The 72,089-nt window shown below is 24.1% G+C and overlaps 11 protein-coding genes and 2 pseudogenes across 11 annotated transcripts, besides 2 other annotated features; 3 read left to right on the top strand and 10 right to left on the bottom strand.

Moving 5' to 3' along the window:
• Positions 1-22,703: 22,703 nt before the first annotated feature.
• PF3D7_1373500 (erythrocyte membrane protein 1, PfEMP1) lies at positions 22,704-30,258 on the top strand (the record flags this gene model as incomplete). Its single annotated transcript, XM_001350373.1, has 2 exons — positions 22,704-28,046; positions 28,930-30,258. The coding sequence occupies 2 exons, from the start codon at positions 22,704-22,706 to the stop codon at positions 30,256-30,258; spliced, it is 6,672 nt and encodes a 2,223-aa protein (XP_001350409.1).
• Positions 30,259-32,087: 1,829 nt separating this feature from the next.
• On the bottom strand, positions 32,088-33,453 carry PF3D7_1373400 (rifin; the record flags this gene model as incomplete). The annotated part of the gene is made up of 2 exons (XM_002809090.1): positions 32,088-33,167; positions 33,400-33,453. 2 exons carry the CDS (start codon positions 33,451-33,453, stop codon positions 32,088-32,090), a joined length of 1,134 nt encoding a protein of 377 aa, XP_002809136.1.
• Positions 33,454-35,902: 2,449 nt separating this feature from the next.
• PF3D7_1373300 (rifin) lies at positions 35,903-37,136 on the bottom strand (the record flags this gene model as incomplete). The annotated part of the gene is made up of 2 exons (XM_002809089.1): positions 35,903-36,898; positions 37,068-37,136. The coding sequence occupies 2 exons, from the start codon at positions 37,134-37,136 to the stop codon at positions 35,903-35,905; spliced, it is 1,065 nt and encodes a 354-aa protein (XP_002809135.1).
• Positions 37,137-38,840: 1,704 nt separating this feature from the next.
• On the bottom strand, positions 38,841-39,053 carry PF3D7_1373200 (Plasmodium exported protein, unknown function, fragment; the record flags this gene model as incomplete). The annotated part of the gene is made up of 1 exon (XM_002809088.1): positions 38,841-39,053. The coding sequence occupies one exon, from the start codon at positions 39,051-39,053 to the stop codon at positions 38,841-38,843; it is 213 nt and encodes a 70-aa protein (XP_002809134.1).
• Positions 39,054-41,955: 2,902 nt separating this feature from the next.
• On the top strand, positions 41,956-43,184 carry PF3D7_1373100 (rifin; the record flags this gene model as incomplete). Its single annotated transcript, XM_002809087.1, has 2 exons — positions 41,956-42,009; positions 42,213-43,184. 2 exons carry the CDS (start codon positions 41,956-41,958, stop codon positions 43,182-43,184), a joined length of 1,026 nt encoding a protein of 341 aa, XP_002809133.1.
• A 1,694-nt stretch (positions 43,185-44,878) lies between these two features.
• PF3D7_1373000 (rifin) lies at positions 44,879-46,121 on the bottom strand (the record flags this gene model as incomplete). The annotated part of the gene is made up of 2 exons (XM_002809086.1): positions 44,879-45,835; positions 46,068-46,121. The coding sequence occupies 2 exons, from the start codon at positions 46,119-46,121 to the stop codon at positions 44,879-44,881; spliced, it is 1,011 nt and encodes a 336-aa protein (XP_002809132.1).
• Positions 46,122-47,817: 1,696 nt separating this feature from the next.
• On the bottom strand, positions 47,818-49,151 carry PF3D7_1372900 (annotated as a pseudogene).
• Positions 47,818-49,151: a sequence feature (erythrocyte membrane protein 1 (PfEMP1), exon 2, pseudogene).
• Positions 49,152-50,174: 1,023 nt separating this feature from the next.
• Positions 50,175-51,178, bottom strand: PF3D7_1372800 (stevor; the record flags this gene model as incomplete). The annotated part of the gene is made up of 2 exons (XM_002809085.1): positions 50,175-51,014; positions 51,116-51,178. The coding sequence occupies 2 exons, from the start codon at positions 51,176-51,178 to the stop codon at positions 50,175-50,177; spliced, it is 903 nt and encodes a 300-aa protein (XP_002809131.1).
• Positions 51,179-53,602: 2,424 nt separating this feature from the next.
• Positions 53,603-54,881, bottom strand: PF3D7_1372700 (rifin; the record flags this gene model as incomplete). The annotated part of the gene is made up of 2 exons (XM_002809084.1): positions 53,603-54,595; positions 54,828-54,881. The coding sequence occupies 2 exons, from the start codon at positions 54,879-54,881 to the stop codon at positions 53,603-53,605; spliced, it is 1,047 nt and encodes a 348-aa protein (XP_002809130.1).
• A 2,136-nt stretch (positions 54,882-57,017) lies between these two features.
• Positions 57,018-58,458, bottom strand: PF3D7_1372600 (rifin; the record flags this gene model as incomplete). Its single annotated transcript, XM_002809083.1, has 2 exons — positions 57,018-57,789; positions 58,412-58,458. 2 exons carry the CDS (start codon positions 58,456-58,458, stop codon positions 57,018-57,020), a joined length of 819 nt encoding a protein of 272 aa, XP_002809129.1.
• Positions 58,459-59,475: 1,017 nt separating this feature from the next.
• Positions 59,476-60,500, top strand: PF3D7_1372500 (annotated as a pseudogene).
• Positions 59,476-60,500: a sequence feature (stevor, pseudogene).
• Positions 60,501-61,561: 1,061 nt separating this feature from the next.
• Positions 61,562-64,153, bottom strand: PF3D7_1372400 (acyl-CoA synthetase; the record flags this gene model as incomplete). The annotated part of the gene is made up of 1 exon (XM_002809081.1): positions 61,562-64,153. The coding sequence occupies one exon, from the start codon at positions 64,151-64,153 to the stop codon at positions 61,562-61,564; it is 2,592 nt and encodes an 863-aa protein (XP_002809127.1).
• Positions 64,154-68,505: 4,352 nt separating this feature from the next.
• Positions 68,506-69,277, bottom strand: PF3D7_1372300 (Plasmodium exported protein (PHIST), unknown function; the record flags this gene model as incomplete). Its single annotated transcript, XM_024473257.1, has 2 exons — positions 68,506-69,042; positions 69,194-69,277. The coding sequence occupies 2 exons, from the start codon at positions 69,275-69,277 to the stop codon at positions 68,506-68,508; spliced, it is 621 nt and encodes a 206-aa protein (XP_024329033.1).
• Positions 69,278-72,089: the final 2,812 nt, after the last annotated feature.

Here is a 72,089-nt window from a genome sequence, read left to right as displayed (position 1 = left end):
GTTTTAGACCCATTTTCTACAACGTAATAAAAATATGGTACACCTATTTCAAGTCTTCCATCACATAGTCCATGATCAACTATACATAAAAAATGGTACTATATGTGTGCAAGTACGTTTATATTTTGTGTGCACTTCATTTTTCCTTCATAGTCCATTTTCCCCTAGCACTTTCGCTGCACAATTCACATGCACTTGAAGGCATTTAATTACTATGATGTTATACACACAATTTTAACATCAAAATATGAATTTTGGGTCACCAACTATGTGGAAAAATGGTGTACTGTTACCCACTTATCCCACATTTGTCGTACTAAAAAATCACCACTTTTTGACAATTTTCATAGGGGGGGGTATATCGATTTTCCCAAATTTTTATGAAAATTTTTGGTCCATTTTTTGGACATTACGTACAAAGTACCCCATTTTACTCGCAATAACGCTGCATTTTGGTGCCGGGGGTTTCTACGCTTATGTTTTGAAAATTTCAATTTTTTGGCCGTTTTTGGGTAGGGAAAACATGGGGCAATTGTTCCTTTACATATACATTTATCACTGTTGTGGTAACATATATATATAGTTTATGGTCCAGAATTTCTGTTTCCACTATTTGCGGTCCCTTGGGACCGTTTTATTAGTCAAAAAACGACATCGAATTTATAGGGGAAACGAAACCGGAAATTCGGGTTTTAGACCCAAATTATAGAATGCAACCACGATATACTACGTGATTTTCGTGTATACCATGTTATAGTCCGTGATCAACTATACATACTACGTGGTACCATATGGTGTCTACATCACACACGTGGTGTCTAATCACCATTTTTTCATTGTACCCAATTTTCCCCTAGCACTTTTGGTGCACAATTGACATGCACTTCAAAGCATTTTGTTAGTATGATGTTGCACACACGATGTTAACATCTCAATCAAAATTGTGGGTCACCAACTATGTGGTAATATACCCTACTATAACCCACTTACTTCACATTTCACGTAGTAGAAAATCACCACTTTTCACAAATTTTCATAGGGGGGGGTATATCACTTTTTGGACATTTTTCATAATATTTTGGGACCAAAAATAAAAATTCCCGTAGCGACTAGTTCATTCGACTCAGAATACCGCTGCATCGCGGTGCAGGGGGTTCCCGCCACTGTTTTTCAAAATTTTGTTTTTTGGGCCCTTTTTGAGAAGGTGCTTAAACCCCTCGCCTGGTGTTTTTACCATATATTTTTTCCCCTTTTTTACTTTTCCTAATAGTTTTAAGTGGTTTTCCAACCTTGTGGCAATTCCTATTTTTGGGGCCCGAAATTTACATGTGTGGAAATTTATGGTTGTTTTATTGGGTTCCCCCCGAAGGGGGGATATAACCAGTGGGGTTACACGATTCCACTAGGCCAAAAATTTAGTGGTGTAATAAAATAGTACATTTTTATGTACCAAACAAAAACTATAGGTAAAAATGTGTGCAACTAATATGGTGTTGTGCTAGTGGTGCAAACACATACGGTTTTATATACCCCATATTGTGGGTATAAAAGTACACCACTAGGCCAAAAATTGGTACATAAAATATAGTGGTGTCACCATATTGCACATTTTTATAGTTCGATCAAAAACTATAGACAATTTTGTGTGAAACTAAAGTACCATTCTGCGAGTGATGCAAACACGTACGGTTTTATGTACCCATATTTTGGTCCCCTTTGTACCCAAAAATTAGTACCCAAAATTGCATGCACATTAGAGGTAGTAAATGTGGGTGCACACATACTACTAATATTTGTCCATATAGTAAGTACCTGTGGCTTTGTATATAACATCTAATATGGGATATAGTGGGTTATTTTATGTGTCAAAAACGACATCATTTCTACCTTTTGTAGACATTTACTACTATCATAACTATATGTGTTAATGTCATAAGTGCGATGTTAGTACTTCATTCTTCATTGTTTGTAGTGTACTTTGTGTTGGTGGTGTCATAAAATTTGCATGCTATGTTTTTAATCATTTTTTTTATCATGCACCATTTTTATGTCCCCTTTTACACTATAAACTGTTTCTTTTTGCATGCAAATGTACCTTTATTGCACACATTCACGCACCTTTACGCACATCATACCATTACAGTTGCACACAAGTTGCATGAAGGTTATATGATGTCGGGTTACATCTGACCATTCATCTTTATTCACACACAAATGTTTCTTCAAACAATATTTATATATTTGTACATCCATTTTATCCATCTTATGGTAATTTATGTGTTCCATTATGTGTGCACGTGATGTATCTTTGTTATAATATTGGTAGAACCTGTTTATGCGATGTTGTTTTAGAGGTGCGTTCCATTATAACTACTAACTTACTACTATCTTACTATTACTTTACTACTACTATCTTAGTGGTACATTACTACTACCTTAGTACTACTTTATTACTACTAACTTACTGCTACATTACTACTACCATAGTATGACTTCTTTACTACTAAATTACTACTACTACTACTACTTTACTACTATCATAACTATTTATGTTAATGTGGTACGTGCGATGTTAGTACTTCATTCTTTATTATATGTGATGCACTTTGTGTGTGTGTTATCATAAAGTTTGCATGCTCTGTTTTTAATCGTCTTTTTTATCATGTAACATTTGCATGTCCTCTTCTATACTATAAAATCGTTGTTATTGCATGCAAATTTACGTTTATTGCACACATTCACGCACCTATATGCAGGTTACATCATCATAGATGCACATACCTACTACTAACTTACTACTATCTTAGTACGACTAACTTACTACTAACTTACTACTATCTTAGTACGACTAACTTACTACTACTATCTTACTACGACTAACTTACTACTACTAACTTACTACTACTACATTACTACTAACTTACTACTACATTACTACTACGACATCACTATTACTTCTACAATGACATCATTACTACTTCTACAACGACATCATTACTACTTCTTCAACGATATCATTACTACTTCTTCAACGACATCATTACTACTTCTACAACTACTTCGTTACTACTATCTGACTACTAACTTACTACATCTTACTACTACTAACTTACTACTACTAACTTACTACTAATAACTTACTGATACATTACTTCTACTTCATTACTAACTTACTACTAACTTACTACTACGACATCACTATTAATTCTACAATGACATTACTACTTCATTACTATTAACTTAGTACTTCATTACTACGACATCAGAACTACTTCTACAATGACATTACTACTTCATTAATACTAACTTACTACTACATGACAATTACTTCACTACTACTATCTTACTACTACTAACTTACTACTACTAACTTACTACTAACTTACTGCTACATTACTACGACATCATTACTACTTCTTCAACGACATTACTACTAACTTACTACTACTACATTACTACTAACTTATTACTATCTGACTACTAACTTACTACGACATCACTATTAATTCTACAATGACATTACTACTAACTTATTACTACGTTACTTCTACTTCATTACTACTAACTTACTACTACGTTACTTCTACTTCATTACTACTAACTTACTACTAACTTACTACTACGTTACTTCTACTTCATTACTAACTTACTACTCATTTACTGATACATTACTTCGACTTCATTACTAACTTACTGATACATTACTACGACATCAGTACTAATTCTACAATGATATTACTACTTCATTACTATTAAGTTAGTACTAACTTACTACTACTACGACATCATTAGTTCTACATGACTACTAACTTACTACTATCTTACTACTACTAACTTACTGCTACCTTACTACTCCTACCTTACTACGACATCATTACTACTATCTTACTACTACTAACTTACTACTACTTCTTTAGTACTACTAACTTAGTATTACTAACTTACTACTACTTCATTACTAACTTATTACTAACTTACTACGACATCATTACTACTTCTTCAACGACATCATTACTACTTCTACAACTACTTCGTTACTACTATGTGACTACTAACTTACTACATCTTACTACTACTAACTTACTACTAACAACATCACTTACATGATTACTAACATGACTACTAACATAGTGACTACTAACATCACTACTAACATGATTACTAACATTAGTACTAACATGACTACTTACATGACTACTAACATGACTACTAACATTACTACTTACATGAATACTAACTTGACTACTAACATAACTACTAACATGACTACTAACATAACTACTAACAACATCACTTACATGACTACTAACATGACTACTAACATCACTACTAACAACATCACTTACATGACTACTAACATGACTACTAACATTACTACTTACATGAATACTAACTTGACTACTAACATAACTACTAACATGACTACTAACATGACTACTTACATGACTACTTACATGACTACTAACATGACTACTAACAACATCACTTACATGACTACTAACATGACTACTAACTTGACTACTAACATGACTACTAACATGACTACTAACTTGACTACTAACATAACTACTAACTTGACTACTAACATGACTACGAACATGACTACTAACATTACTACTTACATGACTACTAACATGACTACTAACATTATCATAACTAACATGATCACTAACATGACTACTAACAACATCACTTACATGATTACTTACATGACTACTAACAACATCACTTACATGATTACTTACATGACTACTAACTTGACTACTAACATAACTACTAACATCATCACAACTAACATCATAACTAACATGGTGACTAACATGATCACTAACATGACTACTTACATGAATACTAACTTGACTACTAACATGACTACTAACATGACTACTAACAACATCACTTACATGATTACTTACATGACTACCTACATGATTACTTACATGACTACTAACATGACTACTAACAACATCACTAAAATGACTACTAACATGACTACTTACATGGCTGTTAACCTGACTACTAACAACATCACTTACATGATTACTTACATGACTACTAACATAGTGACTAACAACATCACTTACATGACTACTTACATGACTACTAACAACATCACTTACATGACTACTTACATGACTACTAACAACATCACTTACATGACTACTAACATGACTACTAACATCATCATAACTAACATCATTACTAACATGATTACTTACATGACTTCTAACATGATTACTAACTTGACTACTAACTTGACTACTAACTTGACTACTAACATTACTACTAACATGACTAAGAACATTACTAACATGACTACTTACATGACTACTAACATCATTACTAACATGACTACTAACATTACTACTTACATGACTACTTACATGACTACTAACATAACTACTTACATGATTCCTAACAACATCAGTAACATGACTACTTACATGACTACTAACATTACTACTTACATGACTACTAACTTGAATACTAACATCATAACTAACATAGTAACTAACAACATCACTTACATGATTACTTACATGTCTACTAACTTGACTACTAACATCATCACAACTAACATCCTAACTAACATGGTGACTAACATGATCACTAACATGACTACTAACATCATCACTAACATCATCACTAACATCATGAGTGACATAACTATTAACATGACTACTTACATGACTACTAACATGACTACTAACATCATCACAACTAACATCATTACTAACATGGTGACTAACATGGTGACTAACATGATCACTAACATAACTACTAACATAAGTACTAACATTACTACCAACATAAGTACTAACATTACTACCAAGATGACTACAAACAAGACTACTAACAACATCACTTACATGATTACTAACTTGACTACTAACATTACTACTTACATGACTACTAACATGACCACTAACATCATGACTAAGAACATGACTACTAACATCATCATTAACATCACTACTAACATGACTACTAACATCATCACAACTAACAACATCACTTACATGATTACTTACATGACTACTAACAACATCACTTACATGACTTCTAACATTACTTCGAACATCATGACTAAGAACATGACTACTAACATCATCATTAACATCACTACTAACATGACTACTAACATCATCACAACTAACAACATCACTTACATGATTACTTACATGACTACTAACATGACTACTAACATCATCATAACTAACATCATTACTAACTTCAGTACTAACTTGACTACTAACAACATCACTTACATGATTACTTACATGACTACTAACATGACTACTAACAACATCACTAACATAAGTACTAACATCATGACTAAGAACATGACTACTAACAACATCACTAACATGACTACTAACAACATCACTTACATGACTACTAACAACATCACTAACATGACTACTAACATCATCACTAAGAACATGACTACTAACAGCATGACTAAGAACATCACTGATACCATAACTAACATAGTAACTAACATGACTACTTACATGATTACTTACATGACTACTAACAACATCACTTACATGACTACTAACATCATCATTAACATCATCACTAACATGATCACTAATATGACTACTAACATGACTACTAACAACATCACTAACATTACTACTAACATCATCACTAACATCATAACTAACATGACTACTTACATGACTACTAACATAGTAACTAACAACATCACTTACATGATTACTTACATGACTACTAACATTACTACTTACATGACTACTTACATGACTACTTACATGACTACTTACATGAATACTAACTTGACTACTAACATAGTGACTAACAACATCACTAACATGACTACTAACAACATCACTAACATGATTACTTACATGACTACTAACATTACTACTTACATGACTACTAACAACATCACTTACATGACTACTAACAACATCACAACTAACATCATTACTAACATGATTACTTACATGACTACTAACATGATCACTAACATGACTACTAACATCATCACAACTAACATCATTACTAACATCAGTACTTACATGACTACTAACATTACTACTTACATGAATACTAACATCATCATTAACAACATCACTTACATGATTACTTACATGACTACTAACTTGAATACTAACTTGATTACTTACATCACTACTTACATGACTACTAACAACATCACTAACATCATGAGTGACATAACTATTAACATGACTACTAACTTGACTACTAACTTGACTACTAACTTGACTACTAACATAACTACTAACATCACTAGTAACTTAGGTCTTAATTGTACTAACGCAGTCTCATCATTACTAAGGCCATTACTTAAATAATATAGATCTTAACTGACTAGGGTCTTATCTTAACTAACTGAGGTCTTAACTTAACTAATCTAGGTCTTAACTTCACTAACTCAGGTCCTAACTTAAGTAATATAGGTCATAAGTTTAATAACCTAAGTCATTAAGGTACTAACTTAGGTCTTAACTTGACTAACATAAGGTCTTATGATTACTAACTAAGGTCCTAACTTAACTAATATAGGTCATAAGGTTACTAACCTAGGTCATTAAGGTATTAACTTGGGTTTTATTTTCACTGATATAGGTCTTAACTTAGCTAACATAGGTCTTAACTTGACTAACATATGTCCTAACATTAGTAATGTAGGTCTTACCTTCACTAACATAGGTCTTACTCTCACTCATATAGGTCTTATGTTTAGTAACTTAGGTCCTAACTTCACTAACATAGGTCTTAACTTGACTAACTTAGGTCTTCATTTAACTAAACTGAGATCTTACATTCACTAATATAGGTCTTAAGTCATCTAACTTAGACCTTAATTTCACTAATATAGATCTTAAGGTTACTAACATACGTCTTAACTTCAGTAAGTTAGGTCTTACATTTACTAACTTAGGTCTTAACTTAACTAACTCAGACCTTACTTTCACTATTATAGGTCTTAAGTCATCTAACTTAGGTCTTAAATTCAGTAACTAAGGTCTTAACATAACTAACTTAGGTCTTAACTTAACTAACTAAGGTCTTAACGTAACTAACTAAGGTCTTAACGTAACTAACTAAGGTCTTACTTTCACTAACCTAAGTCTTACTTTTACTAACTTAGGTCTTACGTTCACTAACATGGGTCATAACTTGACTAACTAAGATCTTACTTTCACTGATATAGGTCTTATGATTACTAACTAAGGTCCTAACTTAACTAATACAGGTCTTACGTTTACTAACATAGGTCTTAGGTTTTCTAACTTTCGTCTTAACTTAACTAAACTTTGACCTTACTTTTACTAATATAGGTCCTATCTTAACTAACATAGGTCCTATCTTAACTAACATAGGTCTTAACTTAGCTAACCTAAGTTTTACTTTACTAACTTAGGTCTTACATTTACTAACTAAGGTCTTAACATGACTAACATAGGTCTTAAGTTAACTAACTAAGGTCATACTTTTACTAACTTAGATCTTAAATTAAGTAAGAAAGGTCATACTTCAACTAACATACGTGTTAAGTTAACTAACTAAGGTCACACTTCGACTTATATAGGTCTTAACTTTACTAACTCTGGTTCTGCGATTACTAACTTAGGTCATACTTCGACTAACCTAGGTCTTACTTTTACTAACTGAGGTCTTACTTTCACTAACACAGGTCTTACTTTAAGTAATATAGGTCCTAACTTAACTAATATAGGTCATAAGGTTACTAACTTAGGTCTTAACTTAACTAACTAAGGTCTTAACTTGACTAACATAGGTCTTAACTTAACTAACATAGGTCTTATGTTAACTAACTCTGGTCCTACTATTACTAATGTAGGTCTTAACTTCACTAACATAGGTCTTATGTTAACTAACTAAGGTCTTACTTGGACTAATATAGGTCTTACTTTCACTAAGTGAGGTCCTTCTTTTACTAACATAGGTCTTAACTTGACTAACTAAGTTCTTACTTTAACGAACTAAGGTCTTACTTTTACTAACTAAGGTCATACTTGGACTAACATAGGTCTTACTTTTACTAACTTAGGTCCTAACTTTACTAAGTGTGGTTCTACGATTACTAACATAGGTCTTACCTTCACTCATATAGGTCATACTTTATCTAACATAGGTCTTATTTTCACTAACTGAGGTCTTACTTTCACTCATATAGGTCTTATGGTAACTAACTAACGTCTTACCTTCACTGATATAGGTCTTAACTTTACTAAGTGTGGTTCTACGATTACTAACTTAGGTCATACTTCTACTAACATAAGTCTAAACTTGACTAACTAAGGTCTTACATTCACTAATTGAGGTCTTAACTTGACTAACATAGGTCTTAACTTGACTTACTTAGGTCCTAACTTGACTAACTTAGGTCTTAACTTAACTAACTAAGGTCTTAACGTAACTAACTAAGGTCTTAACTTAACTAACATAGGTCTTATGTTAACTAACTCTGGTCCTACTATTACTAACTTAGGTCTTACATTCACTGATATAGGTCTTAACTTGACTAACGTAGATCTTTCCTTAACTAACTAAGGTCTTAACATGACTAACATAGGTCTTAGGTTGACTAACATAGGTCCTAACATTATTAGTGTAGGTCTTAACTTGAGTAACATAGATCCTAACATCAGTAATGTAGGTCTTAACTTGACTCATATACGTCTTATGGTAAATCACTAAGGTCTTATGTCAACTAACTAAGGTCCTAATTTAACTAATATAGGTCATAAGGTTACTAACCTAGGTCATTAATGTAAATAACGTACGTCTTAACGTAACTAACATAAGTCATTAAGGTACTAAGTTTGGTCTTAGCGTAACAAATATAGGTCCTAACTACACTAACTTAGGTCTTAACTTAACTAATACAGGTCTTACGTTTACTAACATAGGTCTTAACTTAACTAAGTAAGGTCTTAAGTTAACTAACTTAGGTCTTAAATTGACTAACTAAGGTCATACTTCGACTAACATAGGTCTTACTTTCACTAACATAGGTCCTAAGATTAGTAATGTAGGTCTTACTTTCACTCATATAGGTCTTATGGTAACTAACTAAGGTCTTAACGTAACTAACTAAGGTCATACAATTACTAACCTAAGTCATTAAGGTACTAAGTTTGGTCTTAACCTAACTAATATAGGTCCTAACATTACTAGCTTTCGTCTTAAGGTTACTAACTTAGGTCTTAAGGTAAGTAATATAGGTCTTAAGGTCACTAACATAAGTCATTAAGGTACTAACATAAGTCATTAAGGTACTAACTTATGTCGTAAGGTAACTAATATATAGGTCTTAACTACAGAAACGTAGGTCTTAAGGTAATTAATTTAGGTCTTGACTTAATAAATATAGGTCCTAACATAAATAGTATAGGTCCTAATATAAGTACTATAGGTTTTAACTTAACCAACATAGGTCCTAACATAAGTTATATAGGTCTTAATGTCACTAGCATAATTCATTAAGTTACTAAGTTTCGTCTTAACGTAACTAACATAGGTCCTAACTTCACTAACTTAGGTCTTAAGGTAAGTAATATAGGTCCTCAATACAGTAACGTATGTCTTAAGGTAACCAATATAGGTCCTAACTACACTAACTTAGGTCTTAACTTCACTAACATAGGTCTTAACTTCACTAACATAGGTCTTAACGTAACTAACTAAGGTCTTACCTTCACTGATATAGGTCTTAACTTGACTAACATAGGTGCTAACATTAGTAATGTAGGTCTTACTTTCACTAACTCAGGTTTTATTTTCACTCATATAGGTCTTAATATTACTCACTTAAGTCATTAAAATACTAACTTAGGTCCTAACGTAGATGCTAACATAACCAATATAGGTCCTAACTACACTAACTTAGGTCTTACCTTTACTAACATAGGTGCTAACATTAGTAATGTAGGTCTTACCTTTACTAACTTAGATCTTAACTCAACTAACTGAGACATTACTTTCACTAATATAGGTCCTATCATAACTAACATAGGACTTATCTTAACTAACTCTGGTCTTACTTTCACTAACTTAAGTCTTACTTTGCCTAAGTGAGGTCATAATTTAACTAATATAGGTCTTAGGTTTTCTAACTTTCGTCTTAACTTAACTAAACTTTGACCTTACTTTTACTAATATAGGTCCTATCTTAACTAACATAGGTCCTATCTTAACTAACATAGGTCTTAACTTAACTAACTAAGGTCTTAACTTAACTAACTTAGGTCTTAACTTAGCTAACATAGGTCTTCATTTAACTAAACTGAGACCTTACATTCACTAATATAGGTCTTAAGGTTACTAACATACGTCTTAACTTCAGTAAGTTAGATCTTACTTTTACTAACTTAGGTGTTACTTTTACTAACTTAGGTCTTAAATTGAGTAACTAAGGTCATATTTCGACTAATATGAGTCTTAACTTCACTAACTCTGGTCATACTATTACTAACTTAAGTCTTACTTTCACTAACCTAAGTCTTACTTTTACTAACATAGGTCTTACATTCACTAATTGAGGTCTTAACTTAGCTAACATAGGTCCTAACTTCACTAACATAGGTCCTAACTTCACTAACATAGGTCCTACTTTCACTAACATAGGTCTTACTTTCACTAACTAAGGTCATACTTTTACTAACTTAGGTCTTAGGTTGACTAACTTAGCTCTTACTTTTACTAACTTAGGTCTTAACTTGACTAACATAGGTCTTAACTTGACTAACTAAGTTCTTACTTTAACGAACTAAGGTCTTACGTTCACTGATATAGGTCTTATGATTACTAACTAAGGTCTTACCTTCACTGATATAAGTCTTACCTTTACTAACTTAGGTCTTACGTGGACTAATATAGGTCTTACTTTCACTAAGTGAGGTCCTTCTGTTACTAACATAGGTCCTACGTTAACTAACAAAGGTCCTAATATAGCTAATATAGATCCAAAGATACCTAATATAGGTCTTAAGAAACTAACCTAGGTCTTAGGTTAACTAATATAGGTCCTAAGATAACTAATATAGGTCTCAACAAACTAACATATGTCTTAAGGTAACTAACGTAGGCCCTAATATACCTAATATAGGTCCTAAGCTTACTAATTTAGGTTATAGAGGTACTAATATAGGTCTTAAGCTTACTAATTTATGTTATACAGGTACTAATATAGGTCTTAATAAACTAAAGTAGGTCTTAAGTTAACTAATATAGGTCTTAAGCTTACTAATTTAGGTTATAGAGGTGCTAATATAGGTCTCGATAAACTAACCTAGGTCTTAAGTTAACTAATATAGGTCCTAAGGTAATGAAAGTACGTCCAGAGATACCTAATGTAGGTCCTAAGATCATGAAAGTAGGTCCAGAGATACCTAATGTACGTCCTAATGTAGGTAATATAGGTCTTAAGCTTACTAATCTAGGTCCTAAGATCATGAAAGTAGATCCAGAGATACCTAATGTAGGTCCTAACATAACTAATATAGGTCTTAATAAACTAACCTAGGTCTTAGGTTAACTAATATAGGTCTTACGTTGACTAACTAAGGTCATACTTCGACTAACATAGGTCTTACATTAACTAACATATGTCCTAACATTAGTAATGTAGGTCTTACTTTCACTAACTTCGGTCTTAACTTAACTAATACAGGTCTTACGTTTACTAACATAGGTCTTAACTTAACTAATACAGGTCTTACGTTTACTAACATAGGTCATACTTCGACTAACTAAGGTCTTACCTTCACTGATATTGGTCTTAAGCTTACTAATTTAGGTCATGTAGGTACTAACATAGGTCTTAATTGTACTTATGTAGCTCTTACTTTCACAAAAGTAGGCCTTGAAATGATTAATATAAGACTTAGTATAAGTAAAAACTAGGTCTTACTATTACTAATATAGGTCATAAGGTTACTGACCTAAGTCATTAAGGTACTAAGTTTGGTCTTAACTTAACAAATATAGGTCCTAGCTACAGTAACATAGGTCTTAATGTAACTAACTTAGGTCCTAACGACAGTAACGTACGTCTTAAGGTAAGTAATGTAGGTCTTAGGTAAGTAATGTAAGTCTTAAGGTAAGTAATATAGGTCCTAACATTACTGATGTAGGTCTTACCTTCACTAACATAGGTCCTACTTTCACTAACTCAGGTCATACGTTTACTAACTTAGGTCTTAATTTCACAGATATAGGTCTTATGATTACTAACTAAGGTCCTAACTTAACTAACTCAGATCTTACTTTCACTAACCTAAGTCTTACTTTCACTAACATAGGTCATACTTCGACTAACTAAGGTCTTAACATGACTAACTAAGGTCTTAACATGACTAACTAAGGTCTTAACTTAACTAACTGAGGTCTTAAAGTAACTAATATAGGTCTTACTTTCACTGTTATTGGTCTTAATTCATCTAACTTAGGTCTAAACTTGACTAACATAAGGTCTTATGATTACTAACTTAGGTCTTAACTTAGCTAACATAGGTCTTCATTTAACTAAACTGAGACCTTACATTCACTAATATAGGTCTTAAGTCATCTAACTTAGACCTTAATTTCACTAATATAGGTCTTAAGTCATCTAACTTAGACCTTAATTTCACTAATATAGGTCTTAACTTCAGTAACTTAGGTCTTAACTCAACTAACTAAGGTCATACTTGGACTAACATAGGTCTTAACTTGACTAACTAAGTTCTTACTTTAACGAACTAAGGTCTTACTTTTACTAACGTAGGTCTTAACTTGACTAACTAAGGTCTGAACTTGACTAACTAAGGTCATACTTGGACTAACATAGGTCTTACTTCTACTAACTTAGGTCTTACATTCACTGATATAGGTCTTAACTTAACTAACTTATGTCTTAACTTAACTAACTTATGTCTTAACTTAGCTAACATAGGTCTTAACTTCACTAACATAGGTCCTAACATTGGTAATGTAGGTCTTAATTTCACTCATATGGGTCTTATGGTAACTAACTAAGGTCTTTCCTTCACTGATATAAGTCTTATCATTACTAGCTAAGGTCCTAACTTAACAAATATAGGTCATAAGATTACTAAGCTAAGTCATTAAGGTACTAACTTAGGTCGTAATGTAACTAATATAGGTCTTAAGTTTACAAAACTAAGTCATTAAGGTACTAACTTAGGTCTTACATTCATTAAATGAAGTCTTAACTTGACTAACTTATGTCTTAACTTAACTAACATAGGTCCTAACTTGACTAACTTAGGTTTTAACTCAACTAACTGAGGTCATACTTCGACTAATGTAGGTCTTACTTTCACTAACATAGGTCCTAAGTTGACTAACTTAGGTCTTACATTTACTAACTTAGGTCTTAACTTAACTAACTGAGACCTTACTTTCACTAATATAGGTCTTAAGTCATCTAACGTAGGTCTTAATTTCAACTAACTTAGGTCTTAAATTGAGAAACTAAGGTCATACTTCGACTAACCTAGGTCTTACTTTTACTAACTGAGGTCTTACTTTCACTAACACAGGTCTTACTTTAAGTAATATAGGTCCTAACTTAACTAATATAGGTCATAAGGTTACTAACTTAGGTCATTAAGGTACTAACATAAGTCATTAAGGTACTAACTTATGTCGTAAGGTAACTAATATATAGGTCTTAACTACAGAAACGTAGGTCTTAAGGTAACTAATATAAGTCCTAACTACAGCAACATAGGCCTATAGGTAAGTAATATAGGTCCTAACATTACATACTTAGGTCTTGACTGGAGTAATGTAGGTCCTAACATTACTAGCTTTCGTCTTAGGGTTACTAACTTAGGTCTTAAGGTCACTAACATAAGTCATTAAGGTACTAAGTTTGGTCTTACATTCACTGATATAGGTCTTACTTTCAGTAGAATAGGTCTTAAATTCACTAACTCAGGTCATACTTTTACTAACTTAGATCTTAAATTAACTAAGGTCATACTTCAACTAATATAGGTCTTACTTTAACTAAAATAGGTCTTACATTCACTGATATAGGTCTTATGATTACTAACTAAGGTCCTAACTTAACTAATATAGGTCACAAGTTTACTAACCTAGGTCTTACTTTTACTAACTTATGTCTTACATTTACTAACAGAGGTCTTAACTTAACTAAGTAAGGTCTTACCTTAACTAACTCAGGTCTTAACATAACTAAGTAAGGTCATACTTCGACTAACATAGGTCTTAACTTGACTAACATAGGTCTTAGGTTAACTAACTTAGGTCTTAACTTAGCTAACATAGGTCTTCATTTAACTAAACTGAGACCTTACATTCACTAATATAGGTCTTAAGTCATCTAACTTAGGTCTTAATTTCAACTAACTTAGGTCTTAACGTAACTAACTCAGACCTTACTTTTACTAATATAGGTCCTAATTTAACTAACATAGGTCCTAACATTACTAATGTACGTCTTACCTTCACTAACATAGGTCTTAATTTCAACTAACTAAGGTCTTACTTTCACTAACCTAAGTCTTACTTTCACTAACTTAGGTCTTAAATTGAGTAACTAAGGTCTTAACTTCAGTAACTTAGGTCTTACTTTCACTAATATAGGTCTTAACTTCAGTAACTTAGGTCTTAACTTGACTAACTAAGGTCTTAACTTAACTAACTTAGGTCTTAACATAACTAACTTAGGTCTTAACTTCACTAACTAAGGTCATACTTCTACTAACTAAGGTCTTAACTTAACTAATCTAGGTATGAACTTCAATAACTAAGGTCTTACTTTTACTAACTTAGGTCCTAACTTGACTAACATAGGTCCTAACATTAGTAATGTAGGTCTTACTTTCATTCATATAGGTCTTATGGTAACTAACTAACGTCTTACCTTCACTGATATAGGTCTTACGTTCACTAAGTGAGGTCCTTCTGTTACTAACATAGGTCTTAAATTGACTAACATAGGTCTTAACTTGACTAACATAGGTCTTAACTTGACTAACTAAGTTCTTACATTCACTCATATAGGTCTTATGTTTGCTAACTTAGGTCCTAACTTAACTAATATAGGTCATAAAATTACTAACCTAAGTCATTAAGGTACTAACTTAGGTCTTAATTTCAACTAACTAAGGTCTTAACATGACTAACATAGGTCCTAACTTGACTAACATAGGTCTTAGGTTAACTAACTAAGGTCAGACTTGGACTAACTTAGGTCTTACTTTCACTAAGTGAGGTCCTTCTTTTACTAACATAGGTCTTACATTCACTAATTGAGGTCTTAACTTGACTAACATAGGTCTTACTTTCATTAATTGAGGTCTTAACTTGACTAACATAGGTCCTAACTTCAATAACTAAGGTCTTACTTTTACTAACTTAGGTCATACTTCTACTAACATAAGTCTAAACTTGACTAACTAAGGTCATGCTTCGACTAACATAGGTCTTACTTTTACTCACTTAGGTCTTAACTTCAGTAACTAAGGTCTTAACTTAACTAAATTAGGTCTTAACTTAACTAAGTAAGGTCATACTTCGACTAACATAGGTCATACTTCGACTAACTAAGGTCTTCATTTAACTAAACTGAGACCTTACATTCACTAATATAGGTCTTAAGTCATCTAACTTAGACCTTAATTTCAACTAACTTAGGTCTTAACTTAACTAACTTAGGTCTTACTTTCACTAACATAGGTCTTAACTTCACTAACTAAGTTCTTACTTTAACGAACTAAGGTCTTACTTTTACTAACATAGGTCTTAACCTGACTAACTAAGGTCATACTTGGACTAACACAGGTCTTAACTTGACTAACTTAGGTCTTAACTTAGCTAACATAGATCTTACTTTCACTAACCTAAGTCTTACTTTCACTAACTTAGGTCATACTTCTACTAACATAAGTCTAAACTTGACTAACTAAGGTCATGCTTCGACTAACATAGGTCTTACTTTTACTCACTTAGGTCTTAACTTCAGTAACTAAGGTCTTAACTTAACTAAATTAGGTCTTAACTTAACTAAGTAAGGTCATACTTCGACTAACATAGGTCATACTTCGACTAACTAAGGTCTTATCTTCACTGATATAGGTCTTATGGTTACTAACTAAGGTCTTACTCTCACTGATATAGGTCTTATGGTTACTAACTAAGGTCTTACTGTTACTAATATTGGTCTTTACCTTACTAATTTAGGTTATAGAGGTACTAATATAGGTCTTAATTGTACTTATGTAGCTCTTACTTTCACAAAAGTAGGCCTTGAAATGATTAATATAAGACTTAGTATAAGTAAAAACTAGGTCTTACTATTACTAATATAGGTCATAAGGTTACTGACCTAAGTCATTAAGGTACTAACTTAGGTTCTAACGTCAAAAACATAGGTCCTATAATAACTAATATAGGTCCTAACATAACCAATATAGGTTCTAACATAAACAATATAGGTCTTAAGTTTACTAACATAAGTCATTAAGGTACTAACTTAGGTCGTAATGTAACTAATATAGGTCTTAAGTTTACAAAACTAAGTCATTAAGGTACTAACTTAGGTCTTACATTCATTAAATGAAGTCTTAACTTGACTAACATAGGTCCTAACATTAGTAATGTAGGTCTTACTTTCACTCATATAGGTCTTATATCAACTAACTAAGTTCTTTTCTTCACTGATATAGGTCTTATGATTACTAACGTAGGTCTTAACATAACTAACTAAGGTTTTAACTTAACTAACATAGGTCTTTACTTCAGTAACTAAGGTCATACAATTACTAACCTAAGTCATTAAGGTACTAACTTAGGTCTTACATTCACTGATATAGGTCTTAACGTAACTAGCTAAGGTCATACAATTACTAACCTAAGTCATTAAGGTACTAAGTTTGGTCTTAACCTAACTAATATAGGTCCTAACATTACCAATATAGGTCTTAAGTTTACAAAACTAAGTCATTAAGGTACTAACTTAGGTCCTAACATAACCAATATAGGTCTTAGGTTTACAAAACTAAGTCATTAAGGTACTAACTTAGGTACTAACATAACCAATATAGGTCTTAAGTTTACAAAACTAAGTCATTAAGGTACTAACTTAGGTACTAACATAACCAATATAGGTCTTAAGGTTACAAACCTAAGTCATTAACGTACTAACTTAGGTTCTATCTTAACTAATATAGGTCTTAATATTACTGACTTAAGTAATTAAGGTACTAACTTAGGTTCTATCTTAACTAATATAGGTCTTAATATTACTGACTTAAGTAATTAAGGTACTTACTTAGGTCTTAACTCAACTAACTCAGACATTACTTTCACTAATATACGTCTTAGCTTAACAAACTTAGGTCTTACTTTTACTAACTTAGGTCTTAATTTCAACTAACTTAGGTCTTATTTTCACTCATATAGGTCTTATGTTTACTAACATAGGTCCTAACTTAATTAATATAGGTCTTAACTTAGCTAACATAGGTCTTAGGTTTTCTAACTTTCGTCTTAACTTAACTAAACTTAGACCTTACTTTTACTAATATAGGTCCTATCTTAACTAACATAGGTCTTACGTTCACTCATATAGATTTTACCTTCACTAACATAGGTGTTAAATTAACTATCTAAGGTCCTATCTTAACTAACATAGGTCTTAACTTAGCTAACATAGGTCTTAACTTGACTAACTCAGGTCCTAACTTTACTAACATAGGTCTTATAAGTAATATAGGTCTTACATTAACTAACTTAGGTCTTAATATAAGGAGTATAGGTTCTAATATCACAAACATAGGTCTTATGTTAACTAAACTAGGTCCTAAGTTAACTAATATAGGTCTTAACAAACTAACATAAGTCTTAAGGTAACTAATAAAGGTCCTAATATAACTAATATAGGTCCCGATATAAGTACTATAGGTCTTAATTTAACTAACATAGGTCCTAATATAAGTAATATAGATCCTAAACTTACTAATTTAGGTCTTAAAGGTACTAATATAGGTCTTAATAAACTGAACTAGGTCTTAAGTTAACTAACAAAGGTCCTAATATAACTAATATAGATCCAAAGATACCTAATATAGGTCCTAATATAAGTAATATAGATCCTAAACTTACTAATTTAGGTCATAAAGGTACTAATATAGGTCTCGATAAACTAACCTAGGTCTTAGGTTAACTAATATAGGTCCTAAGATCATGAAAGTAGGTCCAGAGATACCTAATGTAGGTAATATAGGTCTTAATAAACTAAACCAAGTCTTAAGTTAAGTAATCTAGGTCCTAAGATCATGAAAGTAGGTCCAGAGATACCTAGTGTAGGTCCTAATGTAGGTAATATAGGTCTTAAAGTAACTAACGTAGGCCCTAATATACCTAATATAGGTCCTAAGATCATGAAAGTAGATCCAGAGATACCTAATGTAGGTCCTAATATAAGTAATATAGGTCTTAATAAACTAACCTAGGTCTTAGGTTAACTAATATAGATCCTAATATCATGAAAGTAGGTCCAAAGGTACGTAATATAGGTCTTAATAAACTAACCTAGGTCTTAGGTTAACTAATATAGGTCTTAAGCTTACTAATTTAGGTCTTGATAAACTAACCTAGGTCTTAATAAACTAACCTAGGTCCTAAGTTAACTAACAAAGGTCCTAAGATCATGAAAGTAGATCCAGAGATACCTAGTGTACGTCCTAATGTAGGTAATATAGGTCTTAAAGTAACTAACGTAGGCCCTAATATACCTAATATAGGTCCTAACATAACTAATATAGGTCTTAAATAAGTATTATAGGTCCTAATATAAGTAAAATAGGTCTCCATATTAGTACCTTTGGGCTTAACGTAACCATCTTAGGTCTTAAAGTAACTAACGTAGGCCCTAATATACCTAATATAGGTCCTAAGCTTACTAATTTAGGTCTTCAAAGTACTAATATAGGTCTTAGCATTACTAAATTCCGTCTTAAAAAGTAGTGCACCTATGGTGCACTTTAAAAATAGTGGATCTAAACCAAGTGTTCAAAAATAGTGCACCTAAAACCAAGTGTTGGATAAACACTGCTTCGTGGTAATACAACACATGTGGTGGTCATACCACACATGTGGTGTTTTGTCACATGTGTTGCTTTTACCTAAAACCAAGTGTTCAAAAAAATAGTGGATATACCTTAAACCCAGTGGTCAAAAAAATTGTGTGCATATTGGTGCGACTTATTGTGCATAGTGGTGCGACTTATTGTGCATAGTGGTGCGACTTATTGTGCATAGTGGTGCGACTTATTGTGCATAGTGGTGCGACTTATTGTGCATAGTGGTGCGACTTATTGTGCATAGTGGTGCGACTTATTGTGCATAGTGGTGCGACTTATTGTGCATAGTGGTGCGACTTATTGTGCATATTGGTGCGACTTATTGTGCATATTGGTGCGACTTATTGTGCATATTGGTGCGACTTATTGTGCATATTGGTGCGATTTATAAAAAATTTTAGGATCTAGGTCTTGTCTCAAAAAAAAAAAAAAAAAAAAAAAAAATTTTTTTTAAATCTTAAAAATAGGAAAAACAAATGTACGTTTTAAAAAAAAGAAAAAAAAAAAAAAATTTTTTTTTTTACGTCTTAAAAGTATATAAAAAAATATATATCTTAAAAAAAAGAAAAAAAAAAAAAAAAAAAAAAAAAAAAATTTTTTTTTTCTATGTCTTAAAAGCATAAAAAAGAAATGTACGTTTTAAAAAAAAAAAAAAAAAAAAAAAAATTTTTTGTCTCAAAAAAAAAAAAATAGTGGATCTAGGTCCGTCTTAAAAAAAAAAAATAGTGGATCTAGTCTTAAAATAAAAGGATCTAGTCTTAAAAAAAAAAAAATAAGGACCTAGTCTTAAAAAAAAGAGGATCTAGTCTTAAAAAAAAAGAGGATGTAGTCTTTAGGGCTCCCATCTCTCAGGGTTAAGGATATACTTTTTTGGGTTTATAAATTTTTGGGGTTCCCATGTACCAGGGTTAAGGGTATAACTTTAGGGGTTAGGGTTTATATATGGATTATATCTATAATTGTTGAGTAGGTATATATTTTGTTTACTAATTTATGTATGTTTTGTATCTCATATGGTTTTATTGTTATATATGTGAAGGATCTATAGCTACTATATAAAGATCTGTATTCTCATAGAACGTGAGGATCTATATATTGTACCTAATTATATATGATAAGGATATATACATCCGCCATGCAAGTATAAATATATATATGTATATGTATGTGGAAGTATAATATTAAAGAACATATCTGTTCATCAAGGTAATTTCATACATATGTGATATTCATATTGCAGTATCATAAGGACCAAGAAATAATAATCCAAAGTAGAATTAAGAGAAGAAGCCTATACTAAAATATGGAAGTAACGAAATCCATAGCAATGTAAGTACGAAAAATATGAAAATCGAAATGGAAGATACCAAAAAATCGAAATCGTGCACGGACACATGCAGTAACCGAGAATTATTATATAAATATATGTATATTTGATTTAAGAATACGTATGCCTATATGTATATATATATGTTGAGAGAATACGTATGCCTTTATGTATATATATATGTTGAGAGAATACGTATGCCTTTATGTATATATATATGTTGGAAGAATATGTATGCTCTTTTATATATTTATGTTCGAGAATACGTATTCTTTTATATATATACATTTAACTTAATATTAAGTAGTAGATAAAACATAAAATAAATATGATTTTAAAATTTATTTTAATTAATAATATAATATTTTTTTTTATCTCCTTGTTGTAAAATTTTTTTTTTCTTTTTTTATTTATTTCGATACCCTTTTGTTCTCGATCTTATTTCTACCTTATGCTACAGGATATGTCATATATTATATAATATATTATATATTACATTATGAAAAAAAATAAGAATAAAAAATATTATATTTATTATGTATTATTTTTAATATAATGAAAAATATAAATATATATATAAATACCTATACATATATATTTTTTTATGTAGATATATGATAGATAATATAGATAGAGAGAAACAGAAGAACATTTTTGCCTCTGTTGTTATCTCTAAAATATATATATAATAAATTAAAATAAGGCGAAAAAAAAAAAATATATTAAGGTTTATAATTAAATATATAAACATGTTGTATGTTTTTATATGTATGTATTTTCGTATTTTTTTTTTTTCTCATTTATAATTTTACAAAATATATAAAACATAAAAAAATAATATATATAATTAAATATATAAATAAAGGAATACATAATATATATAAAATTTTTCATTATATAATATTTTTTGTTAGAATATTTAAATTTATTATAAAAGTATTAATATATTTTTTTTTTAAAAATATATATATAAAACTAATAATTATTATTATATACATATTAAATATTATTTATTAATATATATATATTATAATATTACAACTATTATAATTACTATATATATATAAATATATAATACTTATATATATATATTCCAACAAATACAATATCATTATTATTCTACCATATCACTATACTCCCATAACATACGCAATACGCCACCACCACTCCCCACACGAACCATGCAAACCCACAAATATATGTATGACATGACATAATGTAATGGTGGTGTTAAAATGGCGCCGCAAGGAGGTAGCGGTGATCCGCAGGATGATGATGCCAAAAATATGTTTGATAGGATAGGGAAAGACGTGTACGACGAAGTGCATGGTGAGGCTAAAAAATATAAAGAGGCGTTGAAAGGAAAGTTGCAGGAAGCAGTAAGTACTAGTCCGGAATTAGTTGCCTTCACAGATCCGTGCGAACTTGTAAAACAATATTATAATAACCATGTTAATGGTAAAAGTAACAGGTATCCGTGCGGAAATGTAAAAAATGCAAAAAATGAAAAAGTAAAACGTTTTTCGGATACACTTGGTGGCCAATGCACTGATCAACAAATAGAAGGTAATGATCGTAAGAATGGTGGCGCCTGTGCGCCATATAGACGATTATATCTATGTGACAAAAATCTGGAAACTATCAGTAATTATAATAGTAATGCTAGACATAAATTGCTGGCAGAAGTGTGTTATGCAGCAAAAGAGGAAGGGGACTTAATAAAAACACATTATACAGAACATAAACTGACTAATCTTGATACTAAATCTCAACTATGTACTGCATTAGCACGTAGTTTTGCAGATATAGGTGATATCGTACGCGGTAAAGATCTTTTCCTTGGTAATAGCGTAGAAAGTGCACAAAGAATAATATTAGAAAATAATTTGAAAACAATTTTCCAACAAATACATAGTGAAGTGACGACGACGAATGGAGAGGCAGCAGAAGCACGCTATAATGATACTAAAAATTATTATCAATTACGAGAAGATTGGTGGGATGCTAATCGAGAAACAGTATGGAAAGCTATCACATGTAACGCTTGGGGTAATACATATTTTCGAACAACGTGCAGTGATGGAAAGAGTCAGTCTCAAGCTAATAAATACTGCCGGTGTGACGGCGACCAGCCAGGTCACGACAAGTCAAAGGCCGGCAAGGCAAATGACGACGTAAATATTGTCCCCACATATTTTGACTATGTGCCTCAATATTTGAGATGGTTCGAGGAATGGGCAGAAGATTTCTGTCGTAAAAAAAAAAAAAAATTAAAAGATGTTAAAAGAAATTGTCGTGATGAAACAGTAAAATATTGTAGTGGTAATGGCTACGATTGCACAAAAACTATATATAAAAAAGGTAAACTTGTTATAGGTAGTGAATGCACTAAATGTTCTGTTTGGTGTCGTCTGTATGAAAAATGGATAGATAACCAGAAAAAAGAATTTCTAAAACAAAGAAACAAATACGAAACAGAAATATCAAATAGCGGTAGTTGTGGTGGGAGTGGTGGTGTTAAGGGTAGTAGTAGGAAAACGCGAGCTGCAACTATCAAGTATGAAGGATATGAAAGTAAATTTTATAAAAAACTGAAAGAAAAAAATAACTATGGAACCGTTGATGATTTTTTAAAATTATTAAATAAAGAAAATGAATGTAAAGGTATTAATGAGCAAGAAGAAATAATTGATTTTTCTAATAAATGTGATTATCGTTTTGATAAAAATATTAATAATAAGGGAACATTTTATCATTCGGAATATTGCCAACCCTGTCCCGGATGTGGGGTCAAACGTAAAGATAATCAATGGAAAGAGAAAAAAAATGGCGACTGTGATAGTGATAAACATTATAAGATTGAAGATGGTGCCAAACCTATTGATATCAACGTCCTTTCCTTCGGTGATAAAGGAAATGAGATAAAAAGTAAAATTGACAAGTTTTGCCTAACACAAAATGGTAGTGCTGGTGGTGGTGGTAGTGGTAATGCTAGTGGTTCTAGTGGTGATTGTGGTGGTGGTAATAGTGATTCTTCTTTGTGTGAACCATGGAAATGCTATGAAGCTCAATATGTAAAGGAAGATAAAAAAGAAGATGAGGAGGATGAAGACGAAGTCAAGGAGGAGGACTATTTAAAAGATGCAGGTGGATTATGTATATTGAAAAACAAAAATAAAGAAGAGAAAAAAGAAAAAGAAAAAAAGTCTGAAGAGGAACCTGCTGAATTCCAAAAGACGTTCAACGATTTTTTTTACTTTTGGATAAGACGTTTTTTGAACGATTCTATGTATTGGAGAGGAAAAGTTGAGAGATGCTTAAAAAATAAATCAGAAAAATGTAAAAGTGGATGTAACAAGGATTGTGACTGTTTTAAAAAATGGATTGGAAAAAAGAAAGAAGAATGGGACGCAATAAAAAAACATTTTAAAACGCAAGAAGCTTTTAAGAATGGAGGAGAAAATGGCGTAATTGACATGTTTGGCGAAGCATTTAGATCTGCTGATTTTGTTCTTGAATTGGCTTTGGAATTAGAACAACTTTTCCAAGATATTAAAGAGGGTTATGGGGATGTAAAGGAATTAAAAGGAATTGAGAACATGTTGGAAAAGGAAAAAAAAAAAAATGAAGAAGAAACAACTGTTGGCAATGACAGTCAAAAGAAGACCACAATTGATAAATTACTACAACATGAAGGAGAAGAAGCCAAAGATTGCCTAGAAAAACAGAATGACTGTAACAAACAATCACCACCCACTGGAGGTCCTGGTGGCGCTGGAGGTCGCTCCCAAACACCACATGCTGGTGGCGCCACTGCCCCCAAAAAAGGGGATTCCGAAGGTGAAGACGAAGACGAAGTCGAAGACGGCGAGGAGTCGGAGTCGGAGGAAAAGGAAAAGGAGGAAAAGGAAAAGGAGGAGGACAGGAAGGTGAAGGAGGAGGTGAAGGAAACCAAGGTGGATGGGGAATCACCAAAAGAAACAACAAAGGAAGTAAATCCATGTCAAATAGTTGACGACCTATTTAAAGGCACAAACAAATTTTCCGACGCTTGTGACCTCAAATATAACAAAGGCAAAAACTACGGCTGGCGTTGCATACCAACAGGAAACACAAGTAATGACAACAAGGGTGAGAATAGTGGTAACGGTGCTCTCCTCCAACGTTCCAAACGTCATACCAGTGAAAGTAGTGCCGACAGTGCCCCTAGTGGTGACACCACCGGTGGTAGTATTTGTGTGCCACCGCGAAGACGAAAACTATACCTACACAAAGTGGACGACGGTGAGTTTGACGACGACAAGTCATTACGTGATTGGTTTGTGAAGAGCGCCGCAGTTGAGACGTTTTTTTTGTGGGATAGGTACAAAAAAGAGAACAAAACACAAAATACGTCACAACTACTACCAATAACAGCACCCGTTTCAAATAGTGATGACCCCCAATCCAAATTACAAAAAAGTGGTGAAATTCCCCCCGATTTTTTGAGGCAAATGTTTTATACATTAGGGGATTATAGGGATATATTATACAGTGGTGATACGGTGAATGGCGGTAAGGAAAACAAAATAAAAACTGCTATAGATAATCATTTTCAAAAAATTCGTGAACAATCTTCTAGTGATAACAACCTATCTCCTCCTCATGGAACACCTGGTCAACCAAATAGTGTCAAAACCCCCCAACAAACCTGGTGGAAAAAATATGGAGAAGATATTTGGAATGGAATGATATGTGCATTAACCTATGACACAAACACAGCGAGTGGCAAAACACCAACGCAGATTCCGGAAGTGAAAGAGAAACTTTGGGACAGTGGCAAGCCCCAAAAAAACTACCAATACTCAGAAGTAAAATTGAGTGATAACGATGGTGATGGTACATCCGCTCCCGTGGCCCAACACGCCAGTAGAGACGCCCCCCACACCTCCACAGCCAACGGAAGCATCTCCCTGGCCGACTTCACCAGCCGCCCCACCTACTTCCGATACCTTGAAGAATGGGGTGAAACATTTTGTCGACAAAGGACACGTATGTTGGCGAAAATAAGGGGGGAGTGTGTGAAAAGTGATGGTGGACGTTGTAGTGGTGATGGTTTGAAATGTAACGAAATAGTTATAGATAAGGAAAAAATTTTTGGCGATTTCCTTTGTCCGACGTGTGCCGGACATTGTAGATTTTATAAAAAGTGGATAAAAATAAAAAAAGAAGAGTTTACTAAACAAAAAGAAAGATACGAAACGGAAAGTGATAATGCTAAAAGTAAATCTGATGACACATCTGAAAATGAATTTGTTAAAAAGCTTGAAGAATATAAGTCTATTGATTTATTTTTGGGAAAGTTAAAAGCCGGACCATGTTCTAAAACTAATAATGGAGACGATGACATAAATTTTAAGGAAAATGATAGTAAAACATTTAAACATACAAATCTTTGTGATCCATGTTCTGAATTTAAAGTTAAATGTAATGGAGATGGTTGCAGGGGTGGTGCTAATGGAAATACGTGCAATAAAACAACTTTTAAGGTTCCAGGTGATATTGGAAATAAAGAGAACCTTACTGAAAAAGTAGATATGTATGTGAGTGATAAGTATGCAAAGGGATTTCTCCAAGATTTAAACGATTGTAATGATGCAGGTATATTTAAAAGTATTAGAAAAGATGTATGGAAATGTGGTAATGTATGTGGTTTAGATATATGTAGTCTGAAAAAAATAAATAATAATGGACAAGAAAGTGATGAACATATCTTAATCAAAGAACTGATTAAACGATGGTTAGAATATTTTTTTCAAGATTATAATAGAATTCAAAAAAAATTAAAGCCATGTATGAATGATGGTAATGAATCCTCATGCAGAAATAAATGTAAAAAAAAATGTGATTGTGTGGGGAAATGGGTAGAAGAAAAAAAGAATGAATGGGAAAAAATAAAAGAACATTACGTTGACAAATATAATTATAAGGATACTAATAATTTAAACTCTTTTTTGGAAACCTTGATACCTCAAATTCCTGTTGTAACTGATAAAGGTAAGCATGACAGTTTAGATAAATTAAAGACGTCACTTAAATGTAATTGTCATGGGAGATCGAAAAAGGAAAATGATAAAAATAATGATGTTATAGATTGTATGATTAAAAAGCTTCAAGAAAAAGCAAAAAAGTGTCATGACCAACATAGCGACAATCCACAAGAAAAATGTGTTGACTCCACCCCCCTTGAAGACGATGAAGAGGACTTACTCCTTGAAGAAACTGAAAACCCAGTGGATCCACCGAAGATTTGTGGAGATATGCCAACACAACCAGAAACAAAAGAGGAAGAAGTAGAAAAGTGTGAAGAAGCATCACCAGCACCAAAAGCACCTGAACCAACACAACCAGCAGATGGTGGTGAACAAACCCCCGTTCTCAAACCCGAAGAAGAAGCGCCGCCACCCGCACAGGCACCAGACGTGGCACCCCCGGCACGGGCCCCTGCGGATCAACCCTTTGACCCGACTATCCTACAAACAACTATTCCTTTTGGTATTGCTTTGGCATTAGGATCCATTGCTTTTTTATTTTTGAAGGTAATAAATATAGTGGTACTTATGTATATATATATGTGTTTTCTGTATATGTATCTGTTAGTATGTTTGGATATATATTTGTGTATATGTATGTGTTTTATATATATTTTATATATATGTATTTATATTAAAAAAGAAATATAAAAACAAATTTATTAAAATAAAAAAAAAAAAAAAAAAAAGGAGAAAAATATTTTAAAAATAATAAAAATTAAAATAAAAATATAAATTTTGATAGAATAAAAAATGAAAAATATTATCAAAAAAAAATTAAAAAAAAATTTTATATAAAAAAAAAATGATTATAAAAAAAATTTATTAGAAATAAAATAAAAAAAAAAAAAGTAAAAAAAAATTAAAATAAAAATATATATCATAAAATAAAAAAAAAAGAAAAAAATATATTAAAATAAAAATATATATCATAAAATAAAAAATATTTAAAAAAATAAAAAAAACTAAAAAAATTTAATTAAATAAAAAAATAAAAAAATTTATTTAAATAAAAAAAAAATTAAAAAAATTTATTTAAATAAAAAAAAATAAAAAAAAAAAAATTTAATTAAATAAAAAAAAAAACAAAAAATTTAATTAAATAAAAAAAATTAAATTAAAATTAAATTAAATACATGCACATATACATATACACATACATATATATATATTATATATATATATACCCATAACTACATTCACATATACACATACATATATATATATACCCATAACTACGTACACATATACACATACATATATATATATACCCATAACTTCATACACATTTACACATACATATATATATATTATATATATATATACCCATAACTACATACATACATACATAAATATATACATACACATATATGTTCATTTTTTTTTTTAGAAAAAAACCAAATCTACTATTGATCTTTTGCGTGTCATTAATATCCCCAAAAGTGATTATGATATACCGACAAAACTTTCACCCAATAGATATATACCTTATACTAGTGGTAAATACAGAGGCAAACGGTACATTTACCTTGAAGGAGATAGTGGAACTGATAGTGGTTACACCGATCATTATAGTGATATTACTTCATCTTCCGAAAGTGAGTATGAAGAATTGGATATTAATGACATATATGTACCGCATGCTCCTAAATATAAAACATTGATTGAAGTGGTACTAGAACCTAGTGGTAACAACACAACAGCTAGTGGTAAGAACACACCAACTAGTGACACACCTAGTGATACACAAAATGATATACAAAATGATGGTATACCTAGTAGTAAAATTACAGATAATGAGTGGAATACATTGAAAGATGATTTTATATCACAATATATACAAAGTGAACAACCAAAGGATGTACCAAATGATTATAGTAGTGGTGATATTCCATTCAATACACAACCAAACACTTTATATATTGATAATAATCAAGAAAAACCTTTTATTATGTCTATTCATGATAGAAATTTATATACTGGAGAAGAATATAGTTATAATGTTAATATGGTTAATAGTATGGATGACACAAAATATGTATCAAATAATGTATATTCTGGTATAGATTTAATTAATGATTCATTAAATAGTGGTAATCAACCTATTGATATATATGATGAAGTATTGAAACGAAAAGAAAATGAATTATTTGGGACAAATCATGTGAAACAAACAAGTATACATAGTGTTGCCAAACCTGCACGTGACGACCCCCTACACAACCAACTGGAACTATTCCATAAATGGCTAGATAGACATAGAGATATGTGCGAGAAGTGGAATAATAAAGAGGAACTATTAGATAAATTAAAAGAAGAGTGGGAAAATGAGACACATAGTGGTAACACTCACCCTAGTGATAGTAACAAAACGTTAAATACTGATGTTTCTATACAGATAGATATGAATAATCCCAAAACTACAAATGAGTTTACATATGTGGATAGTAAGCCCAACCAAGTGGATGACACCTACGTGGATAGTAACCCTGACAATTCTTCTATGGATACTATCTTGGACGATCTGGACAAACCATTTAATGAACCCTACTATTATGATATGTATGACGATGATATTTATTATGATGTAAATGATCATGATGCATCAACTGTGGATACTAATGCTATGGATGTTCCTAGTAAAGTACAAATTGAAATGGATGTAAATACCAAATTGGTGAAAGAGAAATATCCTATAGCAGATGTATGGGATATTTAATATGTATTTATATATGTTTGATTTTTTTTTATGTGTGCATTATATTAGATTTTTTATTTGTTGATGTTATATTATATTTGATTTGTGTATTATATTATATTTTATATTTGTGTATTATGTTATATTTTTTAATTGTTCATGTTATATTATATTTTTTGTTTGTGTATTTTTTTTTTTTTTTGTATTTAATTTTTAGTGTTACAAATTATATTATATATATGTACATATATATATCATAATTATATTGTATTATATATATATATTTAATATGATAACAATAATAGTTAAAATTATTTAAATTAAAAAACATAAACTATTGGAAACGCATTGAATATAATAATATATTACTATTTGTATTATTGTTATTAATACTACTATTAATAGTAATATTATTAGAAGTAGTAATTAACAGTATAACTATTAATTTTATTAGTGATAACAGTACTTTAAAAATTTAATATTTTTATTTTTTATTTTATAATTTTTACTTTTTATTATATTAAAAAAAAAAAAAAAAAAATATATATATATATAAAAATTATTATTATAATTTTTTTTTCCTAAATGTGTTTACATATAAAATAATAAAAAAAAAAAAAAAAAAAAAGAAAAATTTGAAATATATCATATAAATTTCATATATATAAAAAATAACAAAAAAATAACAAAAAAAAAAAAATTTTAAATATATCATACAACTTTCATATATATAAAAAATAACAAAAAAAAAAAAAAAAAAAAAAAATATATAAATATAAATATAAACAAAAATGGAAAACATTTTACAGAAGAAAAAATATTTAATAAACAAATTTTTTTTTTTTTTTTCTTTTTTTGCCACTTAATATATATAAAAATATAATGATAATAAATCAATGCATACCGTAATATAGAAACAAATAACACTTAAAAAAAAATTAAAAAGAACAATATAAATTATGAAATATATATGAAATTATATCTCATAAATATATACATATTATCAAATAAATATATATATATAAAAACAAAAAATATCTACATATTATACTAAATAAAACAACATAATAAAAATTACAAAGGCAAAATAAAGAAAAAGTGTATTATTATATTAAAATAAAAAATATACATTATTCTTTTTTTTATTGTGTTTTATTTTTATTAATTTGATTTGTTTTTTGTGTTTTTATTGGTTTTTTTATGTATTGTATCTATTTGTTATATTACGTGTAATTATTATATTTTGTTATATGTTGACTATTTTTTGAACTCATTGTATTAGTAGTATTTCTAATAAAAAAAAATTAAAAAAAATAATAAAATATATTATGAAATAAATATAAATAACATAATATATAATATGATAGGTTTTTTAAGGATGATAATTCTGAATTGAAATAATATACTTATTGGTTTTAATTTAAATTATATAAATATAGATATAATATTTTGAATAATATGTTTCTTAAAATATTTATAATAATAGTAATCATAATAATCATAATTATAATAATAATAAGTTTTATTGTTTTTTTTTTTAATATATATTCCTTTGAAAAACATATGAGGTATTTAAAAAATATACGTTACATTATGTTTTAAAAAAATAATATATTATAATACGTATAAGTATTTTATATAAATTAAAAATTACATTGTTTATTAATTAAAAGAGTTTTAAAAAAAAAAATAAATAAATAAATAAAATTATAGAAAAATAAATTATATAAAAAAGCGCAATACATATAAAAATATATAGTTATTAATAATGGAAAAGAAAACATGGTAAATTCAAAGAAAAACAATACAAGTACCAAACTTCCTACCAAAATCTATATAACAAAACATATCTATTCTTCTAATAATTTGATATATTGGAGTTTTTTCTTCATTTTTTTTTTTCGTCTATAACGTAAAATTAAATAAATAATTACCATAATTAAAACGATTACCACTATTGCAACGATAGAAGCAATAATAGCATTATGATAACCCATAAAAGTAGTTTCTATAGCGTTTTTTTTTGCTGTTTCAACAGCTAATGTTTTATCGGAAGCCACCATAGCAGCTTTGGCTTTAGCAGCTTGTTCAGCTCCTGCAACAATTTTTGCTACATCTTTTTGTATAGAACCTGGTAATGAACTTTTGTCAAGAAAGTTCCCTGAACCTAGATATAATTTATCAACAGCACTGCAAATAGGCTTATTAGCGCCAGCTCCAGGGACAGGGGGACCGCCAAGGAAAGGGACAGAAGGTAGACATGAGGACACATTAAATTTATTATAAATAGCTGTAGTAATGTATGAGGCATCATAATAATTTGTTCCATCAATAACGGATTTCAATGCTTCACCACCTAAAGTATCTATAGAGAATTTTGATTTTATTCCTTCAATGACTGCATCAATAGCTGCCGGAATACGTGCAGCTTCACCGGCTAGAGCACCGGCTTTTTCGGCAAGTTCCTTAGCAGCTGCCAACGCTGCTGCTTTCCATCCAGTATATACAATACCGCTGATCAAACCCCAACCGGGTGTAATACCACCTCCCAACACACCTCCACATTTCAAACATCCTTTTTCCACTTTATCTGCTAAAGATTTTTCGCAAATACATGTTGGAATGGCGTCACTTTGTATATCAGTTTGTAATGTCGCAAATTTGTACATTAATTCTTTTTCTAATTTATCTTTTAAAATAATTTTTTGTATTTCTTTATCGCATTGTTCTTTACATTTTTGTTTGTTTTCGAGCAAGCGTTCATTGTATTCTTCAAAACGTTGCGACGTTTGACGATCAAAATCTTGCATTACTGCTTTCATTTCAGGGTCATTATCATAGTTTGATGGTGCATACAATTCACATTCACATAATGTCCTAGTGGTTGCTTTTGGTGTACGTGTGATGTAATGGTTCCTTTGATTATATATCTATACAAAATGGTCACATATATATGTATATTATAATTAGTTCTTTTTTATTTTATATATATATGTTATAAATATGTATGTTTTTATGTTTATATATATATATGTATATTTGGACTATATATATATAAAAATTATATATACGATATCGTAATATATTTATATATAAATATATATATTATATTATAATATGATTATATTAATCCTCTTTAATATATATGTGACATGGAATTACCAATATATTTAATGGAAGAGCAAACAATAATATATTAATATAATGGACTTTCATTTTTTTTAATTGTGATACGTATATTATTTTTTGATAAATATTATAACTAAAAAAATCACATAAAATACTTTATTTTATATTATAAATAAATTAAATAAAAATGTTTAACATAAAATATGATTATAATTTATTTAATATAATTAACAATTATTTTCCCATTATGTAAATATATTTTTTTTTTTATAGTGGATCCACATTTGCCATTTTATTTATTACAAAAAAAAAAAACAAAAACGTAAAAAAATTAATATTAAAATAATTTATCAAAACATTCTGCATTTTTTATAATTTTTTTTAATTTTTAATTTTTAATGAAATTTAATTTTAAATCAACACAATAAATTATTATGGTTATTTTTGGTTTATTTTTTTTTTATTTTTTTCATTTTTCTCAATAATATCTAACGATATAGTAATAATACAACATATTTCTGTGTTGTAAATTATTTACAAATGTGCAAAACCAACGTTTTGGAAATTGTGTATGACATATATATAATACCAATTTATAATATATATATATATGAAATACTTATGAAATAGTTATTAAAACATATAATTTCGTAACATTGTTGTTATAAAAACAATTAACAACAAATATTTTATAACATAATAAATGATATAAAATCTTCTTCAAATAATAATATATACATATATATTAATAAATAAATTTTCATATATTATGTTATTTGTTTTGTTCTAAAATTTATTGTATGTTATAAAATTCCCTCTAATTTATCTATGTTGTTACTAAGATTAATATTATTTTTTTTTTTTTATAAAAATATTACAAATAAATTAAAACGTTAATTTATCATTAAAGTAGTAAATTATATAATTATCGCAAAAAATATAAATATTTATTATTATTAAAAAAAAAACAAATAACAAAATAAGATATTATACGTACTATTACATAATACATTCTATTGTTTTATGTTATTCAAATATATTATAATCATAACGTGTATTATTATATATATATTTCTTAAAATAGAAGTTATGGTATTTTACAACTTATGATACATTAATTTTATTATTACATGTTGTAACAAAATAATTAATTACTACATATTTTAATAAATATATTATTATACAATAAACAAATAACGCGACATTATATATACTATGGAAAAACAAGGAATCATTTATTTTTATTTTATACGTAATTAGAAGCGTTAAAAAAAAATTCTTCATATTTCTTAAAAAGAATTTATTTCCTATATTGATGATGATAGTACGTATGAATACAAAAAAAAAAAAAAAAAAAAAGGATATCATATAAATATTGTTATTCCAATACAATTATTATATATGATATATTATATTGTTACTATTTTATAATAATACTTATTGTAAGATTAGATTAATTCATTATTATTATATTATAATGTGTTGATATATCCGTATATGGTGTTGAAAACATTTTTGTTGTTACTATATTAAATATATATATATATATAATAAGAAATATTTTAGTGTATTATATTAGTTTATTTTAATATGGAACCATATAATATACTACTATGAATATAATTTATATGGTATGGTATATGTTTCTATGTTTTTATTTTATTTTTTTTTTTTAATCATATATATATAATACAAATGAAACAAATTTATATATACAAATATCCAAAAACAAATAATTAAAATAAATTCGAACAAAATATATATACAAATAATCAAATGTGTCAAATAAACACAAAATAAAACATATATATATTATACAAATAATCAAATGTGTCAAATAAATACAAAATAAAAAAAAATATTTTATACAAATAATCAAATGTGTCAAATCAAAACAAAATAAAACATATATATATTATACAAATAAGATAAAAATTATATATTGAATTATGAACAATGACATTTAAAAAAAATTCAAAAAAATAAATAAAATAAAAATATTAATGAATAAATTATGAATCCAATATATTTACAAATATTATACAAAAACAAATAAACAAATTATATATATACAAATATTATTATACAAATATCGATTTTTTTTTTTTTTTTGGTATTTATTTTTTAGTGTTATAAATTATATTATATCATATATATGTACACATATATAACATGATTATATTGTGTTATATATTATGTTATATTTTTTAATTTTGTGGTCTCATTATATACAATCATATGTATATGTATAGTGTTATATATATTAATTATAATCACATAAGTAGTCAATATTATTTAGATTAAACATATGAAATAATATAAAAATAAATATATAATTTACACTCGTTTCACTAAAAAAATAAATAAATAAATATAAATAAAATAATTTAATAATCACATAAGTATAAACAAAAAAAAAATTATAGGAAAAAAATAATTTAATGTTGTGAAAATTGAATTATCATGGTATTCTTGTATTAAAAAATATAAAATTCACAAAACATTAAATTGAATTTAATATCATGAAACCATATATTTATTGATTTAATAATTTTGTGTATTGGGCTTTTTTCTTCATTTTTTTTTTTCGTCGATAACGTAAAATCAAATATATTATCAACATAATTAAAACTATAATTAATATGGCAAGGATGGAGTAACCAATTGGACCGTACAACTGTGTACTTGCAGCTTCTATAGCATCTGTGCTCGTCTTTATAGCTTTTGCTTTTTCAGTGGCTTCAGCAATCTCAGCAGCTGCATTAGCAACCCCATTGGCGTCTGACGCTATATTTTGTACAGCTGTTTTTATACCATCTGTAAATGAAATACCCTTTTTTGTTGTTGATACAGCTTGAATTTGGTTCCACACCGAATTGCAAAAAGGAATATCACGCTTAGCGTCAACTAAACGGAAGCTTAGACTCCCTAAAGAATTATCTGTACATGTCTGTAAATATTGATTAGAAACAGCTTGAGTAATGCTTGCGACATCTTTATAAGATGTTGTAGCAAAATAGGTCCCCAAATCCTTACCACCTAGAGTTGATAAAACATATTTTGATTTTATTAATTTCATTATTTCAGCCGCACCCGCAGATTCAGCGGCCTCCGCAATTTTAGTAGCACCCGCAGCTATAGCTTTGTCAATAGCAATCTTAAGTGCCCCAGTTTTCCACACATTTACAGCAATCCCACCAAATAATCCAACACTTCCTGCAACACTTCCTAGCCCACACCCACACATAAGACAACCTTTTTCTATTTTTTCTTCTAAGTTTTTCACCATTTTATCTTTATGAATAATTTTTTGTATATTTTTGTCACGTTGTTCTTTACGTTTTTGTCGTTTATCTTGCAACCTTTCGTCATATTCTCGTAATCTTTGTGAGGTTTGTCGTTCGAAAATTTCTTTCACTGAATTGATTTCCTCATCATTATCATAAATTGACGATTCTGTGTCACTTTCACATAATGATCTATTGGTTTGTGTAAGGCGTTGTGTCATGTACGGTTTATTTTTACTATGCACCTATAAAAAACATATCATATATATATATATATATATATATGTATGTTATTATTAGTTGGAGTATATTATTTTATATATATTTCTTATAATTATGTATATGGTATATTTACGATAAATTATAAAATACTATATATATATATATATATATTTATAAATATTTGACTCGTACTTGATGTAATGTTAACAATATATTTAATGGAAGTAAAAATAATAATATTTTAGAGTAGTGCAATTTCATATTTATTGTGATACTTATATTATTTTATGATTAAAATTATAACTAAAAAGATTCATATATAATAATATATTTTATTGTTATATAAGAATTACATATTTTTAATCTGAAATATTATTATAGGCTTTTACTATAATACACAATTATTTTTCCCATTATATAAAAATATATTTTTTTACTGCAACCATTTTTTTCCCATTTATTCACAACAAAAAAAAATTAAAAAATAATAAATAGGAAGAAAAAAATATATAATATATTAATTAAAATTTCCATATTTTTTATAAATTGCCATCTTAATTTCTAACAAAACCTAATTTTATATCATACGATATATTATAATATTAATTCTGTTTTTTTTTTTTTTTTTTTTATACATATTAATAACAAATAACCCTATAGTTACAAATAAATAGTTTTTAGATGTAAATTATATACAAATGTGTAGAGAATTAATTTTTAAAGGTATACAATAAGTATATAAGAACTTATTAGAACATATATGAATATATATTACAACATAAAATTGGTATTATTTCAATTTTATAAAACAATTTAAAATAAATATTGGGTATCAAAATATAAGAAATAAGTATATTTCAAACTAAAAATAATTGTATTTCTTTTAGGTTTTTTTATTATTTTTTTTTTTGTTCTAAAAATTGTTGCATGTTATAGCTTTCTCTCTAATTTATCTATGTAGTTGCAAAGATTAATATTATTAATTTTATAAAAATATTTGATTTTATTTAAAAAAATTATTAATTATTAAACTATTTAATTATATAATAATCATAAATAAATATTTTTAATATTTATTATTATTAGAAAAAAAAATTCAAAAAAAAAAAAAAAAAAAAAAAATTAATGAAATGAGAAATTATATATACTATTACACAATATACTGTATTGTTTTATGTAGTGTTTTATCTTATACAAATATATTCTATTTATAATAATAATAATAATTATTATATATATATATATTTCTTAAAATAGTAATAGTATTTTACAGTTTATCACATATTAATTGTATTATTACTTGTTGTAACGAAATTATTAATTACTATATATTTTAATAATTATATTATTATTATATATTATACAAATGATAGGACATTATATATACTATTAAAAAAAATGGAGTTATTTATTTTTATTTTATACGTAATTAGAAACGTTAAAAAAAAAAAATTCTTTATATTTCTTAAAATGAAGTTATTTCCTATGTTGATGATGATAGTACATATGAGTACAAAAAAAAGAAAGCAAAATTAATAACTAGAACAAAATGAAAAAGCAAGAACGAACCAAAAACAACGAAAAAGCAGAACATTAAAATATTGTTATAATATCATGAACCCTATATGTATATATTTTTTTTTTATTTTAGAAAAAAATATTTTTTAACGATATGTGTAATAAATAGCCTATCGATCCATTTCATAAATTAATAGATACTTTGATACTATTAAAATTGAATTTTGAAATCATTGATTGATACTCACGAATAATTATATATTATAAAATTATATATTTTGTATTTGTATTATTAGTTATTACTTTATATAAAAAATTATATAAACAATTTATATAAACAATTTATTAAATATATGTTACATTAAGTTTTTATAAAATAGAGTAATACTATACATATATATATATTTTCCCATATAACAATATAATTGACATTCATATAAATTTAATTTACATATCTAATCTTTGTGTATTTTTTATCCTTTCTGTAAATATTGTCTTATGTTCATTAAATAAATCATTTTTAAATGTATCATAATACTTTATAAAAACATAAATATAATTTTTCATTTCATCAATTGATTTTCCATCTTTATCTAATTTATAAAAATTAAGAGTATGTTCAATGTCTGTAGATGATAGTGCCACTCCAATATCATGCATTGATGTATACAATGTAGATTATTTAATATTTCAACATATACATTTTTTACCCCCTAAAATGATGATAACATTGATATTTATAAGTAAATAATCTTTTATATAATATGATAAATTCCTTCATCCTTTTTTTCACTTTTACCATATATGATTATACTCTGAAGAAAAAAAAAAAATATAATTAATATAAAAAGTAAAATGAATGTCGTATTAATATATAATAATTTATGTATTCAAATAAAATACAAAAAATATATAGATAATATACATATGTGTTATGTACAAAAATTGATACTACAAATATTAATATGATTATTATATATTATTTCATAGAAATAAGTTATATTTTAAATAAAAATTAAAGTGTATCTAATAACCATCACAACTAAATAACTATTATTATGCTATGAATTTCGTTTTACATATTTTATATAATTTTTATTTACATAATACATATATATATATATATATATATGTGCGTTATTATATATATATATAATATATTACGATAAAATCATAAAAAAATATAACAAAAAATATTTTAGAAACATCCATTTATATCTTTTATGGTTAGTATTATTTATACCTTCCTGTTTTATTTATTCACGTTTTATAAAATTGACGTATTGTTAATAAGTAGTTGTATATTATGAATTATAAGGTAATATAATTGCTATAATTATAATAACCATTATCATAATACTTATCATCGTTTTATTATCACAGTTTTAACTTCATATAAAATTTGCAAACGAATTTTCATTTAGATATATAAAATAAGCCAATTATATTATTTTATTGTCTTATTATTTGATACATTTTACTATACATATATATAGATTAATAATTAACTATATCATATCAATAAACATGTATAATATTAATGGTGCTACCAACATGTTAACAATCTATACATACATCTGTATAGATTTAGATTGTTAAACCTATATAAAAGATTTCAATGCAATTATAAAATTTGTTTTATTGTGATACATAATTTTTTATATTTTAGTAAAATTTATATTCGATAGATAACAGACCGTTACACCGATATTTATGTTTCGTTAGAATGGTTATTTTGTCTTTTAATAATATACATATATATATAATCTATAATTTATGAGAACATATTAAAAGATAAAAATAAAATGATTAAATTTTAAAATAAGTTCACGCTAAATGTATCACAGCATTCATTATTGGAATAATATGCAATTTTTATATACTTAAGTATTTATCATTACCATTATTATTATATATATGTAAAATTAAGATAAAAATATAAATTAATTGCACGAAAAATTGTATATATGTATATATTAAGGCGATTAATATTTATTATTATAATAATAAAAACAAAAAATATAAATTAGGACGTAGAGTATATATATATATATATATATATATATTTACTGCTTTATAATAGTTATAGAACTATATATAATTATAATGTAATATATTATTATGTTAATATTCAATAATATATATATATAATTATTCCATACTATCTATAAATAAAATTGAAATTACGATGTGTTAACAAAATTATTCATTTACAAAATGTAAGTATGTGTTGTTTACTTTATATAATATTACAGAAAGTTCTTTTCTCATATGAACCAATATATTTTCTTTCTGTCATTATTTATAATATATTGTTTACATTATATATTTATATATATTTTTATTTATATTTTTTTAAATTATACATACTATTATTATTATAGAAAATAGCTACCATTTTAGAAACAATACGCAAACGATTATATATATATATAATATTAGTAATTGAACATAATAGAAAAATATATTTTTGTTTATCGTATTTATTATGTAAAGTCGTATATTTCTTTTCAATATATATATAATAATAATAATTAACATAATTTTTTTTTTATTTAAATATATATAAGTATATTATTACAACTAGTAATCCTACAAATATTATATCAAGAAATTCTAAAATAATATATCTACAATTTTAATATTTAATATAATACATATATTATCAAAATATTACAATAATTTCTATATTATGAATAGTATATATTTGTATAACGCACAACACTACATAAAACTATACAGTAGTATTTTATTAATCTTAATAATTTCTTTTTTCTTTAATTTATTTTTAATATTATATATAAATATTTTTTTTTAACGTAATATAATTTTAAAAATATATATATATATTTATATTTATATAATTTTAGATACATTAGAGAGAAACGTATAACATACAATAAATTTTAGAACAAAAGAAAAAAAAAAGAACATAAATACTTTGTTAAAATATATTTGGTTTAATTATTATTATTAAAAAATATATATTGTTTTTTTTACGTTTAATAACAAATATTATGATATGCAATGATTTTTATATGACAGCAATATAGTTAACATACATGTTGCAATATCAATTTCACTAATAGGTTTTTCCAAATTGTAAATTATATGTGGTATACACGTTCAACAGCCATTAATTTACACATATGTATATATTTTACAACAAAAAAATAGAAGTTCTTACTAAATCGTAACGTATTTTTGAAAAATATTAAAAAAACCTTTTTAATTGTAATTTATCGTATGATATAAAATTAAATTTTATTAAAAATTAAAATTCAAAATTATAAAAAATGTAATATATTTTGATATATTATATTTTTAATTTTTTTTTTTTTTTTTAAGGTTTTAAATAAAAAGGCAAATATGGTTCCATTATAAAAAAAAAAAAAATTATATATTTATATAATGGGAAAATAATTGTTAATTATATTAAATAAATTATTATAATATTTTAACTTAAACATATTTAATTTATTTATAACATAAAATAAGGTATTATATATCAATTATTTTATTATAATTTTAATCATAAATTATTATAAATATAACAATAAAAATGAAGGTCCATTATATTAATATATTATTGTTTACTCTTCCATTAAATATATTGGTAACATTATGTGATAAATAAATAAAATATTCATAAATATTATTATAAAATATATATTTATTACGATACCATATATATAATTATTAAATATTTATATAGATATAACTTATATATATCCAAAATATACATATTTATTAAAAATATATATAAAATAATAAACAACTAATTAAAATATACATACATATATTACATTCCTTTTATAGGAGCATAATCAAAGGAACCATAAGAAAACTATACTTCGTACACCCAAAACTAAACCAACAAGAACACATAGAACATTATGCGAATGCAAATTATATGCACCGTCTAACTATGAAAATGACCCGGACATGAAGGAACTAATGGAAAATTTTAATCGTCAAACGTCTGAACGATTTCGCCAATATGACGAAAAAATACAAGATAAACGAAAACAATGTAAAGAAAAATGTGAAAAAGATATACAAAAAATTATTTTAAAAGATAAAATCGAAAAAGAACTGACAGAAAATATTGGAGCATTACAAACTGATATAAGAACTGAGGATATACCCACATGTGTTTGCGAAAAATCAATAGCAGATAAAACAGAAAAAGTTTGTGTTAACTGTGGAAAAACTATGGGAGCGGTTGCACCTGCTTGGGGTCTGGTTAGTGGTTTGGGTTATGCAGCATGGATGAATTATGTTGCTGGGTTTGCTGCCAAAGCTGCTACAAATGCAGGTGTCAAGGAAGCAATTAAGGGATTAGGAAATATCTATTTTCTAAATGAGTTTTCTTATATAGATTTAGCTACAAAAGTTACTGCAACAAATTTTGATAAAACAGTGGAGCTTATTCAAATTGTGAACGGAGTAAGTAATATGTGTGGAAAATCTGGATTAGCAGACGATACAGCATTTTGCATGGCAAAAGAAGTTATAAGTAAAAAACCTGGTATGTTGTTTGCTAGAACTATTTCTCAGAAGACAGCAAAAGTTGCAGCAGATGCTGGTCAAGCTGCTAAAACTGCAGCAGCTAATGAGACTGCCAAATTCGCAACAAATACTATTATATTAACTAATACTATAATTTCTTCCATTGTTGCAATAGTAGTTATAGTTTTGGTTATGGTAATTATTTATTTAATTTTACGTTATCTCAGAAAAAGTAAAATGAAGAAAAAATTGCATTATATAAAATTATTAAAAGAATAGATATTATAAGTTTCATATTCTTAACAAGAATTTTAGCATATTCATTTTATTTATTTTAATATACAATGCTTTTTATTACTGTTAATAATTATACTTTTATATGTATTCCGGTTTATATATTTATATTAACTTTTAAGAAGCCTATTTATTCATTATTTATAGCGTTATTCATTTATTTAAATAATTCTTTGCAATTTAATTTATTAATTTTATTTTTAATCATTTATTCTTTAATAAATAAAACAACTTTTAATTTGTATTAAATACTTCAATTATTTATATACATATTAAAAATATGTATTTTGTAATTATAAATTATAATTACAGTTATATTTTTAATTCTACAATATATTGCAATAACATAAAAACAAAAGTAAAATCAATTACCCTTCTAGTTTTCTTTTATGTGCATGAATAATATATATATATATATATATATATATATATATACAATGGTTATTTATTCATCTAAATAGTTCATATCATTTTATTTATTTCATAAATTTCTAATAATGTTAATGACAAATATTTAAATACGTAAATATAGCATACTTTTCTAATGATAAATGTTGTGATACCTTTGTTTCCTTCTATTTTAAAATCTAATAATTATTTATTTTTATAATTTCCAATGTCTTTTTATAAAATATGCTTAATTTTATTTAATCATATTATTAAATGATACAAGGTCCATACGGGAGAAAAACATATATCCACTTTCCTTTAGGTATTACGTCGAATATAAATTTTACAAAAATATTAAAAAAAGGTATGTTATAATAAAAAAAAGATAATTATAATTGCAACGAATATTTTTATATGGACCTCACCACCTTATCCTATATATATATATAAACCTAACAATAGTACCATAACATATTATAATATGTTTGTCAAATATACTTATATGTAATTTTCCTTACAAATTTTATATGATGGTCGAATTATCATAATATAACGATGATGATGATAATATTATCTTATAATACGTTTTGTAAAACTACCTATTTATATAGTAAACTTTCTTAGAAATTGAATGAATAGAAAACACAATAATATATAATATTAACAATAAAAATAATAAACCGTTTTTTTGAGATACTCTTTTCATTATTTATCTTGATTTTTGTTCTAATACCTTATTTATATGGTAAAGAGGTTATCGAAGATAAGAATACATATATATATATATATACAATATGTCATACAATTTATAAATTAAGAATATTAAAGGAGTAAAATACTATATAAAATTTTATATGTCTTTTTTTTTATTAATTATTTTATATATAATTATATTCTAAATAAAATTTTCTTTTAATATTAATAATAAAATATATTTTTTCTTTTATATACTATACAATATGTATTACTTTGCAACAGAAATATAATAAATATATATTAACTTTTATATTTACCTAATATATTATAATTATATGTATTAATAATGTAAATATCAATTATTATTTTTTTTTTTTGATTTAAGTTAATTATTATAAATTATCTTGTTTATTAAAAAATAAAAAAATTATAAACATTCAATCATTCTATAAAAGTATAAGATTAAAATATATTAAGAAAATCACTTATAGAAATATGATATTTTAAAAAATCATTTATTATAGAATCCTTGTATATTAATTAAAAAAATTCAGATTATATTCATTTAACATTAATACCATAACACCATATAGCTATTCCTTTAATAATTTCAAGTATTGAAGTTTTTTCTTCATTTTTTTTTTTCGTCTATAACGTAATATCAAATAAATAATTACCATAACCAAAATGATAACTACTATTGCCACAATGGAAGCAATAATTGTAGTTGTTAAAGTAGTAGTTACATTGCCTGTATTAGTAAGTGCAAGATTTTTAGCATCAGAAACAGCATTTTTAACTGCTGCTACTTCAACAGTATAACTATTAAGAGAAATAGGACGTGTAGCTGCACCCTGTATGTAAAAAGCAAACTCTGAATAAGGACCTTCATCAAATGTCACGTCCATAGCACTATTTAAGGTTTTAACTATACCAGGAAGTGTTATCTCGTCAGTAAACTTTCCTGCAATTAGTTTTGTTAGTGCATCAACTGTAGGTATCTGATACGCTTCAAGTCCCCAAAATTGTGCTGCTATTTCCGTGATTTTTGTTAAACCTACTTCAACACCTTTTTTAATAGTCTCTTGAAGAACCGTTGCAGCTGCATATTGTGTCCATCCTACATACCCTACACCACAGATCAACCCCCAACCCGGTGCAATCGCTCCCATATTTTTACCACAGTTGAGACAAAACTTTTCTGTTTTATCCGCCACAGATTTCTCGCACACACATGTTGGGATCGCTTCCTTTTGTATATCTGTTTCTAACACGGAAAATTTTTCCATAAATTCCTTTTCTATTTTATCTTTTAATATAATTTTTTGTATTTCTTTATCGCACTGTTCTTTACATTGCATTCGTTTACTTTGCATACGTTCATCATATTCGTGAAATCTTTGTGATGTACGATCCTCAAATTGTTGCATCACCCTTTTCATTTCTGCATCATTATCATAATTGGCCGGTGAATATAATTCACATTCACATAAAGATCTGTTGGTTTCTGTATGACGTGGTGTAATGTAATAGTTCCTTTGATTATATACCTATAAAGAAATGGTGACATATATAAATATGTAATGTTTAGTTGTAGTTTATTATTTTATATATTTGTAATAAATATGTATAATTTTTTGGTTTATAAATATGTATATTTTGACTATATATATATTATATATGGATATATAGATACAACAATTATATAAATGGTATCGTAATAAATATATATATATTTTATAACATTAATAAATATTTAATACATATGTAACATGGAATTACCAATATATTTAATGGAAGAGCAAACAATAATATATTAATATAATGGTCTTTCATTTTTTTTAATTGTGATACGTATATTATTTAATGATAAAAATTATAACTAAAAAAATCACACAAAATATTTTATTTTATTTTATAAATAAATTAAATATGTTTAACCTAATATATTATTATAATTTATTTAATATAATTAACAATTATTTTCCCATTATGTAAATATATATATTTTTTTTTTACAGTGGAACCATATTTGCCGTTTTATTTAAAACAAAAAAAAAAAAAAAAAAAAAAAAAAAAAATTAATTTTAAAAATATTTAAGATAACATTTTACATTTTTTATTAATTTTTTTTTTTTTTTTTTAATTTTTAATAAAATTTTATTTTATATTACACAATAAATTATAATGGTAATTTTTTTTTTTTCTCATAATTTTCATAACACTTTATGATATAGTAATAATACAACGTATTCTTGTGTTATAAATTATTTACAAATGTGTAAAACTATAGTTTTGGGAATTCTCTATGAATTATATATATAATACTATTTTAGAACATATATATGAAATACATATGATATAGTTATTCTAACATATATGTTTCTAATATTGTTATTATAAAACAATTTAACAACAAAAATTGTGCATTATAATAAATAATACGATGTCTTTTGAAACTAATAGTAAATATACATATTTATAAATTAATTTGGTATCCTCTATTTTTTGTTATTTTGTTTTGTTCTAAAGCTTGTTGTATGTTATACCATTCCCTCTAATTTATCTACGTTCTTCTTAAGTTTAATAATATTATTCTTATAAAAATATTTAAAAACATTTAAAATATTTATTTATTCTTAATGTAATAAATCATATTATTAAGATAAATATATATTTATATTTATTATTAAGTAACAAAAAACAAAAACAAAAATTATGGATGTGAAAACTTATACATATAATAAAATGCTATGTTTTTTTAGTTTTATGTACTTTTGTATGTTATCCTAATATATTATATTGATAATTTAACGATTGTAATATTTTGACAATATACTATTTTTACATATATATTATATAAAATATTAAAATGGTAGATATACTATTTCAGCATTTATTGATATATTAATTGTATTATTAAATGTTCTAGGGATGTATTTAAAAACATAAATTTTAATAATTATAATAATTGTTAGGATAATAATATATATGTAAGATGTAACAAGATATTATATATAGTAATTAATATAAGGAATAATATAATTTAATATTATTTATAATTAGTAATTATAAATGGAAAACTTAATTTTTATATAAAATGTTTTCAATACTATATAATGATAATTAGGTGTATGAATATCAAAAAAAATAAAAATAAATTTATAATAATTATATAAGTAAATAATTTGTAATTCATATTAAATGTTTTGTAATTTTTTCTACTATATATATATATGTGAATGAATTTAAATATATTCCAATATGTTATAAGATAATTTATCCCACATTTATAATAAAATAAAAACACATGGTTTTTACAAATTTATATATTTTCCCTATATTTTTATATATTCCATATATTATATATATTTTGTTCTTTTTCATCATTCAAATTGGTTTTAATTCTTATAAGTTATTGATTTGTATATATATATATATATATATATATATATATATATAAATCATCACCTAAATTATTTTCATTTCCTTATATGCTTCAGGATAATTATTTCCTATATCGTCAAAAATTCTACGAATTTTGCACCTCATCATCTTCATATGTTATATTGCTGTTTTCCAAATTATTATTTTGTTCATCAAAAGGTATATCCATAGATATATTTGTGCGCAGTCCATTATTTTGGTGCTTAATAATACCACTAGGTATGATATTTGGCAATCCGAGTTGGTGTGGGGTTATATCATTATTTTCATAACTATATAAATTGTTTGTACTAATGATATTATATGTTTCATCCTTAATTTTAAGAATATCATCATGACTTGATGATGGTATATCCAACAGATCTTCATTATGTTCTATAGTCCATTCTTCATTCAATTTATGTAATATATCCTACTTGTTTTTCCACTTATCTCACATATCTCTATGTATATCTAACCATTTATGGAACAAATCTAACTAACTATCTATAGGATCACTATATGTTTGTGTAGCGACACGATTAAACGTTATATTTTTTGTATGTTTGGTTCCAAATAATTCTTTTTCTTTTCTTTTGGGCATTTCATCATATATATCAATATTACGGTTACGACTTAGAGAATCATTAATTCAATAAATTCCAGAATATAAACTATTATCCTTAGGAGCATGGGTAATGTTAAAAGATATATAAGTGTTTATTCGAATATTCCAATCAATATTATAAGTAACTTATTGATGACCACTACCAAGAAATCTATCTTATATTGATGTAATAAAAGGTTTTTCATTCACACTATCATGTAAAATAAAATCCTTTTGTATGTTTTGTAAATATTGTTCAATAAAATCCTGTTTCCATTGATTCCATTCATTATCTGTAAGTTTATTGGTAGATGTGTTACCACTTGTTAAATTAAATGTATCCCTATTTAATGGTTCTAGTACTACTTCGATAAACATTTTATATTTTGGACTACCCGATACATATATATCATTTAAATCTATCTCTTCATACTCACTTTCTGATGAAGAAGTAATATCAGAGGAAGATAAGTCAGAACATAACTGTAATCGTCCGTTTCTTCTCCTTCCATGTAAATATATGTTTTGCATTTATATCGGCCACTTTCATACGGGACATACCTATTTGGTGATTTCGTTGTAAATATCTCATAAACGTTTTCGGATATAAAAATGACACGAAAAAGATTTGTACGTCCAGACGTAATATTGGGTTTTTTCCTATATATAAATATTAATATATATGTATTGGTATATATGTAAGTATGTATACAAGTAGGTTTGTGCATATATGGATATATAGGTATATATAAATGCAATATATATGTATATACATGTATATATTTTTTTTTTTTTTTGCGTTTCATATTTTTAAACAAAACTGTATTTATTTTTTAAAATTTATTTATAAAACATTTTTCATATTTATTTTTTACATACTCAAATGTTTTAATTTTTTATATAACAAAAAAGATTACTATATATATATGTGTGTGATATAAATTATAAAATTTTCAGGGGATTTTTTATTATTCTTAACTCTCATAAAATCATATTTCAAAAAAATATTTATGTATTGTAAAAAATATATTTTATAACAAAAAAAAAAAACATTTAAATAACTAAAATAACAAATATAAATATTAGATATTTAAATTATTAAATATTTTAATATTACGCAAATATTTTATTAGAAATTATTTATTTGATAAATATAAAAATGCTTTAATATATTCTTTTTATTTGATTTCCAAATATTTACTATATTTTTCGATACAACATATATTTTTATATAAGGTTTGAAATATTCGTTGTGCGAATTATGAAATGAACCTGTACATTTTTCTTAAATAAAGTATAAGAAAAAACAGATAGTAAACATAATATTATAAGATTTAATATATTAAATAATACTATAGTTTTATTAGTTAAAAAACGTTGAAGATTTAGTTTATGTACAATAGAAATATGTATATACTATTTTTCAATTATATATACATAAATGATCATTAATAATTATTTAATTAGGAGATTAATTTTTGTATGTTCATTATATAATATTAATTTAATATAAAAATATAATAGGAAAGCATAAAATAAATTTTATATAAATACATCAATAAATAAAAATTATAAAATGAATTATATATTATAATAGTTATTATTTTAACAGAGAAAAATATACATTTGGTTAGAAATGTAATAAAAATAAAATATGTAAATTGATCAACAGATATATTATAACACAATATAATATAAGACTTTTAATACTTTTGTTTATTTATTTATAAATAAATATATATATTTTCTTTAAAAACAAATAATTCTAAAAATATTACTTCTGTAAAAAATAATTATTATAAAATATAATGTATATGCGATTCACAAATTACATAATTCATATTTTTAAAAATTTATTACTTGCATAAATGTTTCTTGCATTCATGTTTCCATGATCTTTTTCTTCTTCTATATAACCATATATATAATATTATAAGTACAACAGTTAATATAAGTAGAACCAAAGCTGCAATACCACAGGGGTATATTGCGCTCAAAGCAGCATTTGCAGCAGGCAAAACTATATCGGAATAAGCAGAAGTACATATTCCACCACCTGCTTGAATAGCTGTATTTAAGTTACCAGCATTCAACATGTTAAATATTGTCATATAAGACGCACACGTTTTAGCAGATTCAACAAACTTAGCAAGGGCAGCAGCTTTTGCAGTATGCAAAGCGATCGTTGTTAATATTACAGTAGTAAGTGAAGAAATATATATACCACGGGTACATCTCCCTTTTAAGTGTTTTAAATACTTATCTCTTCCTTTGGTTTTTGCTAGTTTCATATTATTAATATTAGTACATCCACATGAAGATGAATCATCTGATTTGTCATCATCATTTTTGTACTTACCCAACTTCAACATATCACTTTTGTTACCAAACGTTTCTTCATATGTTTCCAATAATTCTTTTTCTAGAGTTGACATAGGTTCTACATCATTACCACCTGTATATTTTGTTCCATTTTTTTCTACTACATCTTTCAATTGTTTATATGGATCATGAGTTTGTTGATATTTTTTGATTGCTTCCTCGTTCATTTTATCAATTATTTCTTTGAGTTCTGGATCATTATGATAATGTGGATTATGGTTTTTCGTTTGTGCTAATAATCTTGAATGTATCGTTGTTCTTTTGGTGTTATTTTGAATGAGACTTACATTATAATGGTTATTTAGATAATTCTCCTAAAAAAAAAAAAAGAATTAATGAATATGTACTGAAAATGTAATAATTGTTTTATTATATGTTTATGTCATAGTAATAATAATGTATATTTTTTACATACATAATGTTGTAATACTAATGTATTTATTAAAAAGGTAAACAATAACATTTTAAGGTAATACATCTTTATTTTTAATTCAAAAAACAATATGTTATATGTCAAATTGTATTAATCTATTTCATAAAAAATTATCTATTTTGTTTTCTAATATATATTTTATATAATATATTGATAAGCGGAAATTTTGTTGTAATTTTATGATATAATAACCTTATAGTTTCATCATACTTATAATTTAATTTATGACTATATTCATTTAATATTAAAAAAAAAAAATTTAAATATGATACAAAATAAATAAATTTTTTTTTATATTTTATTTTATATTATGTTATTTTTATTTTATTTATTTTTTTTTTTAATTTTTATTAAAATAATTTTCTGATATATATATATATTATAAATTTTTAATAAATAACAATATATTTTTCTTCAAATACACATATAAATGTATATAACCATAGTTGTTATGTGTGCAAACCATATAAATATCATAATAGCTCTCATGCTTTTTATAAAAGAAATATCCTAAAATATATTCTAATATAATTATTATTTTTTAAATAATAACAAATTTTCTTGTAATTAATAAAATATAATATTAATCTTAAAACTAACAAAATAAATAATTTTATATCTATTTTATTATTTATATTTTTTTCTTTTTAGTTTATTTCATTTTAGTTTCTAAGCATTATTCTATGATAGAAAATCCTCTCTATTGTATCTATTGTTTTATATTACTTAATTATTATATAGTAATTTATAAATATGTATATAATAGGATATTTAAATGAATTATATATGTGGTAATTGTGAAATATAATTTTTGAATAAATTAGAAATATATTATTATTACAAGAATACAACTTAAAAGATTTTCAAAAGATACCACATAGTGACATACTGTATTTTATATGACTGTATATAAATATAAATACTATAATTATAATATATTTATTTTTTTTTATGTTTTAAAAATTACGTACATATATAGTATTTATGTAATGCGAAATATCATATAATATTTTTAATGTGAATAAGAAATTAATAGTATGATTACATTATAATAGGAGATTTTTAAATATGCACTTTTTAGAAATAATCTTGTACTAATTATTACTATTACTATTATATAAATGAAACAGTAATAATGATAAATTCTTTATAATAATATATAAATAGAAGAATTAAATTATTTATATATTTATTTTTAATATTTTTCAAGTTAATAATATTTATATATTGTTTTCTATTTACTGTCATATTAATTATATGTATTAGAATATTAAAATAAAAAGGATATCATATAAATATGATTATTCTAATACAATTATAATTATTATATATAACATATTGTTATTATTTTATAATAATGCTTATTATAAGATTAGGTTACTTCATACTTATTATATTATGAGTTGATATATACATATATCGTGTTCAAAACATTTTTGTGATTACTATATTAAAAAAATTATATATATATAACATACTTTTTTTACTAATTTATTATTAAAGAGTTTCATATTTGTAGCATATAATATATTAATTATGATATAATATACCAAGTAATATATGAAGTTATATATATATATATATATATAACATCAAAATGGAAATCACAGAGGAAAAAAGTAATTATGTTTTATATTGATAAAAAATATTTTATTATTTATTTTTATTTTTGATTTTCTATATTGTTCCCTTTTTTTAAGTTTATGTTTTCATTTATTTCATGTAATTGTTCTGCTGTCGTATTTTTCTTAGTGTTCTTATATATATATATTATGTATTTTTTATATTTTGTCCACTTTCTATATATATTGTGTTATGATATTTTTAATAATATTTAATAAGTACATAACGACAAATGAAATATATAAATGAATACATATATATATTAATATATATAATATGATAGGTTTTTGTAGGTAATATATTTGTCAAAATAAAAATATTTATTTATATTAATTTTTTTATTATATATATATGGACTAATATTTTTTGTTTGTTTGTATAATATGTTTCCTACTATTAATTATTATTATTATTAACATATATATATCTATTTGTTATATTTTATTATATAACATTTAATATGAAGTATTATAGAAATATATATATATATATATATATATATATATATATATATATACATATATACCATATTTTATTTTCTTAAACAATTACATATACCTACACTTATGAGTTTAATATTTAATATATATATTAATAAATATATGATTTATTAAAAAAATAAAAGTTTTGTTGAAAAAAAAAAAGGTTAACATAATAGTAAATTAATACAATAAATAATCAAGAAAATTGATCCATAACAAAACACATTGTATATGTACACAAACGTAATACAAATAAAAATAATATAGTTATTTATAATGGAGAAAAAAACATGGTATATTCAAAGAAAAACTGTACGTGTACCGTACATCCTACCAACATCAAAAAATACCAAACACATAATATCTATTCTTCTAATAATTTGATATATTGCAGTTTTTTCTTCATTTTCTTTTTTCGTCGATAACGTAAAATCAAATAAATTATTACCATAATTAAAACTATGACAACTATTGCAACGATGGAAGCAATAATACTAATGTGGTAACCACCATATGTAGCGTTTACTGCAGCCATATATGTTTCCTTAAATTCTGCTGTTTTGGTTGTCAATGTTGCCTGAAATGCATCACTACCAGCTTGTGCGAAACCCTTAATGTTAGATTCACCACCGTACTTTATTACCGAATTATAAAAAATAGTCGTGCTATTTCTTCCTGGAACATTGCAGGCATTACCTATTACTTTCTTAGCAGTTTCAACTAAAGCATCACCATTTTTAAATGTTGATTTACTAACAATTGAACTCAAATCAACAAATCCTTGATTTAGAGAATAAATGTTACTCAATCCTTCAATTTTAAGTCTGACAGCATTCATACCAGCTTCAATAGCGGCATCAGTAGCCTCAGTTACGGCCGCTTTTTTAGCAGCCTCAATTGCCAAAGGTTTCAACACACTTATGGCAGCTTCACCAATTCCTCCTAATAATCCAACACTTGGCGCTACACCACCACCGAACACACCTCCACATCTCAAACATTCTTTTTCCATTTTATCTGCTATTGACTTTTCGCAAACACATGTTGGAATAGCGTCACTTTGTATATCCGTATGTAATGTGGCAAATTTGTCCATTAATTCTTTTTCTAATTTATCTTTTAAAATAATTTTTTGTATTTCTTTATCACATTGTTCTTTACATTTTTGTTTGTTTTCGAGCAAGCGTTCATTGTATTCTTCAAAACGTTGCGACGTTTGACGATCAAAACCATGCATTACTGCTTTCATTTCAGGGTCATTATCATAGTTTGATGGTGCATACAATTCACATTCGCATAATGTCCTAGTGGTTGCTTTTGGTGTACGTGTGATGTAATGGTTCCTTTGATTATATACCTATAAAGAAATGGTGACATATATAAATATGTAATGTTTAGTTGTAGTTTATTATTTTATATATTTGTAATAAATATGTATAATTTTTTGGTTTATAAATATGTATATTTTGACTATATATATATTATATATGGATATATAGATACAACAATTATATAAATGGTATCGTAATAAATATATATATATTTTATAACATTAATAAATATTTAATACATATGTAACATGGAATTACCAATATATTTAATGGAAGAGCAAACAATAATATATTAATATAATGGACTTTCATTTTTATTGTGATATTTATAATAATTTATGATAAAAATTATAACCAATTAATTGTTATATAATACTTTATTTTATTTTATATATAAATTAAATATGTTTAACATAAAATATTATTATAATTTTATAATATACCACAATTAATTGCCATTATAAAAATATATTACACCATTGGTAAATGAATAATTGTTCCATTACAAAAAAAAAAAAAAAAAAAAAAAAAAAAAATTCAAATTAAAATATATCAAAATATATTACATTTTTTTTAATTTTTAATGAAATTTAATTTTATGTCATGTCATAAATAACAATTAAATTTTATTCTAACAAATTTATATAACAAGTAAAACGGTAGTTACAACTTGTTTTTTTTTGTGTGTTGTATATAACATACAAATGTGTAGAACAATAGTTGTTATTGGTGTAAATCGTATATATATAATAATAGCTCTCATGATTTTTATCAAATAAATATCCTAAAATATATTTTTAATATAATTTCTATTGTGGAAATAACAAATTTTCTTGTAATTAATAAAATATAATATTAATCCGAAAGCAAATATAATAAAATACATTTATATTTATTTTAATATTTGTATCTTTCCTTTTTAGTTTATTTCATTTTTTTTTCTTAGCGTTATTCTATGATAGAAAATTCTCTCTATTGTATCTATTATTTTATTTTACTTAATTATGCTAAAATAATATATAAATATATAGATAATAGCATATTTAAATGAATAATATATTAAAAAATAATAAATTATAAATTTTGAATAAATTAAAAATATACTACTATTACAAGAACAATATTAAAGGATTTTACAAACATGCCACATACTAATCTACTGTATTTTATATTTATTTGTATAAGTATAACTATAAATAATATAATTTTAATATATTTATAATTTGTAGGTTGTGAAGCATCAAATATATATATTATATTTATATATTACGAAATATCATATATTATTTGTACACTACATAAGAAATTAATAGTATAATTCCATTATAATAATAGTTTTCTTAATAATATACTTTTTAAAAATAATCTTATAATAATTACTACAATTTTATAATAAAAAGAATAATAATAATAATAAACGTTTTATAAAAAAATATAAATAAAAAAAAAAATAAATTATATATATATTTATTTTTAACATTTTTCAAGTTACTAATATTTATATATTTTCTTAAATTTCTTATTATATAAATTATATGTATTAAAATAGGATAATATAAGGGATATCATATAAATATGATTATTTTAATACAATTTTAATTATAATATATAATATTTTGTTACTATTTTATAATAATATTTATTGTACGATTAGGTTAATTCATTTTTATTATATTGTCATGTGTTGATAATTCGATATATCGATATGTCGTGTCGAAAATAATTTTGTAGTTGGTATATTATATAAATTATATATATATATATATATATATATATATATATTGTTTTATTTGTTCTGTAATAAAACACATATTTTATTTTATTAAAAGGGAAATTATAAAAAGAAAGAAGATAAAAAATAATTAACACAATATCTTGTATTTCGCAAAACATTGTAATGTAAAATAATAATAAATATGTATTATATATACTATAAAAATAAAATGATAAAGATGAATGCTATTAATTACAATTATATTTATTTATATTAGTTTATATTATATAAATATAATTATATTTAAAATAATATATCCATATAGGATTAATAATATAATATATTTATTCTATAATATATACCATTACATATTATTGTATATAAAGTATTGAAAATATGTTACAAGGTGTTCTTAAATGGTGTATTATAAATAAATATATATATATGTATGTATACTAACAATATATATTTATATAAAATCTTTATTAAAAAAGAATATATAATTTACACTCGTTAAACTGAAAAAAAGAATTAATATAAATAAAATAATTTAATAACCACATAAGAATAAACAAAAAAAATTATAGGGAAAAAAAAATATAATTTTATAAAGATTTAATAATAATAATATGATTGTATTATAAATCTAAAATTCACATAAAATTAAATTGAATTCAATATAATGAAAGCATATATTTATTGATTTAATAATTTTGTATATTGTAGTTTTTTATTCATTTTTTTTTTCTGCGATAACGTAAAACTAAATAAATAATTACCATAACCAATAATATAATTAATATGGCAAGAACTGAGTAACCAATTGCACTGTACATATTAGCACTGGGTGCTTCTACAGCAGATAACATAGTTACCTGTATACCTTTAGTTGTGTTAAAAGCAGCTTGTTCACCTTCTACTGCAACTGAACTAAACGATGCTTTAGCGTTAGATATGGCTTCGCACACACGCCCAAAGTATCCAGTAGGAGATGTGCAGCTATTTCCTTTTGAAAACATGGCAGAGTTAGCAGCTTCAATAAGACCACTGGCAGTATTATAATTTGATCCATTAATGAACATTTCCCAATCAACTGTCAAATAACTACTAATAAAATCAAACAATTTTATTCTTTCTATTACTACTTGTATACCTTCTTTTATACACTCCTGAATAGCGAAATCAATAGCCATAGCCGTAGCAGTTTTTGTCCACTCATTTACAGCAACTGGACCAATTATTCCAACACTTACTGCAACACCTCGTAACCCACACCCACACTTAAGATAATCTTTTTCCACTTTTTCTGTTAATGATTTTTCGATTTGGTCTTTTAAAATAATTTTTTGTATATCTTTCTCACATTGTTCTTTACATTTTTGTTGTTTCTCTTTCATACGTTCGTCGTATTCTTCAAAACGTTGTGAGGTTTGGATATCAAAATTTTCCTCCACAGATTCCAAATCCGGATCATTATCATAATTTGATACATATAGCTCACATTTGCTTAACACTCGTAATGCAGTAATTGCTGTATGTGATTTGGTGTATGGTTTATTTTCATTATGTGCTTATAAATAATATAATATAATATAATATAATATAATATAATATAATATAATATAATATAATATAATATAATATAATATAATATAATATAATATAATATAATATAATATAATATAATATAATATAATATAATATAATATAATATAATATAATATAGTAATGTGTTCATATAAGGATTCAATAGATATTTCTCTAAACTAATAAATGGCTAAATATATATATATATATATATATATATATATATATGTATATATATATATCGCAATTCTATTATAGTAGCAATATTTATATAAGATTCCTTTTATCCTTTTCTTATACATAATTATTATCAATATTGGAAATATAAATATTTTGTAAATAATAATGACATAAATTTATACCAAATATAATATATAGTTTATTTTTCTCTTTCTCTCTCTCTCTCTCTCTATATATATATATATATATAATAATTCATTGTTATATTACATTTAAAATTTTATAAGAGTAAGAATTACTATTGTTTTAAATATTAAAAAAAGTTATATTTTTAAAAACTATAGTTATAATATAAAAACACTAATAAAATATTATAATTTGAATAATTTTTCTGCGTCCTTTTTTCATTATATAAATATATATATTTATATACAATGAATGATTTACAACGTAAAAATTAAAAATGCAATATACTTGTGTTATATATAATTACACAACTTAATATAAAATATTCTATGTAAATATATACTATTATAAAAATATCGTTTCAATTATATATTATTTAAGATATTAATAAGAAAATAATTTTATATATAAATTATTTATAGTTTCATATATATTTCCTTAAAATATTCTATTAATTAAATATAAATATATGTATATTTATATATTATTAAAATAAATAACATAATAGATATATTAGAGAGTATATTCTAACCTAGGATAAGGCTTAGTAACACATAGAAAATTAACTAGAAAAAAAAATTAATAAAATAAAACAAAATAAAATACATATAAAAATAATAATATTCCATAATTTTTAAGATCAATATTATCTGTTATAATTTACAAAAACAACTTTTTATTAATTACAGAATTATAGTTATATTAAAATATATCCTAGATTATATATTTGATGAAACTATCGTTACACGTTTTACACCTATAACAACTATTAATCTACGCATTTATATAGATTTTTTCTTAAGAATATCCTGTTCGTTATTATTATATTATTATATATATATATATAAACCAAATTTATTAAAATATATTTGAAATGTAAGTTATCATATTTCTTATATATATATATATATATGTAATAGCATTACTTTAAAAATATTTTAAAAAAATAAAATAAATAATTATAAATTTTTTAAATCCGTTTTTTACGTTATTATATATTTCTTTTATATATGATATCATATTTATTATAAAAATTATTGCACCTTTAGCATGAATACATAATTGTAAAATAGCATAAAATTAAAAAAAAAATTAAAAATTATCTTGAACGCTCCTAATATAAATAATATAAAATTAAATTAAATAAAATACGATACATCATTCCATATAAACTATATTACTATAATTTGGAATATAAAATATTTTTTTTTATTAAAAGTTAATATATATCACTCTAAAATGTTATTATTTCCCTTTTTATTTAATACATTTTTATTGTCACAAAATGTATACAGATAACTATTACTATTATCATGAAATATATATATATATATATATATATATAATAAAATACATTCATCAATGTTTTCTCAATATATATTCATTTCTTTTTTTTCTTTTTAGGTAAATTGTCAAAATAACCTTCGTAATAAAAGTCTCATAAACAATTACACCCAAAGAAAAATATTAAAATCAAGATGCTTAGCAGAAACAGAGAAACCCCACAATCTACATTATCAAAATGATCCAGAACTGAAAAAAATAATTGACCGATTGAACGAGGAAGCCATGAAAAAATACCAACAATCTAATGATACATATAAACAATTACATGAACTATTAGAAAAAAAAGAAACAAAAAGTAGAAGTAGAAATAGTGAACAGGAAATGTCTAAGATAGAGAAGGAATTATTGAAAATATATGAAAAAATGTCTGGTGATGAAAATCATATTATGCAAAATCTGATATGTACACCAATGAAAATCACAAATCAAATGATAAAAATGACAAATCTTGTGAATGTATAAATAAGAATTCATCCGACAAATTATCTTCAACAAATAAAGTACATGATAATTATTTAGATAATTTAAAAACAGGTTGTATTGGAAGTGTTGGTGCGTGCGCCCTTTCCTCTGCAGCTACAGAATTCGCTGGTAATGTTGCTGCTGGTACTGCTGTTAACTCGTTCATTCAAAGTACAATTTTTGATACCGTCCTTACTAAATTGACCCAAGCCCTGGTTGGCGTAAATTTATTATCTGAAACTGCCATAGGGAAAGCTACCCTTTCCATAGGTACTTTTTCAAGCTATGACAGTGTAATAGCTGCACGTTTTGCTAATTCAGCTTTTTTCTCTTATGGTATATCAGCTTTGTTCTTAATTCTAATATCTGTTATATTTGTATTATTATATATATGGCTGCGTAAAAGAAGAAAAAGATCATGGACACATGAATACAAAAAACATTTATGCACATAATTTATTTCTTAAAAATTGAAGAATTATACTTGCCAATGATGTATAAAAGCATTTTATAATAATATACTTTTATACATAATATAATATTATTTGAATAATATATACATCAAAGAAAACATTTACAGTTATTATATATTTAAAAGGGAAAACAAAAATTAAGAAATAATAATTTTACATAATATATTTTTATTACTTGTATAATTTAAGCCAAAAATATATAATTTTTATGCTACAATTTTATGCACTATAATTTATAATTAATTTTATACCTTTGAAATTTACATTCTAATATTTATTTTAGAAACCATTTTTTCAAATTTTATTTTAAATAGTTATTATACCATTAAATTAGCAATTTTGTTTACCTACTAATCCTATTCATAGTAATTACAACTTATTTATATGTCATAAGATTTGTTTAAATATATTGTATTCTATCTAGCGAAAATGATGTCTTCTCATTTTTTAAAGAATCAGATGATTTTTTATTTTTGTTTAAATATTATGTCTTATATAATTAACTTTTATTTTATTTTCAATTTATTCTAAATTAAATAAAAATATAGATTATAATTAAAGAAATACATATAAATATATATATATATATATATATAACAAAATGTACAATTATTTGTGATTATAAAAAAGAAGGTTTTTATATTATATAAAATATATAAAAATGATATATTTTATAAAAAATAAGTTTAAAAAAAGAAAAATACAAAAAAAGAAAAAATATAATTCAATAAATAATAAGAATACTATTTTTTCATTTTTTATTACATAAATATTTTAAGATATATAAAGATTATATATAACACAAAAAAAAATATAATAAAAATATAAAACAAAAAAAAATACATAAAAAAAATTATATATTAAACTAAAAACTAAAACAATAATAATAAGTAATTATAAGAATAAAATAAAATATTTTTTCACATAATTTGAATAAAACATTATATAAAAAAATAAATGATAAATTTTTTCATGATTCATCCTTTATTCCATTATATATATATATATATATATTTTTTACTCATTTATAATTCTCCACACGTTTATGCATTTACTTGTTGTTCTTCTGGTACAGTTTCTTTTATATATCTTTTTCCATTTATATCATTTTCTCTTTCATTACTATTTAATAATGATCCTTCTCTTGCCTTTCTCATAGATGTTCCATTACTTCTTCTTAATTGTTTTTGTACTCCCTGAGTTATGTTCTTCTCTTCATATTTTCTTAGTGCTTTTTGAACTTCTTCTAGAACATCTTCTTCTTCAGATTTTATTGCACATTCATTTAAACCATTCAATTGCGATTTCGATATTCTTTTATTTTCATTATCACTTCCATTTTTAATATCATCTTTTTTCTCACAACGTTCACCATTATTCATACTACCCGTGCTACTTCCACTTAATTTTTCTTCATATTTCTTTTTAACTGCATCTATGTAAAAGGAAAAATCTTTAAATACATTGAATCTTTTTATTTTAAATGTTGGAGTAAGGTAATTCGTTGTGTCCCATTGTTTCGAAGTTATATATATATCATTAATAACATTGTATCTATTTAAATTAGTTTTTTTATAAATTTCCATCATTTTCCCCTTTACATAATCAATATAAATAGTCTCATTTAATGTTTCATCAATTAATTTTTCTGAATAATTTTTTTCAGTAACTCCAGTTTTTTCTAACATATTATCATTCTTTAAACTTATAAAAAGTAAATATTTATCCACAGATATAATTCCCAATGGTCCATCCATAGAATCATCACCATATACAACACAAAAATTTACAAACGTTATTTGAGAATATAAATTATTTAGCATATCCGTTTCTATATATTCACCTTGAGATAATTTAACCAAACCCTTTGATCTATCTAAAAAGGTTACAGAACCATTATCATTAATTTGTACAATATCTCCCGTTTTAAAATAACCATCATCTGTGAAGGCATTTTTGGTACATTCCTTTTCTAAAAAGTATCCACTAAACATGGAATCACTTTTAATTAATAATTCACCTTTTGGCAGTGTATCAGTTGCTTTATATGTTTCCCATGTTCTTACTTTATATTTTGTATTTGGTGCAATGGGACCTCCTATATATTCGAAATGTTCATCATCTGCATGATTACCAAGAATAGCACCTGCAGTTTCAGTTAAACCATAACCTTGACAATATTTTATATTTAATAAATAACAAAATTCTTCTGCTATATCTGGTGATAACTTCCCACCGCCACTTAGTATAATTTCCAAATTAGGATTTACTTTATCTTTTATTTTTTTCGATATATGAAAAATGCTTTCAAGGAATTTACTAAAAGGACCATTGTGATCAGATTTACGTAAAGATAAAATTTTTCTTACAAGCCGCCTTTTAGGAGATGGTAAATTGTCTATTTCTGTCATTATATTAGTATAAATTCTACAAAAAACCTTAGGTACCCCACCCATTATATTTTCCTTAGTATTATATATATCTTTAGAAAAATAATTAATATCTTTACCCCATACATTTAATGTTCCACCATACATTAATATACTATAAGCAAATGTTCTCTCGAACACATGAGATATGGGTAAATAAGATAAATGATTTTTAAAACTATACCTTTCTCTTACACTATGATTATATAATGAAAATAATTGATTGTAAATATTTTTATTGCTCAGCATAACACCCTTCGGTTTTCCTGATGTTCCAGAGGTATATACAATAGACGTAACAAAATCAGGGTCTTCATTTTTAATAGTGAATTTTTTAGTTTGAGTCTTTGTCATATCATCAAACAACATTAGCTTCTTTCCACATTTCTCACATTTTTTTTTTAATTCATTATACTTTTTTAGTTTTTCCTTATCATATTCCAAAGGACCTGAACACGTAATTTCAATCATGTTCGATAAATCATTTCCTTTTACACTAGTGCTATTTCCTGAGGATTTATTCTTCTTATCATTATTATTTTCTTCCTTATTTAAATTTATTTCTTTATTTTTAGATAAGGTATCTAAAATTATAAGATTTTTTAGGTGTGGTAATTCATTTATATGATTTAATAATCCTTCAACCAAATCTAAATCTAAACATAACCATTCCAATTGTGTTTCATTTAATATATCTACAATTACATCAATACTAAATTTAGAATGCATCACTAATGTAGTAACTCCACTCATCATTGCACTCAAATCAGAAGCTAGCCAATTAATTGAATTACTTCCATATATACCTAATAATTTAAATATACCATTATTTTGTTTTTCATTATATTTTTTGGATTCAATACCTTTTCCTTCATAAGTATTCAAAGTATGACTAAATGATGATACTTTTCTAAAAAAATTGTCATATGTTATATAATTTTGGGGTTCCCCATAAGAATGTTCTACTAATGCTATTTCATTGGGAATTGATTTATATTTATCTAAGAAAAATTTCATAATATGTTTATAAACATATAAAGAATTCTTCTTCTTATGATCCTTCATACAATATACGCTTGATTCATTTTCATTCGCCCCTTTTCCACAAATCTCGGAGTACACGTATTTATGAGTATCTTCCGTAATACATGGAAACACACAAATTAAAAAAACAAATAAAGCTAAAAAGGTTAAAATAATGCTCATTTTAAAAAAAATTTAATTATAAGTAAAAAAATAAATAAATAAATAATAAAAAATTAATAAGTTTATGAAAAACACATCAATATAATAATATATATATATATATATATATATATATATATTTATTTATTTATACAAAACATTCCAAATAAAATTATATATACTTTTTTTTCTTCATATAATATATTGCTTTTTAACTGTTAGGTATTATTAATATAAATGTTAACACATTTATAATTTATATTATACAATAAATTTTTAAACAAAAATGTAATAACTAAAACAAACAAAATGTGAAATTCGCTTTAGAATTTCATAAAATTATATTTATGCTAAAAAATATATATTAGATATATATATATATATATATTATACGTTTAATATGATTCTTATAATTAAAAAAATATTTCATTTCATAATTGTCAAATATATATATATTTTTTTTTCTTTTAGGCTTTTTAATTATATTAATTAATAATATATCTTTTTATCAATACACATTTTTAATTATATAATATATATAAAATAATAATTTATAATATTTAAATAAAAATTATATTTAATATTAATATATATATATATATATATATATATATATATATAATAATTTTATATATTATTATTAGTTTCACACATTTAATGAAACTAAAGTGTATTACAAATATTATAATGTACCCATTTTTTTTGCCTTTGTATATTATATCAAAAAATAAAATAAAATAAAATAAAATATGGATTATTTTATATTTTTCTATTATTATTTTTAAAAATATATAAATATATGTAAATTATTCATCTTCGTTCTAAAAATAGTTTTATATTTTTATTTCTATTTTATGATTTTTAATTTATATATTTTTAAGCTTTTTTTTTTTTTTTTCTTAAGTTATATATATATAATATGTATTATTTTGTTCAATATTTTAGTTCTTAATAGTAGGTTTGATTTCACAAACAAATATAAGTGTAATCAGCATACACCTTGCCTTCACAAAAAAATAAAATGAAATAAATATAAAAAATTAATAGTTATACAAAAAGATTGGAAAAGTATTATAATATAAACATATATAAATATTCATAGTTTCTTATAATTATTCAAAAATTTTCAATATTCTTTTTTAAAAAATACATATAATTAAAAGGAAACTTTTTTTTTTTTCTTTTTCTATTTATATAATTTATACAAGAGTAAAAATATATTAGCTTATTAATATCATACACACATAGATATATTTATACACATGTCATTAAATATTAAGAACACAATTATCTTTTAATATTAAAATAAAATTTTTGTATTGTCCTTGTTATTTTATAATTTTTTTTTTATTTTTTTTCTTTTGTTGTTAATATTAAAAAAAAAAAAAAAAAATTTTTAATCCCTTGTAAAAATTATGTACAATACATTTTAAGAGTTAATATATGTTTTCCCTAATATTTATACAGACATATATATTTTAATAAATATTCTCTATATAAATTTTTAACTCAATTGGATATATCTATCTATATATATATATATATATATATATATATATATATATATATATATAGATTGATATAGATATATAATATATTCCTAATTAATTTAATTAAAAAAAAGAAGAAAAAGTATTCATATTTTGCATAAGTATTTTTATTTTAAAAAATATTTAATTATATATAATATATTTTTACTTATATTTAAATTATCCCCCCGTGTTTTAATTAATTTTCTTTAGGTTCTTAAATTATATATTAAAAGAACCATAAATAAATTAAAGTTAATTTTAAATAAATATGTACATTATTTATAACAAAATTAGATATTAAAATGTAATGAATTCCTTAAAAATATTACGTATTCTTTTATATTATTATTATTATCCAAATAATTATGACCATTATATGAAATAAATTTAATGCAGAGAAAAAAATGATAATAAGGAGTAATCAAAATAACAGAATTAATCTCATCCTTAAAAACAATTATAAAATTATCATATATAAAGAACATTGGTTATGTTATAATTAATAATATAAATGTAAACAGGAATTCATATTAAATATCTTATAAGAAATTTAATGTTTATCTGCACAATAAGAATTTTCTTCTCTTAGAACAAAATCTCTCTAATGTTAATATTTATAAGAACAATAATTAACTTATAAATAACTTTAATAACTAATTCATATTATGTATATATATATATATATAGATATACATTAAATATAATTTTCATATTATAAATTAAAATTGAAATATATCTCATAAATTTTTATATAATTTAACACACATTTCATATAAAAAAGTAAATATAAATATATAAATTATTAAAATACACATCCTATTTTATTTAATGAATTATTAATATGATTAACTATTATTGATGTATTATAAGATTTATTAAATGAATATTTTCTAAAAAAAAATTTATTAAATATATTATTTCATTCATATATTATATTTAAGTATATAAATATCTTCATTAAATTAATAATATATCATATATATATATATATATATATATATAAAATACTTCTTTTAAAATTAAAAATCTTTTCAATACTATAAAAGAAATTTTAGAGAAATTATTTTTTCGTATATACTTATATTTTTTTTTTTTTTTCATTAATATATAAAAAAATATATAATTATGTTGAGTGTATTTATATTTTACCTACACATTTAGGAATAGTTAAATGCTAAATATAAAAAATTATACACATTATTATATATTCATATTTTGTTAATATATGGCATTCATATTATATATATAATATATATATACTATTATTATTGAAAATATGCCAAAAATAAATTTTTTTTTTTTTTTCTCTTAAAATAAAAATAAAATAATATAATATAAAACCATTTTCTTATTTATATATATAATTAAAAAAGTTTCAAATAATTAATTATATATATTCCTTTTTTCTTTTTTAAAAAAAAAAAAAAAAAAAAAACTTTTTAATGTATATGTAAAAAAGAAAAAAAATTTTAGGAAATATAAAATAATATTCATATTTTAAAAATCAAATATATATATATATATGTTTTTTTTTTTTTTTTTTTTTTTTTTTTTTTTTTTTTTGTTAGCATTAGAAATAAATATTGTTGTATAAATATCGTAATAATTTTATAAGTTATATAAAATATATATATGTATATTCAAAATCCAAATTTACAAATGTGATGAAAATTAATATTTTAAATATAGAACTAATTGTATTCACATAAATTGTAATAATTATATTATATATCTATATAATATTCCCATGTTAAGCCTCTATTTTTTCCATAAATAATTTGTTCTTTCTCTATAATGCAATTTTTCTTTATTATTAGTAATACTTTATTTTACACTAGAATTAAATGTATAAAGTTTGTTCTTATTAAATAGGATATTTATTTATTAAAAAAATTTTATAATTTTAGAATGAACATGAAGTTTTAAATAAAATAATTATATATATATATATTTAATGTATACGTATAAATAAATTATATCTATTTAATATGTATTAATAAGACAATATAAATACATAATACATTTATTTATTATTTTTTATATTAATAGAAAATTATATCTATTATCCATTATATATATTTATACAATCTTATAACATATATTATATATATATATATAATACCCATTTTCTCATGAAAAGAAATTACGAATAATATAATAATAAATAAATATATAATCATATATATGCCCAAATATTGTCATTTTTTTAAGTTAAATAATATATTAGAATATCATCCTTATAAAAATTACACTTTCTTATATATCAAGCTCTTTTAAATAATAATATAGAATCATTATGCTTTTTGTCCAAATATAGTAGATACTAACTATTATTAATTTTTAATAATTAATTTCATATTTAAGTATAGGTATAAATTTTGTTACATAAAAATATAAAAGATCAAAAAACAGAATAATAAATATAATTCTTCAAAAATTAATTAAATGTCTCTTATAAATGATCATTTAAAAAATACTAAACATATATAACTTATATATATATATATATATATATATATATATTATATAGATTTCATCCAGTTTTAATATCAGAAAATACAAAATTTATTAATATAATAATTTAAGAAATTAATTCAAATGAAAATTCAATTATATGAATATTAAAATTTTTTTTTTTTTTCTATTTCTTTTTTTTTAATATACATACAAAAAGATTTAATATACATATTTAAGAAAATAGGAAAAAAATTAACACAGTTATATTTTAATTAAAATAATTTCAAACGATATTATATATATATATATATATATATATATATATATATTTTTTTAATAAATTTTTTATGTTAAATGTTATAAACGATTTTTAATTTATTATTTCTATTTTTGTTCACTAAATATTTTTTCATACTTCACATATAAATCGGTATGTAATTTATCAAATTCATCTATACATGAACGAATGAAACTTTTTATTTCATCAATTGGAGCCTTTTTATTAAGTAGGTTATAAAATCTATTAGTTTGTTCTGTTTCCAAAGTAGAAACCATCATATTACAATCATACGAACATCCTTGCCATGTGATTTTAGGAGGTGATTTACCATATTGATTTGTGTTACCCGTATGTCTATATGTAAGTTTAGGTGCAATTCCTCTTAAATTTTTTAATAAATCCTTTGTTCCTTGTCTACATATACCATTTTTGTGATTCCATATATTAAGAAGATAAGTTCTTGGTGGTACTTGAACTAATAAATCAAATAACTCGTATAACTCCTCTCTTGTCAACTGTTCAGTTACGCTCTCGAATTTGCTATCTTTTAATAATGAATAATTACTTAATTTTAACTGTGCCAAATTCCTTGAATATATATTATCATTTTTACCAAAACCTAAGCTATTTTTATGTATCTCCTGAACAAGAAAAAAAAAAAAAATAAAATAAATAAATAAATAAATTAAAACATTCACAGAAATATATATAAATGTACATATATATATATATATATATATATATATATTCCAAATTAATATTGTTCACAAAAAAAATTATGGTTCAACTTACATTTCGTGATGAATATATAGTTAAAATAAGGCAAACTGTCAAACAAAGAAATTTAAGGGATCTATTAAAATATACGTTTTTCATTGTTCTGTCTGTTCTCAATCAATTTATATATATATATATATTAAAAATTTATTTTATTTTAAAATAAAATTTAAATATTCTCTAACGAATATATATAATTAATTTCCTTTAAACTGTCCTATTTCAATTATTGATGAATTTTTAAATATATTTTTATCTATTTAAATATAATTATGTATATAACAAATTCTTTACAAATTATTTTTATATACTAAAAACAATAATACTTAAATAAATATATAAATATAAAAAGATTAAATACTTCTATATATTTTTTTATAAAAAAAAAAAAAAAAAAAATTAAAAAAAAATATATATTTTTAATAACTATTTAGATATTTTATTCATAAATCATTTTAATCCTTCATATGGACAAATGTATATCCCATAATAATATTTTTTTAAATCATAATATAATATATTTATATATGCTTTAATTTTATTCTTTTTTAAAAGGTTTTTTTTTTTTTTTTTTTTTTATATATATATAATATTCATATATAAATAATGTATTAATTTTTCTTATTTATATTATAATATATTTATAAATATAGTAATATAAAATAAAGCAAATGGCTTAATAAAAACAAATGAAATTTTTTTTTTTTCATGCTTTATTCTTTTTTTTTATTTTTTTTTGGATGACGCTTTATTTATAGAATTTATTATATTTATTTATAGAATAATATAAATTTATAATGAGGCAAAAAAAAAAAAAAAAAAAAATTAATTATATTATAATACCAATAATATATATATTATATTACATCATATTATATTATTTAGATATAAAATAATATATAATATTATGTATTTTTTTTTTTTTTTTTTATTCCAATATAATGTATTTTTATCATTATAGTACAACCACACAAATATTTAATCTTATATAAATTAGAAAGGCGATTTTGTCCAAATATTAAATTATAATATATCAATATATATATATATATATATATATTTTTTTTTTTCTAGATATTTATTTTTTATATAAATATATAATAAAAATATTTATTTATAAAATTTACATATTTTAAAAATTATTTTCTTCAACGATAATTTAAAAAAATATATATATTTTTTATAATTATGTATTTTTCAGTATTAATTAAGTACATTAATTTTTTAAAATAATATAACCTTATGAGACCCTCCTTTATATTTATCATGATTGATAAAAACAGAAATTTATAATTTTTAATAAAAAGTTATTATTCATCTTTTGATAAGTCACAATATATATAATTGACCATTATGATAGTATAATATATTTTTTTATTTCTAATTCTTTTGAATTATAAAAAAATTATATAAATATTATGTTGTTATTATTATTATTTTTTTATTTATAAAACTATTTAATTTCTTATTTATTGATATTTACAAAAATTATTAAAAAACTGATCTAAATTCTGTGCGTATACACCTAGCATATATATATAATTTTGTTTTTGTTTTTGTTTTTATTTTGTTAAATAATATATAAACATATTATTATTTCTCATTTCATATCTTAAAAAGGTATTTAATTTATATTTTAAATAAAAATAATACAAAATATATTAACAAATATATTAACAAATAAATTAACAAATAAATTAACAAATAAATAAAAAAATAAACAAATAATTAAATAAAAATAAAACTTACTAATAATAGAAGATATGCCTACATTATTTTTCTAATTAAACATATTATTTTAAAAATACAGTACCTTTATCTGAAAATATATAAAACACATTATATGTGGAATAAATGTATTTTTCCTTGTGGTGATTTTTTTACTTATGAATTAATAATACCATTCTAATATATGTTATATTATATTGCTCTAAATAATTTTGAGAAATTAATAATTTTTTATTATTTTATTTTTTTTTTTTATTAATCTCATTTGTTTTATTTCTTTTATATGCTTCTTATTAAAAATGAAATAAAAAGAAATATTTTATTAAACATAATTTAAAAAAAAATATATTATACAATATACATAATTTTATATATTTTTTTACAATATTAATATACACATAAACATTAAAAAAAATTGTAATAAAAAAAAATTATATTTCTTATATTATTTTGTTATAAATGTATTTATATATACACATTTGACACAAATATATTTTAATAATAATAACCTTAAAGTTTTTTTTTTTTTTTTTTTTTTTTTTTCTTTCTTTATATTTATGTATGGATTATACTCAGAAAAAAAATTATCACAATTATGTAGATAATAAATTTATTTATATATATTTTATATAATTATATAAAATATATAAATATAATTTATCATAATATATTTTTTATTCATTTATAATATTTAGAGAATCATTATTTTATGTTAAAAATTTAAAGAAAATTTATTTTAATTTTTTTCTAAAAAAAATTCTCTTCAACTTTTTAATTTATTTATTTATTTCCATATTTTAAACAAATTATATAAATATATTTCAAATTATTCTCCTTACATTTTTAAAAAATTTAAATCATAATTCTATTCATATACAAGCTATTTTTATTATTTTTTAATTATTTTATTGTGGTATTCAGAACATTCGGATTTATTATTCGTATACCAATAATTTATTTTATTTTATTTTTTTTTCTCTTAATATAAATATAAATGAATATATTCATAATTATAATATTTTTTATATTATATTCCTCTCTATTTAAGAGTATATAAATATGTATAATAAATTTATATAATATATATAATAATTAGTTAATAAAAATATAAATTAATAATCTGAAAAATACATAAAACGTTTTTATCTATATTTATACACATATAATATAATACATATTTATC

Source organism: Plasmodium falciparum (assembly GCF_000002765.6).
Source record: "Plasmodium falciparum 3D7 genome assembly, chromosome: 13".
Classification (NCBI taxonomy): Eukaryota; Apicomplexa; class Aconoidasida; order Haemosporida; family Plasmodiidae; genus Plasmodium; species Plasmodium falciparum.
Note: the sequence above shows the minus strand (reverse complement) of the source record. Positions and strands in the feature narration are given on the sequence as shown.